The sequence below is a fragment of the Phascolarctos cinereus genome, unplaced genomic scaffold, assembly GCF_003287225.1.
Source record: "Phascolarctos cinereus isolate Bilbo 61053 unplaced genomic scaffold, phaCin_HiC Scaffold_4;HRSCAF=312, whole genome shotgun sequence".
Classification (NCBI taxonomy): domain Eukaryota; kingdom Metazoa; phylum Chordata; class Mammalia; order Diprotodontia; family Phascolarctidae; genus Phascolarctos; species Phascolarctos cinereus.
In genome coordinates this window covers 224285335-224357423 of record NW_027555847.1, presented here as the reverse complement: position 1 = coordinate 224357423, position 72089 = coordinate 224285335, and the positions used below count along the sequence as shown (strand labels likewise).

Sequence of the window (72089 nt, the reverse complement as noted above, 5' to 3'; positions counted from 1 at the left end):
GTGAAAATACTTTTAATGGGAATATATATATATATATATATATATGTCAGATCTCATTCTGTCTTGGGGAGGCAGGTGAGAAGGGAGAGGGAGAAAATTTAAAACTCAAAAGCTTATGAAAGTGAATGTTGAAAACTAAAAATTAAATTTATTAATTTGGAATAAAAAGATAAAGTGCATTTGCACAGGCATAAATTATAGGAAAAATATCATATTCCAAGTCCTTCACATTTAAAGCCTTGGAATTATATTTGACTACTCACTGTCTCCAACCCCCTCCTATCTAATTTGTTGCTAAGGCCTGCCAATTTCACCTTTTTGGAACTTAATTTTTTAAAATGAATGTTAAAAACTGTCTTTACATGTAACAAAACATTGTTTCTTTAGTATTCTGCATTGGACAACTATGCTGTTACAAAGCACAAAAGATATTTCTGGAAACCTCTTGTTTGATGTCTAGTATCCCTTAAAGTCACATTATTGTCATTGGTTTCATGGGCAATGTGCTGGTTTTGATTATCTTAATTCTTTTAATTGCTGATTAACTGATCAGAATGTTCACAAAGAAGTCCAGTTTGACACTGAGGGCTCTGGCGAGGGGGCAAATAATTCATTTACTTCTTTTTCCTTTTCCATTCCTTTCACTAACATTTGAGTGTAAATGCTGATGAAAATCTTGGCCTTACTTGGATCAAGTTCAGTCTTAGGGATTCCTAACAAGTCACTCTCTTTTGGTTATATCCCCATTCAGGGTTTCAAACAAGAACATCAGCATTGGTCTCCTTTCTTATTCTCTATGTAAATGGTAAAAGGATCTTCACTTTCCACCCAGATGTTTATATTAACAATTTATCAAATACAGAATAGGCTTTCTTTCAGGTGATAAAAAGTGTAAAAAATGCATTAATACCTACTGTTATAAACTGTCAAAACAACTCTCTTTACATATCTGGTTGGCCTTTACTTCACCCAAGGAAACCATGTAGTTGAGGTACATTCAAAACAGGAAAACATTTGGGGTTGCTAGAAAGCCAACTCCTACCGAAGTTCATTCCTCCTTACAAGGTTCTTCTGTCTAAGGCGTGTTCAATGGAATTCTGTTGTTTTAAAGCTTTCCCCTTCTCCAATCAATTTAAGTTCTTTGCCTATTTAATAAGGGCTCTTAGATGTTTGAGGGAAAAGTCAATGATGGAGTCTAAAATGGTGCTGGTGGAAAGACCAGATGTTCTTCCAGCTGGTACATTCTAAGATGTTTGATCTTTTTTCGCCCTGTCCAATCAGCAACCAACTTTTCTTTCGTAACGTTTCTTGTATTTGTAATCATTATCATTCTATTTGACAACTTTAGTGTAAACCTACATCATCACATCCCTACACTGCTGTAGTACTGGAGTAGGTTTGTAGCTGGTGTCCCTTCCTTGAATCTCTCCCTACATCAGTCCATCTTCTGGATTCATACCAGATTTTTCTTCCTAAAATGTTACTTGTGAAATGCCATTGTCCTACTGATATTTTTAATTTTTTTTCATTGTTTACAAGGTTAAATACAAACTACTGGTATCTCATGTACACATCTATCACTAAAAACAACAAACATTTTTCTGATGTAAATTTTTATGTGGTGTAAAGTTGAAATCATATTGAGCAGCTAGGTGTCATAGAGGATAGAGCACTTTGCTTTGAATCAGTAAGACTCATCTTCATGAGTTCAAATCTGGCCTCAGACACTTTCTAGCTGTGTGATCCTGGGTAAGCCACTTAATGCTGTTTGCCTCAGATACTAATTTGTAAAATGGGCTGAGAAGGAAATGGCAACTTGTTCCAGTACCCTCACCAAGAAAACCCCAAATGGGATCATGGAGAGTTGGACCCAATTGTAAGAGCTCAACAACAACAAAAAAGGTGAATTCAATTCTTTTGTCAAATATATGGACCCATATGATTTGTGACCATTAGCAAGTTATTTAACTACTCTTGCTTCAATTTTATCTTCTATAAAATAGAGATAAAACTTGTTTCATCCTAACTCTTTTGGTTATTATGAAGAAAGAGTTTTTAAGCTTTAAAGTGCTGAATAAACATGAGCAGTGATGACGATGATGAGAATAAAATATTCTCCATGTCCAGGGAGAACTGAATAAAAAAAGCTGGCTATACACACAATCCCTTGAGATCCCCTTGCTTGTTTCTTCATTGACCACATGCTAACTGTTCTTCTAACTGGGAATGATCATCTATAATTTCTTTACCTATACAAATGATGACTTTCTTCTAGGTTTACTTTAAGTCCTTCCTTGTTCACTGAAGCCCCAGTGATCTTGGTCTTCTATAACACTCATTTGATCTTCCATCCATTAGACCTGTATTGCCTTTTGTTTTTAGTAATTTTTTTTACTTATAAATGTCTTATTTTCATAATGAGAAAATCAGTTTCTCAAAAGAAAAGACCATGTATCATCTTTCATTTAAATTCTCCACTATGTCTAGCTTAGTATTATACTTTTAGTTGGCTTTCAAAAATAGTTACTAATTGATAAATACAAATGCACTGCTACTATGGAAACATAACTAAAATACATAAAAAATAAAATACATGTCCTCATCATGATGGGACAGTGTTTCCAACCCTGTATAAAGAGGACAGATAGTACACTATCTTTCTTTTGTACTCCAACAATTAATAAAGACATCTCACTACTGATGAATTTGTTAAGCAGTCATTCACAGATGGGAATTCCACAGAGGAGAGAAAGAGAAGGCAAGAGACAGAGTAAAGCTGGAGATGAAGCATTAAAAAGACAATTAGGAATTAAGAATTTAACAGTTGGTGGCAAAAAATTAGAATTGAGGTAATGGTGAATGGCTAAACAAGGAGTGCAATCTGGATTTAATGGAATCCTATTGTGCCATAAGAAATGATGAGCAGGCAGATTTCAGAAAAACATGGGAAGACTCATATGAACAAACCAGGAGAATATTGTACCCAGCAACAGCAACATTGTATAGTGATCAACTATGATTGACTTAGTTATTCTCAATAATACAACAATCCAAGACAATTTCAAAAGACTCATGATGGAAAATGCTATCCACATCCAGAGAAAGAACTATGAGGTCTGAGTGCAGATCAAAGTATACTGTTTTCACTTTTTTTTTTTATTTTTCCCTTTTATTCTCCTTCTTGTTTCACAACATGACTAATGTGGAAATATGTTTAACATGATTACATATGTATAACTTATATCAGATTGCTTGCCATTTTGGGAAGGGAGCAGGGAGAAAAATTTGGAATTTAAAATTTTATAAAAATAAATGTTGAAAAGTGAAAATGAAAGATTTTTAAAAGGAATTAACAATTAAGAAGACAAATTTTATTAAAAAAACCAGAGGCCCAGATTGTACCAATAAAGAAGAAGCTCTTGTCTATGTGCAACACTCATTTCTGTCATAAAACAACAAACCTGAAGGAGACATGCATTGAAAAGTGATTTTTTTTCATATTTAACATCTCTATATTTGAAGTCAAGAGTTAATATTATTCATAGGGTAAGAATATGAAAATTTTCCTAACATTAGATGACTAAAGCAATAATGCTTATTATTAGTTGACTTAATTATAAAAATTCTATCAATAGACATGAGAAAAAGTGAACAAAATTGAAGGTTGAGCATTGACATAAAAGAACATGAAATTATTCCCATTTTCAGATTACATTGTGGCTTACTTAGAAAATCCCAGAGCATTAGCCAGGAAACTCTTTGTGACACTGCCTACATTATAAGAATAGCCTACAAATAAACCCACAAAAATCAATATCATTTCCATACTATAATTACAAAAACCAGGAGGAAAGAAGAGAAAGAAAAGTCACTCAAAATCTTTCTACAATGACAGAAATTGAAGACTAACTACAAAAACATAGTCTAGACTTCTGTAAATATTATTGTAGACTCATCTATATGAGCTGATGCAAAGTAAAGTAAGTAGAGCCCAGAAGACAGTATTCACACAAACTACAACAATGTAAATGGAAAGAACAATGACACACACACACAAATCAAAAGCAAATGTAACAATTGTATAATGATTAAATGAGATGTGTATGAAGACATACATAAACTACCCCTTAGTAGAGGTGAGAGGTCCACAGGTGTTACACATGGTGTTACAGGTGTTGAATATGTTAAAACATGTATCATGTATTGATCAGTTGCATGAAAAAGAATTTCACTCTAAAAAATACTATTTGTTATATGGGATTGCTTTTGGGGAGTGGTAGCTTATAGGGATAATTGGGATCCTGTGGTGAATTAAGAAACTGAAAACACCAATAAAAATTATAAAAAATTTGAAAAACTAATTAAATCCAAAATAAAAATCCTAAAAACCAAAGGCAAGATTAAAACAAATGAAAGTTTAAAATTTGAATTAATATGTAAAATTAGAAACTGTTTTTTAAAATCAGTAATCAATTAGTTCATCGAATTTTAAAAAGAAAGGAGAAAAATCAAATTCCCTGCATTAAAAATTAAAAGGTGACATGGCAACCAATGAAGAAAAAATAAAACATTTATTGGGGCTTCATTCAGCCAAATATGTGCCAATAAAACTGACAATCTAAATAAAATAGATTATTTACAAAATATGAATTGCCTAATGAGCAGAACAGGAAATAGTTTACTTAAATAATTCATTTTAGAAAAAGATATTGAACAAGTCATAAATGAATTCCGTAAACAAACCCCCCCCCCCAACCAAAAAAACCAGACCAGGACTAGATGGGTTTACAAACAAAGTTGACTAAAAATTATAACAATAATTATTTGTGTAAAGAAAACTCTTCAGAGCCAAGATGGCAGAGTAAAAAGGTTGTCACTCTCACACTCCCCTATCCGCCTCTGAAAACCCAGAAAATATCACTCTAGAAAAAAAAACCCTGGAAGGCTGAAATACAAGAAAGACATGGAACAACAGTGTAGCAGCCCAGCAAACGGGTCTCCCAGTGCCTCAGCAATAATAAGGGAAGCAGCACTGCAAAGGGCCCATGGCAGATAAGCACTGTGAGGCAGTCATCTGAAAGGAGCTGAAGAAAGCAACCTAGAGTCTTCCTAAAGTCCAGCCTTGCTGATTCCAACCCAACACCAGGTAAGCTGTCAGAACCCTACACCCTCCAACTGTCAACCAGGAGGAGATCCTGAACCCAGGTGGTAGAGCAGGCAAACACCAACACCTGGACCTTTGAGTGCCTCAGTGAGGGTGGGGGAACCGGTGGAACCCAGCTCAGAAAACCCCCAGGTGCCTCGACACTCTACCACAAAGGAATCTCCCAGTGCATTAGCAGAAATGAGGAGGGCAGCATTGCGAGGGGTTCCAGGCAGATAAACACCCTGCATCACCCATCAAAAAGGAGCTGAAGAAAGCTAAAGAAAAGGAAAAGCAGGCAACCTAGAATTGCCTGAAAGTTCCAGCCTTGCTGACTCCAGCCCAACACAAGTAAGCTACCAGAACCCTACAGCTTCCCTTTGCCCACATAAGAGGCCCCAGCACTCAAAGCCAGTGACCAAGACCTGGGCTCCCAATACAAGAAACTTGGGTCAGTGCTCTCTGTTCCCCAGCAGGAAAGCTCAATTTCTTTAAGGGCCAGGGAATAAAGAAACCATGAGTAAAAAGTGACCTACCATAGATTCATATTATGAGAAGAGTGAAGATCAAGACAGAAATTCTGAAGAGGACAACATTGGCAACAAAGCCACATCTGCAACGTCAAAAGGGAACATGAACTCATCTGAAGCCCAAAAAGGCTTCTTAGAAGAGCTCAGGAAGGATTTTAAAGTCTAATGAGAGAGGTAGAAGAGTCCTTAAAAAATACAATTGGCCCATTGAAAAAAAAAGTACAGTGAAGGAAAGAAGTCCCTTAAAAATGCAATTGGCCAATTGGAGAAGGAAGTAAAAAACTAACAAGAAAACAATCTGTTAAAAACTAGAATTGGACAAATGGAAACTAATGAGCCTATGAAAGAGCAAGAATCAGTCAAACAGAAGCAAACAAATGAAAAAGTAGATGGAAACATGAAATACCTCATCACTAAAACCACCGACCTGGAAAATCGATCTAGGAGAGACAATTTAAAAATCATTGGACTACCTGAAAATCATGATGGAAAAAAGATTCTGTACAATACGTTTCAGGAAATCATAAAGGAAAACTGCCCTAAAGTCCTAGAACCAGAAGGTAAAATAACCACAGAGAGAATAGACTGCTGACCACCTGAAAGAGATCCCAAATTGACAGTGCTAAAGAACATAATAGCCAAATTCCAAAATTACCAGATGAAAGAGAAGGTGCTGCAAGCAGCCAGAAAGAAACAATTTAAATAGCATGGAACCACAGTCAGGATTACACAGGACCTTGCAGCTTCTACCTTAAAATGCTGCAGGGTGAGGAACATGCTATCCTGAAAGGCAAAGGAGCTTGGATTGCAGCCACGGGCCAACTGCCCTGCAAAAATGAGCATGATTTCTCAAGGGAGGAGATGGATATTCAACAAAATAGGGGCCTTCCAAACCTTCTGATAAAAAGAGCAGAGCTCAACAGACAATTTGATCTTCCAGTACAAGATTCAAGAAAGACATAAAAAGGCAAATGGGACAGAAAGGTACAATATGTTGTTAATAAGGGTGGACTGTTTACATCTGTACAAGGGAAGATGACACTTGCAACTCTTGAGAACTGTATTGTTATTACACCATGTTAAAGGAGTATACATAAAGGGGGTGGATATAGTTGACTTTGATGTAATGATAAAAAAAAATCTAATCAAGTGGGTTAAATGGATCCAAGTAAGTGGATTAGTCTATTTTAGAAAATGTACTGAGAAAGGAGGAGGCAGACAAGTAAATTACATTACAGGAAAAGACAGAAAATCCTATTACAGCAGAGGGAAAGAAGGGAGGGTGGTGGGCATTGTTTGAACCTTACTCTCATCAGATTTGGCTCAAGAAAGGAATAACATGATCAGTTAGGTATGGAAATCTAACTTGCCCTATAGGCAGTAGGAGGGAAAAGGGGAAAGAAAAGGGAAGGGGGATAGAAGGGAGGGAAGAAGCAGTAAGGCTAAAGGGTGAGAACACGGAAAGGGAGGGAGGGACTGAGGGAGGCGGTGGTCTAAAGCAAAACACTAGTGAGTAATTTTTACTTACAACTTCACTAATGTGAAAGTGTGTTTAATAGGAATGTAAATGTATAGCCTATATCAGATTGTGCGTCATCTTGGGAAGGCTGGTGGGGAAGAAGGGGGAGAAAAATTTTGAACTCAAAAGCATATGGATGTGATTGTTGATAAATCAAAATAAATTAATAAAATGAAAACAAATGAAAAATTACAGAAAAAGTAAAGCTCTTCCCTTCCAGGTAAAGAATTAGTAGGAAAAAAACAACAATTATTACAAATACTGTACACACTATTTGAAAAATTGTAAAGAGAATTTTCCATGTTCCTTCTATGACAGAAATATAGTCATGTTACTTTTCTCCATAGAGAGTCAAAACAGGGAAAGAAAATTATAGACCGTTTTGTTCCCCCTAAGGAATATTGAAGGAAAAATTTTAAAACAAATACCATCTAAAAGATAACATTTCCCAAAGATGATACAATATAACCTATTTGGAATTGTATAAGGAATCCAAGATAGGTACCGTATTAGAAACAATGCAAATGTAATTGACAATAGTAATAATAAAACCAACCAAAATGTATGACTTACCATTTCTGTTGTTGTTTGGTGTTAACACTATTATGTTCCTAGACTTAAAAGTTTATAAATGCATAAAATTGATGGAATAGAATGCAACTCATTCCTTTTAAGTATATAAAAGAAAGAATTTTTTTTTTTTAACATTTTAAGATCTCTAAACATTGTATTTTGGAGAAAGGAATAATTCAAATTCAATTATTCAGCTTTTTAATAGGTATTTATTTTTACCAGATTATTTAAATAAATATAGTTGTTTATAAAATACAACCATTCTTGTTAAAAACATTGCACATCATAAGCATAAATTGAGCTTTCCTTAAAAAAATAAGTGATATGTACCTAAAACAAAGAGTGAGCATCATCTGTCTTGAGCACAAGTTAGAAATCTTTCTAACAAGATCAAGAGAGAAACAGGAATATCCTTTGCGACTATTGCCATTCAATATTATACTAGAATTGCTACCTTTAGCAATAATGCAAGGGACAGAAATTACAAAGTAAGCATAGACAAAGAGGAAACATGTTATCATTTTGCCAGAGATATGATGGTTTACTTAGAGAACTCTGGATAACAAACTAAAATTTAATTAAAGTCATTAACTACTCAAGTGCAGATTAGATACACAATAGACAAGAGCAGATGATGAAAATAATCTCATGAGTTATAAACTCAGAGATTCCAGCTACTGGGATAAGACCTGAATATTTGGCAAAAAATTTGAAAGTAACCTGGCAGACGCTAGGCATAGATCAAAGCTTCCTCCTATGTATCAAGATAAACTCAAAATTGTTATGTGGTTTAGATATACATGTTAATGTCCTAAGGAAATTACTGGAGTATGGAAAAATTACCTGTCAGTTCTTTGGGTAGAGGAAGAGTTCATGACCAAACAAGAGATAGAGAGTTTTCATGGGAGGTAAAATTAATAATTTAGAATATATAAAATTTAAAAAGATTTGAAGAAACAAAACTAAAGCTGCTAAAATTAGAAGAAAAGCAGGAAACTGAAAAAATATCTTTGCAGCAAGTTGTCTGACAGAGATCTCATTTCTGAAATATATAAAGAACTAAGTCAAATGTATAAGAATAAGAATGAATCTCTGATTGATAAGCAGTCAAGAGATATAAAAAGGAAGTTTTCTGAGGAAGAAATCAAAGCTATCAGTAGTCATATGAAAATGCTCAAAACCACTAATAATTGGAGAAATGCAAATTAAACTATTCTGAGACACTGTAGTCAGTGATAACAACATTGTAATGATGATCAGCTAGGAAAGAGTTAGCTACTCTAATCAAAATAATGATCCAAGACAGTTCCAAAGGACCCATTATGAAAAGTGCTCTCACCTTCCAGAGTGAGAACTGATGAAGTCTGAGTTTAGCTTGAAGTATACTTTTAAAACTTTCATTTTGATCCAAGACAACTCTGAAGGACATTATGATGAAAGATAGTATCCATCCTCAGAGGAAGAACTAACGGTGCCTGAATACAAATTGAAGCGTACTTTTCTTTTCTTCTTGAGTTTATGTTTTTGTATTTTTGGTCTATATTTTATTTTGCAACATGACTAATATGGAAATGTTTTGCATGACTATGCTTGGATAACCTATATCCAATGAGATGGGTGGCAAGGGAGTAATGGAGAGAATTTGGAACTCACAGTTTTAAAAACTAATGTTAAAAATTGTTTGCATGTTATTGGGGAAAAGCAAATACTAAATCTAAAACTTTACATTATGGCTTCTACTTTTTATTGCTTTCTTTTTTGCCACATGGCTAATACTGAAAAATGTTTTGGATGATTTCACACTAATAGTTGATATATTGTTTGCCTTTATAAGGACTGGGAAGGTAAAGGGAAGGAAAGATACATTGGAAGTCAAAATAAAAAACAAACAAATGTTAAAATTTCATTAAAAATTCAATAGGGAAATATATATATATAATATATATATATATATATATACATATATGTATACTTACATACGCACACATATATACATACACATGTGTAATTTTGCAGAGACGTGTGTTGAAATGATAAACTTTTGATAGAGGTGTGAACTAGTCCAACCATTCAAGAAAGCAACTTGGAATATACTCACAAAGCCATTAAATTGTGTATTTCCTTTGGCCCAGTAATATTGGTAGTAGGTGTATTACCGCAACGAGATCAAAGAACTAGTAAAAGGACTGATAGGTACAAAAACATTTACAGTCGTTCTTTTTGTGGTGGCAAAGAATTGGGACCTAAGAAGGTGTTCATCAATTTGGAATGGCTGAATTAGTTATGGTATATAAATGTGATGGAATACTATTGTGCTGTAAGAAATAATAGAGGGGATAATTTCAGAAAAATACTGAGAAGACATATATGAATAGATGCAAAATAAAGTTATAAGAATCAGAACAGGTTACACAGTAATGACATTAGAGTAAAGATAATTATGAATGACTTAGTAACTTGAATCAAACCAATGACCCACCACAGTTTCAAAGGATTCATGACAGAAAATGTTGTTCATCTGCAGTGAGAGAAGTAATGGATTTAGAGGACAGATTAAAGCATTTTTTCTTTTCTTTTCCTCTTTTTTTTGGACACGGCTAATGCAGTAATTTCTGTTGCAAGATCACTTTTGTAATAGGTCTTGCATTTCTTGCCTTCTGAATGGGTGAAGGAGGTTGTTGGCATAGGGAGATAATCTAAAACTAAAAATAAAGAGAATGGAAACAGAAGAATAAAATAGATGACCTAAAAAGAAAGTAAAGCAATTACGAATAAGACAAAATACTTGGGAGTCTACCTGTCAATCCACAGAGGAAGTATATGAACACAATTACAAAATACTCTACAGATATAAATACTTGGAAAAAAGTTAATTGTTCATGGGTAAACAAAGCCAATATAATTAAATGACAAAATTAAATAAATTAGTTTAGTTATTCAGTGCCACCCAAATCAAAATACCGACAATTAATTTATGGAGCTAAAACAATAATAACAAAATTCATCTGAAGTTCATTTCAATTTATTTTAATAATCATCAGTGAAATACCTACTATGTGTTAAGAATTAAGCTAAGTAATATACATGTATATATGTATGTGTGTGTATGTATATGCATGTGTGTATATAAATGTGCATATATTTATATGTACGTATGTATATGTGTGTGTGTATGTGTGTGTATATACATATGTATGTGTGTATATGTATGTGTATAGGAAAGTCTCTTCCCTGAAAGAGCTTGCAATGTAACTGGGGAAGACAATATGCAAAAATGAGGTAAAAACCGAAGTGTTTGGAAGTGGGAGAGAAGGTATCCAGAACAGAAGCGTGAGAATGGTGGAATAAAATATAGGGCATGTAACTGGTTGGATAAGGGACAAGAACTCAAGAATATTCAGGGAATAAATGAAAAACAATGAAAAGGAAAGGAATTCAGCCCGATTTCATCCTAACCTACTACAAAACCATAGTTGTAAAAAAAGCAACAACTTGGTATTGGGTAACAAATAGAGATGTCAAGTGGTGGAAAAAATTAGGGACATAATGTAAAGAAAAAAATAAATACAGCAACAGTTTTTGATAAAAAATGAAGATCCCAGGGGCAGCTAGGTGGCAGAGTGGATAGAGCATCAGCCCTGGAGTCAGAAGGACCTGAGTTCAAATCTTGTCTCAGATCAGACACTTGACACTAGCTGCGTGACCCTGGGCAAGTCACTTAACCCCAATTGCCTCACCAAAAAACCCCCGAAGATCCCAGATTTTGGGGCAAGAATTCAGTATTCACCAAAAACTGTTAGAAAACTACTCTAGCAGAAACCAGGTATACAACAATATCTCACAAAATATACTAGGATAAACTCAAAATGATTACATGATTAAGCTACAAAGCAAGTTAGAAGTATATGGAAACCTACTGGTCAGCTCTGTGGATAGGGGAAGAGTTAATGACCAAATTAGAGATAGAGAGGGTCACAGAAGATAAAATGAACAAATGTGATTACATAAAGTTAAAAAGGTTTTGTATAAGTAAAACTAATGTGGCAAAAATTTGAAGAAAGAAACTGGGAAAACAAGTTTGCAAGAAATTTTTCTGACAAGGTTTCATTCCTTTTTTAATTAATTTATTATAAACTTAAATATTAAAACAAATACAAAAGAAGAAAAGAAAAAATACATCTCTTGGACAATGATGTCAAATTTTCTATTAAGTTCAGGGGTTTTCCTGCAACAAATTCCTGAAAATCTGGCAATTTATTGAACGACCACTGTTTTTTCGTTCAGGATTATGCTTTACTTTACTGGGTATGATATTTTCACCCACATCCTCAGTTCTTTTGCTCTTTGATGCATTGTGTTCTAAGACCTGCAGTCTCTTAATGCCTCTGCTTCTAGGTCTTGTGCGATTCTAATCGTGGCTCTGCTATATTTGAATTTTCTTTTGTTTGTTGGTTGTAATATTTTCTCCTTGAGGTGGGAGTTTCAGAATTTGACCACGGTATTCCTGTAGATTTTACTTGTAGGATCACTTTCAGGTGGTCATGAATGGATTTTTAATATTTCAACTTTCTCCTCTTGTTCTAATGTTTCAAGACAATTTTTCTTCAATTTTTTTTTATTACAGTGAGAAGATTCCTTTTTAATCACAGCTTTCAGGTAGTCTGGTTATTCAGACTACCTTGATCTGTTGTCCAAATCAGTTGTTTTTCTTAAGAGGTGTTTCACATTCTTTTCTATTTTTTCACTCTTTAAATTTTGTTTTATTATTTCTTGGTGTCTTGTAACTTTGCTGTCTTCCCTTTGCTGAAGTCTAATTTTCAATGAGTCATTTTCTTCCTTAATATTCTAGATCTCCTTTTCCAGTTGTTTGACTTTCTTTTCATAATCTTTTTGTTTTTCTTACATTGATCTTATTTTAAAAAAAATTCCTTAACCTCTCTTTGATATTTAAAGTCTATTTTAAGTTTTCTTACCAATTCTTTTTGGTCAGGTGACCATTTGACATTACTCTTTGGGGTAGGAGAGACTTGTTTTTGCTTCAGTATAGTCTTGTGAGGACAAACCCCAGACTCCTCCATTCCCATGGTAACTGTCTATAGTTGGGCTCTTTCTCCCTGGTCTGCTCATTATTAGTATTTTTTATTTGTAGCAGCTTATTATGATAATCAGCTCTAGTCCTGGACTATGGGGCATAGTTCTTCTGGCCTCAAATCCTCCTTTAGTTCTGCTCTGTGGCCTGGAACAGAAACCAAGACCTCCAGCTGTCTGGAAGTGCCCACAGCCACGTGTCTCCCTGCACCACTGGTTCTGTACTCACCAGGCATCTGCTGGTTCCTTCTTGTCCAGGGGCATGTCTCAGCTGCACAGCTGGGCCTGGTGTCCCTTATCAGCAGAAGTTCCCTCAGTCTTCCCCTCTTCAGATGCCTGGCTCCCCACATTGTCTGGAAGGTGAAGATTCCTGTGGCTGGGTCCAAGGCTACTTCCCAACTGAGCTGGACCCAGAGCTCACCACTTGCTGTTTCAGCAGAACTAGCCAAGAAGTGTTTAGACGTCATAGGGACCAGCCTTGATTCTGGAATTTTTCTTTGGATCTTCTCTGGTTTTCCCAGGAGGACCACTTTTCTGCCAAAGATCTTTTTTTTTTTTTTAATGCTCTACATTCCCCCTGAGATCATATTTTGCCTTGCTTGTGAGGGAAATATAGAGTGGAATTTTCTGACCTACACTTTTATCTTCTCAGAATCCCCTCCAAAGGTTTCATTTCTAAGACATGTAGGGAACATAGTTGAATTTAAAAGAATAGAACTACTTGTAAATTGATAAATGGTTATAGGATGTGAATAAGCCATTTTCAGAGGAACGAAACCCTGCTATACATAGTCATATGAAAAATGCTGGAAGTCACCAGTACTTAGGGAAATGCAAATTAAAACAACTCTGAGGTATTGTCTTGTACCCCTCAGATATACTAAATTGACAAAAGCGTGAATCAAAAATACTGGAAGGGCTGTGAAATGGGTAATTTAATGCACTATTGATGGAGCAGTGATCTATTCCAACCATTCTCTAAAGCAATTTGGAAGCATAAACAGAAAGCTACAAAATTCACCATACACATGCAATTTGTCAATAATGGTTTTAGGTATATAATGCAAAGAAATTAAGGAATGAGGAAAATGACCCAAATGTACAGATTTGTTTATAGCAGCTGTATTTGTGATAGCAAATAGTTGGAAACTGAGGGGATAAGCATGAATTGGGGAATGGCTGAACATATTCTGGTACATCAATATGGTTGAAAAAAATATCATACTGTAAGAGAAGATGGACAGGTTCCTCTTCTGGGAGGGACAGGTTCTGCTTCTGGGAGTCAAGAAGGTAGTCACTCTCACTCTCCACTATCAATCTCTGAAAACCCAGAAAATATCACACCAGAAAAAAAGAAACCCTGTAAAAGCTGAACTACAAGAAAGACATGGAACAACAGTGTAGCAGCCCAGCCAACGGGTCTCCCAGTGCCTCAGCAAAAATAAGGGAAGCAGCACTGCAAAGGGCCCGTGGCAGATAAGCACTGTGAGGCAGTCATCTGAAAGGAGCTGAAGAAAGCAACCTAGAGTCTTCCTAAAGTCCAGCCTTGCTGATTCCAACCCAACACCAGGTAAGCTGTCAGAACCCTACACCCTCCAACTGTCAACCAGGAGGAGATCCTGAACCCAGGTGGTAGAGCAGGCAAACACCAACACCTGGACCTTTGAGTGCCTCAGTGAGGGTGGGGGAACCGGTGGAACCCAGCTCAGAAAACCCCCAGGTGCCTCGACACTCTACCACAAAGGAATCTCCCAGTGCATTAGCAGAAATGAGGAGGGCAGCATTGCGAGGGGTTCCAGGCAGATAAACACCCTGCATCACCCATCAAAAAGGAGCTGAAGAAAGCTAAAGAAAAGGAAAAGCAGGCAACCTAGAATTGCCTGAAAGTTCCAGCCTTGCTGACTCCAGCCCAACACAAGTAAGCTACCAGAACCCTACAGCTTCCCTTTGCCCACATAAGAGGCCCCAGCACTCAAAGCCAGTGACCAAGACCTGGGCTCCCAATACAAGAAACTTGGGTCAGTGCTCTCTGTTCCCCAGCAGGAAAGCTCAATTTCTTTAAGGGCCAGGGAATAAAGAAACCATGAGTAAAAAGTGACCTACCATAGATTCATATTATGAGAAGAGTGAAGATCAAGACAGAAATTCTGAAGAGGACAACATTGGCAACAAAGCCACATCTGCAACGTCAAAAGGGAACATGAACTCGTCTGAAGCCCAAAAAGGCTTCTTAGAAGAGCTCAGGAAGGATTTTAAAGTCTAATGAGAGAGGTAGAAGAGTCCTTAAAAAATACAATTGGCCCATTGAAAAAAAAAAGTACAGTGAAGGAAAGAAGTCCCTTAAAAATACAATTGGCCAATTGGAGAAGGAAGTAAAAAACTAACAAGAAAACAATCTGTTAAAAACTAGAATTGGACAAATGGAAACTAATGAGCCTATGAAAGAGCAAGAATCAGTCAAACAGAAGCAAACAAATGAAAAAGTAGATGGAAACATGAAATACCTCATCACTAAAACCACCGACCTGGAAAATCGATCTAGGAGAGACAATTTAAAAATCATTGGACTACCTGAAAATCATGATGGAAAAAAGATTCTGTACAATACGTTTCAGGAAATCATAAAGGAAAACTGCCCTAAAGTCCTAGAACCAGAAGGTAAAATAACCACAGAGAGAATAGACTGCTGACCACCTGAAAGAGATCCCAAATTGACAGTGCTAAAGAACATAATAGCCAAATTCCAAAATTACCAGATGAAAGAGAAGGTGCTGCAAGCAGCCAGAAAGAAACAATTTAAATAGCATGGAACCACAGTCAGGATTACACAGGACCTTGCAGCTTCTACCTTAAAATGCTGCAGGGTGAGGAACATGCTATCCTGAAAGGCAAAGGAGCTTGAATTGTAGCCAGGGATCAACTGCCCTGCAAAAATGAGTGTGATATTTCAAGGGAAGAGATAGATCTTCAATGAAATAGGGGACTTCCAAACATTCTTGATAAAAAGACCATAGTTAAACAAACAATTTAATTTTCAAGTGCAAGATTGAAGAAAGACATAAAAAGGCAAATGGGACAGAAAGGTATAAAGTGTTGTTAATAAGGGCCGGCTTTTTTGCTTCCAACTCTTGAGAACCATATTGTTAATACTCCATGTTAAAGGAGTATACATAAAGGGGGTGGATAATAGTTGACTTTGATGTAATGCTAAAAAAAAATCTAAGTCAAGTGGGTTAAATAGATACAAGTAAGTGGCTTAATCTGATCTTAGAAAATGTACTGAGAAAGGGGGAGGCAGACAAGGGTTAATTGTTACAGGAAAAGACAGAAAATCGTATTGCAGCAGAGGGAAAGAAGGGAAGGGGATGAGCCTTGTTTGAACTTTAGTCTCATAATATTTGTCTCAGGAAGGGAATAACATGATCAGTTAGGTAAAGAAATCTACCCTGCCCTATACGTAGTAGGAGGGAAAAGGGGAAAGAAAAGGGAAGGGGGATCGAAGGGAGTGAAGAAGCAGTAAGGACAAGGGGGAACAAAAAGAAAAGGGATAATAGAAGGGAGGAGAGACTGAAGGAGGGGATTGTTGAAAGCAAAACACTTGTGAGGGGGGGAAGGGAGAAAGGAGAAAGAAAAGCATAAACATGGGGCAAAAGGATGGACAAAAAGACACAGATAGTAATCATAATTGTGAAAATTGAATTAGTATCTTCTTTTTTCTGTTCTGTTGAGTTTTGTTCTCTCTTTCTGATGGTTCCTCCTATTCGTTTTAATTTTTAGTTACAACTTCAGTAATGTGAAAATATATTTAATAGGAATGTAAATGTATGGCCTGTGTCAGAATGTGCACCGTCTTTGGGAGGTTGGTGGGGAGGAAGAGTGAGAAAAATTGTAAACTCAAAAGCATATGGAAGTGATTATTGATAAATCAAAATAAATTAATAAAATAAAAAAATGGGAAAAAATAAATGATGCCATAAATACAGGAGTTTAGGAGTGCTGGAATGCCTTCATCAAAAGCCTCAGTGACCAATTAGATAAAAAGCATAGCCAAATAGAAATGTGGCTTAGAATAAAAACTCCTCCAAGGTGAAAAAAAAAAAAGAAAAGATGAAGGGGGATGTTTTCAGAAAAACCTGAAAAGCCTTTTTTGACCTTACACGAGTGAAGTCAGCAGAATCAAGAAACCAATTTATACTTTCATAATAATGTAAAAATACTCAACCTGAAAGGCTATGTAGCTCTGATAAGCACTATGACCAATCATATTCAAGGACTCATGATGAAGTATGCTATCCAGCTTTAGGGCAGAGAACTAATGGACTCAGAGTGGAGATTGAAGCATAATTTTTTAAAATTTCTTTTCAATTTTTGTATTATGTATATGGCTAAGATGAGAATTTTTTTATATCAATATACATAATTGTAATTTGTTTCATTTTTCTTGCCTTCCAAATGGGTAGATATGGAATGAAAGGATAGAAGAAGAGAATTTGAAATTGAAAATAAAATAAAATTGAATTGAAAAAAGAAAAGGGGTATCATATCTTGCATGAGGAAAATGTCAATTACACTGTTGTCCCCCATAGTCACGTCCAATGTGAAATACTGTGGCAGTCTTGCCCTCCACATTCGAGAAATGATGCAAAAAAAGAAAATATCTAAAGAAGGACAATCAAGACTGTCAGGGAGCTTTATTTTGCACCATCTGAAGATCAGCTGAAGGAAGTGAGGTTGCTTTGTTTCAGGCAGAGATGGTTTAGGATGATATATACTAGCTATCTTCAAATGCTTTAACATGGAATTGGGGTTAGACTTGATTTATATGGCAGAAGAGAACAGAACTAGGACCAAACATGGAAGTTACAGGGAGGTAGATGCTGGCTTGATGGGAGTGGAAAATTCCAGAGGATTAGAACTACCCAGAACTGGAATTGGTTTGCCTCAGGAAGTCAAAAGGTTTGCTTCTTTGGAGGTCTTCAGAGAAAGGCTAGGTGATGCAGTGGATAGAGTGCCAGTCCTGAAGCAAGGAGTTCCAAAGTTCAAATCTAGTCTTAGACATTATTAGCTGTCTGAGCAGGTCACTTCACCTTGTTTACCTTAATTCTTCATCTGTAAAATGAGCTGAAGAAGGAAATAGCAAACCACTCCAGTATCTTTGCCAAGAAAGTCCAAAATGGAGTCATAAAGAGTCAGACACAACTGAAATGACTCAACAACCAAGAAAAGAAAGAATGGATGAATGCTCACTTGGTCTGCTGCAGACAAGATGTTCATTCATATATTTGCTATAGTAAGATGGTCATAACCCAGATATGTTTCTCTGTGGGTGACTGAGAACTTATGGTTGATATTTCCCCCTCCTCATAATACTGCTTCTTTAATAGAGGACAATATTAGTAACACCCAAAATTTATATAGCATTTAAACTTTTCAAAGCACTTAGTAGATATTAATTTTTGAGTTTCACAAGAAACCTGTCAGGAATGTATCATAAACGTTGTTTTTCACATTTCTGAGATGATGAATTTAAGGTATGAAGATGACACATCCAGAGCTTGGAGAGACCTTTGTGCTCTCTGAGTCTCTCATTATTGATGAGAAATGTTGGATCCTGTAAAGCAAATTTTCATTGGTCATAGAGACAATAGGTGGTAGACCTTGTATTCAAACCTATGCCTGATGAATCTGAGATCACCTCTTTTTTCATGGTTCTATGACTTATGACATTCCTATGTTCATACAGCTATGAATTATCACAGCAGAATTTTCATCTCTGCATCCCAAGGGCTAAATGTCGTGCCTGGTATATACAGGCACTTAAGACATATTTGTTAACTGCTTCATTTGTACTTTGGAACTCCATAAAACATTAACTCCTCTCTAGTTTTGAAACCACTATTTCTGACAAGCATTAAAGGCTTTGCATCATTACTGCTATGTGTTTAAAATGGCTAAGGTTAATTATTATTTTCTGAACTTATCTTACCATCACAGAATTTAATGAACTGTTTTCTACAGTAGATCAACTCTTGAGCTTTAGAGATTTATATAGGATCCAGAAAACATCCCAGCTGGATCATAGTTTCATTAGTTGTCCCTTTAACTCCACCCCTTGTTTTGTAGTCTATATATTCCTTTCAGAATTTATCAGCGAATTAGAACAGCACTCCAGGTTGAGGTGTTAAGAACAAAGAGGCAAACAGAGACAAAGAATACAGACAGAAATAAAAAGCCAACAAGAGAGCATGACAATGAGCATCATCCTAAGTTTAAGTGCTGGAACCTGGGCACTACTTGTTCTGTTCCTGACTCTCCTGTTTCTGTAAGTGAGAACCTGCTTTCCTCCCTCTACAATTTATCAAAGGATTACACCAAGCTCCTTTGTGATTGTCAGAGGACATTTCACAATGACTGGTTTCTAATTTCTCTTACTCCTTGCATAATGTAAATAAGGATATATTTGTTATTTGTATTTCTGCAACTAAAAATATTGACTTCCTTTGTTTAAATAAATGAATTGAATAATTGGCTAAAAAAAAAGGACCAAGGAAAAACTATAAACTCCCTAATCAAAGACTCTATTCTCTTTTCCAAAAAGAATTGATTCTGAAGTTATTCCTTTGGTATTGGTCAAATGATTTAAAAGCCAAGAAAACTCCTTAAAGAAACCTGAGTTCATATCAGTTGTCTATTTTTCTTATTACCATTCCAATTGTGCTCTATATTATTTTACTTTTCAAGTTTAAAAGGTATTTTCTTGTGTCTAAAAATTATAACTCATTTGTTACTGTTCATCTTGATCAAAACACTGCAATCTTTTCTATCAGACAGTCTGTATGGATTCTTTATGACGTATTTGTGTATCCTCTTTTTTAAAGGCTTTGGGATGGGAGCATCAGCAAAAGTTGAGCATTTCTTTTCTGCCCTATCCATCTATTTTAACTAATCACTGTCCTGGAAAGGTAGGGAACTAGAAAACCGGTCTGTGTCATGGATATATGTCAGAAATGGTAGATTTTCTTTACAAAAAAATACCAGTTGATCAGTTACATCTAATGTTGCGATACCCACAAGCTGATGAGACCCAAGAATCATACTGGCAGGAGAACAGGTAGAGACACAACCTCAAATATTGCAACCTCTTAAACCTCAGCATTAGCTGTCTTTATTTTTTTAAGGCTTCTGATGGTTTCAAGGTCTATTACTTAAAAATGTTCCATAGGATATAAATGTTATGTGCTTAGATCTTTGTTTATTTCCCTTGTATGTTGGTTAATTTATTACAATATGTGGCAGTGGTCACTGCTAAATATTAAAGAAAAATTCACAGAACTTCATAAATTTTCATTTTTGCTTTTTCCTGCAGACTCTGAATCATACTAATTTATTTAGGCAGTAGAAGTTGATATTCGTAGGCCCCTTGTATACTAAGATTTCAAAAATTCCTTATAAATGAATAGAGGGTACTTGTTAGTAATTCTCTATATAAATATAAAGACCATTCTCAAAGAAATGATGTTGTTGAACAGGGAGATAGTTTAATATCATAAGTGCAATATCCAGGGTTCATTCTTTTTTTGTTTTTGTTTATTTTTTTGTGGTTTTGGCTAGGCAATGGAGTTAAGTGACTTACCCAGAGTCACACAGCTAATAAGTGTTATGTGTCTGAGGCCATATTTGAACTCAGATCCTCCTGAATTAAGGGCCAGTGCTCTGTTCACTGTACCACCTAGCTGCCTCTCCAGGGTTCTTTCTTAAAGCTATCAGGAAACACTAGAAGGTCAAAGAACTGGGGAAACAAAAACATCACATGTCCTGAGATTCTTCTGCATTCATGCTAAAATCAATGCTACAATGGTGGATTAGGGGGCTGCTGATATACTAGAATGATAATGCATTCAGCTGTGAAAGGACCTAAATTCAGATCATTCTCTTGATGCTCACTTACCTATGTGACCTTGGCCAAGGATGGTAAATTGCTGAGCCTCAGTTTCTTCATTCATACAATGAGGTGACTCTGGAGATGGACTCAGAAGCCTCTTAAAAACTCTGAATTTATTATTCTATCATCTTATTTCCCATAATGGAAGTCAGAATAGCCTACATGTGCTGCTTTGTGCCATTGCTGGCTGAGGGTAATGATGTAATACAGTATTTAGAGGAGCATAGGATATGAGACCTAGGAAGAATCTTGGGGGTTATCTTCTTCTACTATCTGCCCCTCATTTTCTCCCTCACTTGATAGACAAGGAAGTTGAGGTTAAGAGAAGAGAATGAGCCTGCCTAGTAATATAATATAATGCAAGATGAATAAAATATAAAGTAACATAATATGATACAGTATATCTGTGTAACCTACTACATTGAGGTTATAATCAGCAAACAGGTATGTTGAGAAAAAATGGAGGGAAACTATACCCTAGATGAGGAAATAATGTCGATATTAAATATACAAATGATTAATGGTATGTCAACCAAGTTCTTTAAAAAAAATTAGAAATGAATGCATTCAATATTTCTACCTTTCTGCATTGGATTGTGATGTTTTATGCCCTAGAACATGGTCAGTTTTTGTCTAGGTGCCATGTACCACTGAGAAAAGGGTACCTTCCTTCGTATCCCCATTCATTTTCTCCAGAGGTCTACCATATCTTACTTTTCTAAAATTCTATTTACCTCATTAATTTCTTTCTTGTTTATTTTGTGGTTAGATTTATGTAGTACAGAGAGGGGAAGGTTGAGGACCCTTACTAGTATAGTTTTGCTGTCCATTTCTTCCTGTAGCTCCCTGAACTTCTCCTCTAAGAATTTGGGTGCAATACCACTTGGTGCATATACATTTAGTAATGATATAGCTTCATTGTCTATGGTGCATTTTAAAAGGATGTCATGTTTCCTTCCTTATCTCTTTTAATAAGATCTATTTTTCTTTTGCTTTGTCTGAGATCAGGAATGCTACCCTTGCTTTTTTTTTTTTTTTACTTCAGCTGAAGCATAATGTTCTATTCCAGCCTTTTACCTTTACCCTGTGTATACTCTTGTTTCAAATGTGTTTCTTGCAAACAACATATTGTAGGACTATAGTTTTGAATCCTTCTGCTATCCATTTCTGTTTTATGGGAGAATTCATCCCATTCACATGGCACAGTTATGATTACTATCTGCATCTTTCTCTCCATCCTGTTCCCCATCCCCTTTATACTATAAAGCTATACCCTAGATGAGTACATAATGTCAATATTAAATACGCAGATGATTAGTGGTATGTCAAACAAGATATTTTAAAAAAATTTTAGAAACTCTGTTGTGAAGTAAAAAAAATTAATTTTGAGTTGAGCCTTTGAAATAATAGTCATAATTTTATCCAACACTGCAGCCTATGTTGAAGTAGAATCAGGTGAAGTAACACATAAATAACAAGGAAAGAAAATAATGTAGTTGACATCCAGGCTTTCTAGAAATATTTTCCATATTGAGCCAATACTCTTTCTTTGTTTCTTTTTTCCTTCTATTTTATGTAGGTGAAGTTATGGCATAAGAGTGTAACCATTCTGGCTTTGTTGATTTTCCTGTACCTTATCTCAGAATGGACCTTCCTCATTTCCCTGTGTACATTAACTATAATTATTGTGGGGATTCTATTATATTCATATATGATAATGTGCCATAATTAGTTTAGCCAATTTTGAACATGTTATTTATGTCCAGTTTTCACTTTTCAAAATAAAGAACCAATGAATATATTTTCTGTGCATAAGTAATTTAAAATGTTATGTTTATTTCTGTGATAATGTCCTGCTAGAGGAATTGCTTGTTTAAAAGTCATAATCAATTTTATGATTCTTGTAATGTATTGAGACATTGCTCTCCAAAATATTTTCTTGGTTCTGTAGTCCTATCAAAAATATATTAGGATAACTAATTCCTTAATACCCAACCAAAAATAGATATGACCATTGTGAATCTAATAGCAAGATTCTGTAGTGTATTATAGTTTAGGACAATGAATTCAAATGTATTTGCAAATGAAAACATGAGGCAACTCACTTCTTAATTTGGACTCTGTTGCCTCATATCCTCCCTATAAATATCAAACACCTTCAGCAAGCTGGTCTTTTTATGCAGTAAAAAAGTCTTTGAGGAATTAAAGCTGTAGGCTTCCCCAAGCATATTGTATAGGAATATGATGAGCTTGAGTAAGCTACAGCATATAATGAAGGAAGAGAGAAAGGAAGTTAGGAAGGAATTCAGGAAAGAAAGAAAGTAGAAAAGAAATATGGAAGTAAAAAAGACTTTTCCAAGCATGTACTATATTCCAGGTAATGTGACATACACCTTAATAATATACGCATAACCACAGATAGAAAACATTACGAAAGGCAAAATGGATGACTTTGATTACATTAAATTGAAAAGTTTTTGCACAAACAAAGCCAATGCAACCAAGATTAAAAGGAAAGCAGAAAGCTGGGAAACAATTTTTACAGCCAGTGTCTCTGACTAAGGGCTTATTTCTTTTTATTATTATTATTTATTTATTTTTAATTTTCAACATTTTCTTCCACAAGATTTTGAGTTTCAAATTTTCACCCCATCTCACCCCTTCTTCTACCCCAAAATGGCATGCATTCTGAATATCCCTTCCCCTAGTCTGCCCTCCCTTCTACCTCTCCACCCCCTTCTCTTATCCCCTTCCCCCTTCTACTTTCCTCTAGGGCAGGATAGATTTCTGTACCCCATTTCCTGTATTTCTTACTTTCCTGTTGCATATGAAAACAGTTTTTTAAACATGTGTTTTAAAACTTTGGGTTCCAAATTTTCTCCCTTCCTCCCTCCCCACCCACCCTCATTTAAAAGGCAAGCAACTCAATATAGGTTATGCACATGCACAGTTTTGCAAAACTCTTCCATAGTAGTCATGTTGTAAAAAACTAACTCTATTTCCCTTAATTCTATCCCCCCCCATTTATTCTATTCTTTCTTTTGACCCTGTCCCTCCTCAGAAGTGTTTGCTTCTAATTACCCCCTTTCCCAATCTGCCCTCCTCTCTCTCATTCACTTGCTCTCTTGTCCCCTTCTCCTCCTATTTTCCTGCAGGGTAAGACAGATTTCCATGCCCAATTAAGTGTGTATGTTATTCCCTCCTTAAGCCAAATCCTATGAAAATAAGATTCACTAATTTCCTCTCACCTTTCCCTGTTTCCCCTCCAGTGTAAGAGCCTTTTCTTGTGTTTTTTGTGAGATTAATTTGCCTTGCTCTACCTCTCCCTTTCTCCTTTTCCCAGTATAATACTCTCTCACTCTTTAATTTTATTCTCCAGATACGACCACTTCATTTTTATTTTTTTAAATTTTATTAATTTATTTTGATTTATCAACAATCACTTCCATATGCTTTTGAGTTTAAAATTTTTCTCCCTCTTCCACTGCACACATTCTGATATAGGCTATACATATACATTCCTATTAAACATATTTTCACATTAGTGAAGTTGTAAGTAAAAATTAAAACCAATAGGAGGAACCATCAGAAAGAAGAAACAAAACTCAATAAAGAGGAAAAAAATGATAATGATTCAACTTCCATAATTCTTTCTTTGGATTGGATAGCATTTTAGGATTATGGTTCTTAATCCATTCTGCTATCCATTTCCATTTTATGGGAGACTTCATCCCATTCACGTTCACAGTTACGATTACTATCTGTGTCTTTTTCTCCATCCATCCCTTACCCCCCCGGTTATACTTTTCTTTCTCCTTTCTCCATCCTCCCCACCTCCAATAGTGTTTTTGCTTTTGACCACTGCCTCCTTCAGTCCTTATTATCCCTTTCCATTTTCTTCCCCTTTACCCTTACTGCTTCTTCCCTCCCTTCTGTCCCCCTTCCCTTTTCTTTCCCCTTTTCCCTCCTACTGCCTATAGGGCAAGTTAGATTTCTATATCTAACTATGTTATTCCCTTCTTGAGCCAAATCTGACGACAGCAAGGTTCAAACAATGCTCACCCCCTCCCTTCTTTCCCTCTGCTGTATTAGGATTTTCTGTCTTTTCCTGTAATGTAATTGACCCTTGTCTGTCTCCTTCTTTTAAGTACATTTTCTAAGATCAGATTAATGCACTTATTTGGATCCATTTAACACACTTGATTAATTTTTTTTATCATTACATCAAAGTCAACAGATATCCACCCTCTTCATGTATACTCCTTTAACATGGTGTAACAACAATACAGTTCTTAAGAGTTGCAAGTGTCATTTTCCCTTGTACAGATGTAAACACTCCACCCTTATTAACAACATATTATATATTTCTGTCCCATTTCCCTTTTTATGTCTTTCTTGAATCTTGTCCTTGAAAATCAAATTCTCTGTTGAGCTCTGGTCTTTTTATCAGGAAGGTTTGGAGATCCCATATTTTGTTGAATATCCATCTCCTCCCCTGAAAAATCATGCTCCTTTTCTCTGTGTAGTTGATCCTTGGTTGTAATCCAAGCTCCTTTGCCTTACAGAATATAATGTTCCATGCCCTACGGTCTTTTAATGTAGAAGATGCAAGGTCCTGTGTAATCCTGATTGTGGTTCCATGATATTTAAATTGTTTCTTTCTGGTTGCTTGCAGTATTTTCTATTTCACCTGGTAATTTTGGAATTAGGCTACTATATGCCTTGGCATTTTCAATTTGGGATCTCTTTCAGGAGGTGATCAGTGGATTCTTATTATGGCTATTTTGCTTTCTGGTTCTAGAACCTCAGCACAGTTTTCCTTTATGATTTTCTGAAAGATGCTATCCGAGCTCTTTTTTTATTGTGATTTTCAGGTAGACCAATAATTTTTAAATTGTCTCTCCTAGATTGATTTTCCAGGTCAGTTGTTTTACCAATGAGGTATTTTATGTTTTCATCTACTTCTTTTTCATTTTTTAATTTCTGTTTGACTGATTATTGCTCTCTCATAGGGTCATTCACTTCTATTTACATGATTTTAATTTTTAAGAAATTATTTTCTTCTGTTAGATTTTGTACCTCTTTCCCCATTTGGCCAACTGTATTTTTTAGGGAATTGTTTTCTTCAGTGTACTTTTTTCCCCCAGGTGGTCAATTGTATTTTTTAAGGACTCTTCTACTTCTCTCATTTGATTTTTAAAATCCTTCTTGAGCTCTTCTAAGAAGGATTTTTGGGCTTCAGAACTGTTCATATTCCCTTTTGAGGTTGCAGATGTGGGTTTGTTGATAATGTTGTCCTCTTCAGAATATGTGCCTTGATCTTCACTGTTCTCATGATATGCATCTGTGGTGTATTTCATTTTACTCATGGTGTTTCCTTATTCCCTGGCCTTTAAAGATAATGAGCTCTCCTGCTGGGGAGCAGAGGGCACTGACCCAAGCTTCTTGTGTTGGGAGACTAGGTCTTGGTCACTGGCTTTGTGTGCTGGGGCCTCTGATGTTGGCAATTGGAGGCTGTAGGGTTCTGGCAACTTACCTGGTATTGGACTGGTATCAGCAAGGCTGGAACTTTCAGGCAACTCTAGGTTGCCTGCTTTTTCCTTTCCTTTCATTTTTTTCAGCTCCTTTAAGATGGATATTGCAGAGTGTTTACCCACCTGGGGCCCTTTGTAGTGCTGCTTCCTTTATGTTTGCTGAGGCACTGGGAGACCCATTTGCTATAGGATGCCAAGGCATCTAGTGGTTTTCTGAGCTGGCTCCCACAGGTTCCCCTCACCCTCATTGAGGCACTTGGAGGTCCAGGTTTTGGTGTTTGCCTGCTCCACCACCTGGGTTTCAGGATTTGCTTCTGGTGTGCTAAAGTGGGGCTTTCTGCTAGCTTGCTGGGATGCCTCCCATTTTGTACTGCCCTGCTTCCCCCAGAGCAAGAAAGGCCTTTCCAGTTAATCCCTCAAATTACCTGAGCTTCTGCATTGCTGCTGCCTTCATTTCTTCTGGTTCAGCTATTCCAGGGTTTTTCCTGGGGTGATATTTTCTGGGCTTTCAGAGGTTGATAGGGGAGGGTGAGAGCAACTACCTTTTCACTCTGCCATCTTGGCTCCCAGAAACAGTAGCAAGAAGAAATGTTTTAAGAATCAAATTTCTACTTGAAAGTGATAACCAGAAAAAAGAGGTCGGAAATCATGTTTCAGGAAATCAGAAGAGAAAACTTCTCAGATTTCATTTAACTAGAGGGCAAAGTAAAAATTGAAAGGATTTGCCACAGTTCTGGAATGAGATGCCTAAATGAAAACCTCTGGGAATGTCAGAACTAATATGCAAAGGTTCTAAAGGAAAGCAACTATTGCAAATACTGAGAAAGAGAGAATTTAAGTTATAAGTAGCCAGAGACAGGATCTGGTAATATTTAGCAGCTTACATTAAAGGGAAGAGGAAAGTGTGGTAAATGGTGTTCCCCAAAACAAAAGACATGCACTTAAAACTAAGAATAACTTACCCAGTAAAACTGAGCTTAATTATATTCCAGGAAAAAGGATTGATGATGAAATAGAAAACTTTCAAGTATTCTTGAAGAAAAGACCAGAATAAAGTAGAAAGTTTAAACTAGACATTTGAGTGTAAAGAGATAGTAAGGTGAGCAACTGGAGAAGAATGAAGTCTCTTAGGGATGAAGTGTTTGCATTCCAATTGGGTAAGAGATAGAATGCAGTATCTGCTAAGAACTATAGTGGCAGAAGAAGTCACAGAAGGGCCAGATAAGATGGAGATCTTGTAAGTAATTTTTGTAATGTTTTGATGATATTAAAGGAGAAAGGAAAGGGAGGAGAGAAAGAATATACTGGAGAAGAAAAGAAGAGGAATGGAGGAGACATATGCCAATATTGGAGTAGAATTCAAAGTAGAAATTTAAGTAGAATTGTATTAATAATTCAAAGAAATGAAGAAGGATGTGGGAAGGGTATGATTTGAACCTCACTTTGAACTGAATACAAGCAAAAATGACCAGAACCAAAAGAATAATTAATGTTCTAATGTTTTTTGAAGTAGTCAAGTTTTAAAATCCTAGAACTCTGAGCGTCATAATAATTAACCATGAGTCCAAATGATTAATAATTTAGAATGCTCTGCATCTCCTGTTAGAGGTGATGACTAACTATTAAGAGGGAGGCATATATTTTTAGATATGGACAATGTGGGGATGTGTTTTTCAGGACTGTTCATTTGTTAGATTTTGTTTCCCTTTTTCTCTTCACTCTGTGTGTGTGTGTGTGTGTGTGTGTGTGTGTGTGTGAAGAGGATGTAGGGAGGTTAGCCAATACTTGCTAATATAAAATTATGATTTTTATCAAAAAAAGCAAAGCCAGAGGCTAAGAGGATACCAAATGCTTGTGGTTCAGGTACAAGAGTTTGAGGCAAAGAAGAATAATAAGATTATGAAACATAAGATGTTGAGAGAAAAGAAATCATAAGATGTGTTCAGACAGAGAAATTTTAGCATCTTTGACCATAAAAGTGGAATATTTGAGGTGATAATGAAATTATGGTTGCTATTATTCTTCGAAGTGACTGATGGGAAATGAAGAAACAAGACATGGAAGTTGAGGTTAAGGAGTAGGGAGGTCAGAGTATTTAGGGGAGTAACTTAATATTTATGTCACCTAGCATAATGGTAAGGTCAGGTTGAAGAGGAAGAGTGAGCCAGCATCTGAAGTGTTTGATAAAAGACAGCTGTAATCCAGTATGTAACTGCCTCCAGAACTGGATTGGGTAAGATGTATCTGGGAAGAGTGAAATTCAAAGGAGGACAGCTTAGTAAGTGGTGCCTTAGGAAGGGTCTGGGAGTAGTAATAAGAAGTGAAGAATGAGTATATTAACCCCTTACCAGAACCAGTATATCTATATTTTGCTTAGTCATCAGAGAACTCTGTATGAATTGAAAGAGTAAATAGTAAGAGAATGCTAGGCATAGCAACAGTCATTTCTCTTTTTAGTATCAAGGAGGGAGGAATATTAGGAATAAATAGCTATTCCTGCATATAAGGTCCTAACACTAAGAGATGTGGTATCTAAGTCTTTGGTGTTGGGTTGGGTCATTAAGTTGAGTTGGAAATTGTGATTGTGGTGTCTGGTACTCTGGTTCTAAAGATGAGTGGTCTGGTGGCTGAGGCACCACATTTTGGTTGGGTCCTGGAGAGAAGGCCTTCATGTCTGAGGTACATATACTGAGCTGCCTTGGATGTATATGTATGGTGTATTGAGCCCAGACTGGGTCAAGTCTGGCAACAGAGACTTGGTCTTAGTCATTACACAGTAGAGTTAAGCTCTAGTAATGATGAAATATGTCCAGATGGAGGGACATTTTATTCCAGCAGCAATGGTTTACTCAAGGTTTGTCAAACCTGACTACACCTAATGTGTTGTCTCTGGCCTTACTGAGTCTCAGGTGGGACTTTAAGGACTTTCAGCCTGGTGTTGTAATGTCTAAGGATGTTTGTGGGAGCCATGAAACATTTCTGGAAGTGCCCAGTTGGCATCTGGCTCTGAGAGAACAAAGGCTTACCTCAGAGTTACCTTTATAGCTCCTCTCCTTCTGATTACTGGCAAGTGGATTATGCCATTTATGTCTTTGGTCTTTGCCTTGATTCTAATGTCTCTGTATTTTTCCCCTTCACTTTATAGATATGGGACCTGGACACACAGGCTCTTTAAGGACATGGGAATTCCGGGACCAGCACCTCTTCCTTTCCTTGGAAATCTTCTTTCTTATCGTAAAGTGAGTTTCTATAAGTTTACCATTACTTTCTTTGCACTGTGGAAACAGCATTTGCTCTTGGCTCAGTAGACTTTGGTACAAATGCCAGTTCTGATGCTTATTACATATGTAACTTTGGGCAAGTCAATTATTCTCCTTTGGCCTCAGTTTCCTCATGTGTTAAATGAGAGATTTGGACTTTCAATTCAAGGTGTAGGATATTGTGATTCTTTGTGAGACCTTAGATTTCCCAAAGATAAGTTATAATGCAATTTTCCTTTAGTGTTATAGAATGAAGTGTATAGTAGTAATTAGGCCCTCTTTTCATAAAGGGTTCCATTAACAAGTCTTAGAGACTGAACATTTTACACTAAATGCTGCCTTAGTGGTTGTCAGTGTTATCAATATTCTCTGGAAGATTTAGACATTGATTCAAAGAGAATTTCCTTTTGAGCCATCTGCCCTCAGAGATCTGGAGAATAGCTAGGAGACCTGTGATTTAACTGGCACAAGAATTTCCAGGTGAGGTAACAGCTGTTACCCCTGACTTTTCCCATAATTTTCATAAGCAGCAGGACGACCTCCCCCATGTGCCTCCCCTTTGCCAGGGGAAGCAGCAGACTCCAGCTGTGGGAATCATCATGTACTACAGTGTAGCTATGGGAAAACAGGCATCCTCCAGTGAACAGACATTTACTTGCTTCAGCACAGCCCTGGGCAAATATGTAGATGGCAGCCCTACAGATATGTAAGCAAACAGCAAGCAGAGTATTCAGCCACTGCCACCTGCTTCAGCAATAATCTTGGCCAAACGGACAGTCACTAGCCCTGTGGGTGCCTAATCAGACAGCTCAGCACTAATTTACCATCATCTGTCTCAGCATAGCCCTGGGGAAACTGGCATCCTTCAGAGGTCAGACCTCCATGTGTTACAGAACAGCCTAAGGTAAACAAGCAGTCTCCAGAGGCTTGATCTCTATGTACTTCAGTGTAGCCCCCAGGGAAAAGGAGAAACACCCCACTGGACTCAGCATATGCAAGACACCACCACTGGGACCCCAGCTCTGCACCAAGTAAGATTCCAGACCCTATTGGTCTCTAGCAGCCACCCCCTACTTTTCCCCCTCAGTGCACCAGATATGAGGATCTCTCATGGGCCTCAGGGCAACATCAGTTCACTACCAGGTAAACAGTGAGGGAAGCCTGAGACAGTGCCCCTTCCTCCCTGGGAGTGGAGCTCAAATTTAAAAGAAAGGAAAAAGTACTAAAAAGAGGAGCCAAAAACAACCAAACAAATACTTAACCATAGAAAGTTATTATGGTGACAGAGAAGACCAAGACACAAACTCAGAAGAGGACAAAATGTCAAAACATTCATGGAGAAAACCCTCCAAAAACAGGACGTTCTCTCAAGCCCAGAAAGAATGCATGGAAGAGCTCACAAAGGAGTTTAAAAATAGTATGAGACTACACATGTATAACCTGTATCGATTTGCTTGTCTTCTCAATGAGGGTGGGTGAGGTGGGAGGAGGGGAGAAAATTTGGAACCCAAAGTTTTAAAAAGAAATGTTAAAATAGTGGTTTTCCCATGCAACTGGGAAATAAGATATACAGGCAATGGGGTATAGAAATCTATCCTGCCCTATAGGAAAATAGAAGGGGAAGGGGATAAGAGAAGGGGGGGAGATAGAAAGGAGGGCAGATTAGGAGAAGGGGTATTCAGAATGCATGCTATCTTGGTGTGGGGTGAGGGATAAGATGGGGAGAAAATTTGGAACTCAAAATCTTTTGAAAGTGAATGTTGAAAACTAAAAATAAATAAATTAATTTAAAAAAATATACAATCTAAAAAAATAATATAAGAAAGGCTGAAGAAAAATTGGAAATAGACTTGAGAGTGATGCAAGAGAATTATGAAAAAAGAGTCAACAGTCTGGATAATGAAAACAACTGCTCAACAAATAGAATTGACCAGATGAAAAGAAGATACAAAAATCCACTGAAGAAAACGATTCATTAAAATGTACAATTGGCCAAATAAGAAAGAAAATAGAAAAGCTATTTGAGGAAAACACTCCTTAGAAGTTAGCATGGGTCAGGTGGAAGCTAATGACTCTGTGAGGCATCAAGACTGAATCAAAGAAATTCAAAAGATGAAAAATAGAGAAAGTAAAGTACCTCATTGGAAAAAACAGCTGACCTGAAATATAGATCTAAGAAAACAGTGTCAGAATCATTGGATTACCTGAAAGCCATAATCAAAATCAGGACATGGACAGTACCTTTCAAGAAATTATCAAAGAAAACTGTCCTGATATACCAGAATCTGAGGGTAAAATGATTATTGAAAGAATCTACTGATCACTTCCTAAAAGAGATTCCAAAATGAAAATTCCAAGGAATATTGTAGTCAAATTCCAGTGTTACTAGATCAAGGAAAAAATACTGTAAGAGCCTTGAAAAAAAACATTTCAGTTATCAAGGAGCCACATTCAGATTTCTTAGTATTTAACAGTTTCTACATCAAAGGATCAAAGGGCATGGAATATGATATTTTAGAAGGGAAAGGACCTTGGATCACAACCCAGAATAAACCATGCAGCAAAACTGAGCATAATCTTTAAGGCAAAAAAAGTTGGATATTCAATGAAGTAGGGGGCTTTCAAACTTTCCTGATGAAAAGACCAGAGCTACACAAAAAAATTTGATCATCAAATACAAGATTCAAGAGAAGCAGAAAAAGGTAAACAAGAAAGAAAAAAGAAACAATACATTGTTCAATATGGTTAAACCATTTAAATCCCTACATGGGAAGATGATCCTTTTAACTTTTGAGAACTGTATCTCTATTAGGGAAATTAGAAGGGATGTGCATAGATAGAGGGTATGGGTATAAGTTGACTTTGATATGAAGATATAGAAAAATTAAAGAGTGAAAAAAGGATTGTACTGAAAGAAAAGAAATGGGGGAGGAAAATAGGATAAATTACATCACATGAATAGTTGCATAAGACTTATTACAGTAGAAGGTAAGAAAAGGGGGAGGTTAGCATTAGATTTGGCTCAAAGAAGGAATAACATGCACACTCAGTGGGGTTTAGAAATTTATCTTTCCCTATAGAGAAGTAAAAGGAAAAAGCAGAAATAAAATGGAGGGAGGGCTGGTAGAAGGGAGGACAGATTGATAGAGGCAGTGGTCAGAAGTAAAACACTGGCAAGGAGGGATATGGTGAAAAGAGGCAAAAAAGTGTAAGTAGGAAAAAAAATAGGAAGAAGTACACAGGTAGGAATCATAACTGTGAATGTGAATGGGATGTACTGTCCCATAAAATGGAAGCAGATAGCAGAGTTGATTAAAAACCATAATCCTACAATATGTTGTTTACAAGAAACATGTTAGGAACTTCCGCTTCCAGGAGCCAAGATGGTGGAGTGAAAAGGTAGTCGCTCTCACTCTCCCCTATCAACCTCTGAAAACCCAGAAAATATCACCACAGAAAAAAAACGGTGAAACACCTGAACTAGAAGAAAGACGAGGAGCAGCAGTGCAGCAGCCCAGCAAACGGGTCTCCCAGTGACTCGGCAAAATAAGGGAGAACTACAAGGGGCCCCAGGCAGACAAGTACCCTGTGGCATTCATCTGAAAGGAGGTGAAGAAAACAACCTAAAGGCTTCCTAAAGCCCCAGTCTTGCTAATTCCAACCCAACACCAGGTGAGCCTTAGGAGCCCTGAAGCCTCCAATTGTGACGAAATCCTGAAGCCCAGGTGGTAGAGCAGACAAACACCAACACCTGGACTTCCAAGTACCTCAGTGAGGGTGGGGAAACCGGTGGAACCCAGCTCAGAAAACCACCAGGAGCCTTGGCACTCCACCGCAAAGGAATCTCCTGCATTAGCAGAAATGAGGGAGACAACACTGCAGGGGGCCCCAGGCAGATAAACACCCTGCAGCACCCATCTAAAAGGAGCTGAAGAAAGCTAAAGGAAAGGAAAAGCAGGCAACCTAGAATTGCCTGAAAGTTCCAGCCTTGCTGATTCCAGCCCAACACAGGTAAGCTGCCAGAAACCTACAGCCTCCAATTGCCAGCATAAGAGGCCCCAGCACACAAAGCCAGTGACCAAGACCTAGGCTCCCAACACAAGAAGCTTGGGTCAGTACCCTCTGTTCCCCAGCAGGAGAGCTCAATCTCTTTAAAGGCCAGGGAATAAAGAAACACCATGAGTAAAAAGAAACATACCATAGATTCGTATTATGAGAAGAGTGAAGATCAAGACAGAAATTCTGAAGAGGACAGCATTGTCAACAAACCCACATCTGCAACAACAAAAGGGAATATGAACTGGTCTGAAGCCCAAAAAGCCTTCTTAGAAGAGCTCAAGAAGGATTTTAATAGTCAAATGAGAGAGGTAAAGAGTCCTTCAAAAATACAATTGGCCAATTGGAAAAAAAATACACTGAAGAAAACAAGTCCCTAAAAAACACAATTGGCCAATTGAAGAAGGAAGTACAAAAACTAACAGAAGAAAACAATCTGTTAAAAACTAGAATTGGACAAATGGAAACTAATGTCTCTATGAGAGAGCAAGAATCAGTCAAACAGAAACAAAAAAATGAAAAAAATGAAAATGTAAAATACCTCATCAGTAAAACAACGACCTGGAAAATCGACTCAGGAGAGACAATTTAAAAATTATTGGACTACCTGAAAATCATGATGAAAAAAGAGCCTGGACAGTATCTTTCAGGAAATCATAAAGGAAAACTGCCCAAGTCCTAGAACCAGAAGGGAAAATAACCATAGAAAGAATCCACCGATCACCACCTGAAAGAGATCCCAAATTGACAATGCCAAGGAATATAATAGCAAAATTCCAAAATTACCAGATGAAAGAGAAGGTGCTGCAAGCAGCCAGAAAGAAACAATTTAAATATCATGGAACCACAGTCAGGATTACACAGGACCTTGCAGCTTCTACATTAAAAGAGCAGGGCATGGAACATGATATTCCATAAGGCAAAGGAGCTTGGAATGCAGCCAAGGATCAATTACCCAGCAAAAATGAGCATCATTTTTCAAGGGAGGAGGTGGATATTCAACAAATAGGAGACTTCCAAACTTTCCTGATAAAAAGACCAGAGCTCAACAAAAAATTTGATCTTCAAGTACAGGACTCAAGAAGGACTTAAAAAGGTAAATGGGACAGAAGATACAATATGTTGTTAATAAGGGGGGGCTGTTTAAACCCCTACAAGGGAATATGAGACTTGCAACCCTTGAGAACTGTATTGTTATTACACCTTGTTAAAGGAGTATACATAAAGAGGGTGGATATTAGTTGACTTTGATGTAATGATAAAAAAAAATCTAATCAAGTGGGTTAAATGGATCCAAATAAGTGGATCAATCTGATCTTAGAAAATGTACTGAGAAAGGAGGAGGCAGACAAGGGTAAATTACATTACAGGAAAAGACACAAAATCCTATTACAGCAGAGGGAAAGAAGGGGGGGAGCATTGTTTGAACCTTACTCTCATCAGATTTGGCTCAAGAAGGGCATAATATAATCAGTTAGGTATAGAAATCTAACTTGCCCTATAGGCAGTAGGAGGGAAAAGGGGAAAGAAAAGGGAGGGGGAAAGAAAAGGGAGGGGAAGAAGGGAGGGAAGCAGCAGTAAGACGAAAGGGGAAGAAAAGGGAAAGGGATAATAAAAGGGGGAAGGGACTGAAGGAGGTGGTCAAAAGCAAAACACTAGTGAAGGGGAAAGGAAAAAGGAGAAAGAAAAGCATAAATGGGGGAAAAGGATGGAGAAAAAGACACAGATAGTAATCATAACTGTGAATGTGAATGGGATGAACTCTCCCATAAAACGGAAAGGATTGCAGAATGGATTAAAAACCATAATCCTACAATATGTTGTTTACAGGAAACACATTTGAAAAAGAGTGACACATACAGGGTAAAGGTAAAAGGCTGGAGCAGAATATATTATGCGTCAGCTGAAGTAAAAAAGCAGGGTAGCAATCCTGATCTCAGACAAAGCAAAAGCAAAAATAGATCTAATCAAAAGAGATAAGGAAGGAAACTACATCCTGCTAAAAGGCACCATAGACAATGAAGTAATATCATTACTAAACATATATGCACCAAATGGTATAGCATCCAAATTCTTACAGGAGAAGTTCAGGGAGTTACAGGAAGAAATAGACAGCAAAACTATACTAGTGGGGGACCTGAACCTCCCCTCTGCACTAGATAAGTCTAACCACAAAATAAACAAGAAAGAAGTTAAGGAGGTGAATAGAACATTAGAAAAGTTAGGTATGATAGACCTCTGGAGAAAACTGAATGGGGATAGAAAGGAATATACTTTTTTTGCAGTACATGGCACATACACAAAAATTGACCATGTACTAGGGCATAAAAACCTCACAATCCAATGCAGAAAGGCAGAAATATTAAATGCATCCTTTTCAGATCATGACAATAAAAATTATATGTAATAAAGGGCCATGGAAAGATAGACTAAAAAATAATTGGAAACTAAATAATCTAATCCTAAAAAATGATTGGGTCAAACAACAAATCATAGAAACAATCAATAATTTCATTCAAGAGAATGACAATAATGAGACAACATACCAAAACCTATGGGATGCAGCGAAAGCAGTTCTTAGGGGAAGTTTTATATCTCTAAATGCTTACATAAATAAAATAGAAAAAGAGGAGATTAATGAATTGGGCATACAACTAAAAAAACTAGAAAAAGAACAAATTAAAAATCCTCAACTAAACACCAAATTAGAAATATTGAAAACCAAAGGAAAAATTAATAAAATTGAAATTAAGAAAACTATTGAACTAATAAATAAAACTAAGAGCTGGTTTTATGAAAAAACCAATAAAATAGATAAGCCTTTGGTTAATTTAATTAAAAAAAGAAAGAAGAAAACCAAATTACTAGTATCAAGAATGAAAAGGGTGAAGCTACCACCAAGGAAGAGGAAATTAAAACAATAATTAGGAATTATTTTGCCCAACTATATGCCAACAAATTTGACAATCTTAGTGAAATGGATACATATTTACAAAAATAAAATTGCCCAGATTAACAAAGAGGAAGTAAAATACTTAAATAACCCCATCTCAGAAAAAGAAATTGAATAAGCCATTGATGAATTCCATAGGAAAAAATCTCCAGGGCCAGATGGATTTACATGCGAATTCTATCAAACATTTAAAGAACAATTAATTCCAATACTATATAGACTATTTGGGAAAATAGGTGAAGAAGGAGTCTTACCAAATTCTTTTTATGATACAAATATGGTGTTGATACCTAAACCAGGAAGAGTCAAAATAGAGAAAGAAAATTATAGACCAATTTCTCTAATGAATATAGATGCAAAAATTTTAAACAAAATACTAGCAAGTAGATTGCAGCAACTTATCACAAGAATAACATCTATGACCAGGTAGGATTTATACCAGGAATGCAGGCTTGGTTCAATATTAGGAAAACTATCAGCATCATTGAGCATATCAACAACAAAACCAACAGAAACCATATGATCATCTCAATAGATGCAGAAAAAGCTTTTGATAAAATACAACACCCATTCCTATTAAAAACACTAGAAAGCATAGGTATAAATGGAGTCTTCCTTAAAATAATAAATAGCATATATCTAAAACCTTCAGCAAGCATTATATGTAATGGGGACAGGCTAGAAGCATTTCCAATAAGATCGGGGTGAAACAAGGATGTCCATTATCACCACTGTTATTCAATATTGTACTGGAAACCTTAGCTTTAGCAATAAGAGAAGAAAAAGAAATTGAAGGCATTAGAATAGGCAAAGAAGAAACAAAGCTATCACTCTTTGCAGATGACATGATGATATACTTAGAGAATCCTAGAGAATCAAGTAAAAAACTACTTGAAATAATAAACAACTTTAGCAAAGTTGCAGGCTATAAAATAAACCCACATAAATCATCAGCATTTCTATATATTACCAACAAAGCCCAACAGCAAGAGATAGAAAGAGAAATCCCATTTAAACTTACTGTAGACATTATAAAATATTTAGGAGTCTACCTCCGAAACAAACCCAGGAACTCTATGAACACAATTACAAAACACTTTTCACACAAATAAAATCAGATCTAAATAATTGGAAAAACATCAGTTGCTCATGGGTAGGCCGAGCTAATATAATAAAAATGACAATCCTACCTAAGCTAATTTACTTATTCAGTGCCATACCAATCAAACTACCAAAAATTATTTTATAGAGTTAGAAAAAATAATAACAAGATTCATTTGGAAAAACAAAAGGTCCAGAATATCAAAGGAACTAATGAAAAGAAATGCAGGGGAAGGTGGCCTAGCAATTCCAGATCTTAAATTGTATTATAAAGCAGCAATCATCAAAACTGCTTGGTACTGGCTAAGAAATAGGGAGGTGGATCAGTGGAATAGGTTAAATATGCAAGACACAGTAGTCAATGACTATAGTAATCTATTATTTGATAAACCCAAAGACCCCAGCTTCTGGGATAAGAACCCACTCTTTGAAAAAAACTGCTGGGAAAACTGGAAAAGAGTATGGCAGAAACTAGGCATAGACCCAAATCTCACACCATATACCAAAATAAAGTCAAAATGGGTTCATGACTTAGATATAAAGGCTGATACCATAAGTAAACTGGGAGAACAAGGAATAGTTTACCTATCAGATCTATGGAGAACAGAAGAATTCATGACCAAACAGGAGATAGAGAACATTATGAAAAGCAAAATGGATAATTTTGATTACATTAAATTGAAAAGTTTTTGCACAAACAAAGCCAATGCAACTAAGATTAGAAGGAAGGTAGAAAATTGGGAAAGAATTTTTACAACCAGTCTCTCTGATAAAGGCCTCATTTCTAAAAATATAGAGAATTAAGACAAATTTATAAGAACACAAGCCATTCCCCAATTGATAAATGGTCAAAGGATATGAACAGACAGTTCTCAGATGAAGAAATTAAAGCCATCTATAGTCATATGAAAAAATGCTCTAAATCATATTGATTAGAGAAATGCAAATCAAAACAACTCTGAGGTACCACATCACACCTATCAGATTGGCCAACATGACAAAACAGGAAAATGATAAATGTTGGAGAAGATGTGGGAAAATTGGAACACTAATACATTGTTGGTGGAGTTGTGAAATGATCCAACCATTTTGGAGAACAATTTGGAACTATGCCCAAAGGGCTACAAAAATGTGCATACCCTTTGATCCAGCAATAGCACTTCTAGGGCTATATCCCAAAGAGATAAAACAAATGGGAAAAGGACCTGCAGGTACAAAAATATTCATAGCAGCTCTTTTTGTGGTGGCAAAGAATTGGAAATTGAGAGGATGCCCATCCATTGGGGAATGGCTGAGCAAGTTGTGGTATATGAATGTAATGGAATACTATTGTGCTATAAGAAATGATGAACAGGCTGACTTCAGAAAAACCTGGAAAGACTTATATGGTCTGATGCTGAGTGAAGTGAGCAGAACCAAGAGGACTTTGTACACAATAACAGCCATGTTATGCAATGACTAAGATTGTTAAACTGAACCTTCTCAGCATTACAGGATCTAAGACATCTCCAGAGGCCTCGGATGGAAAATGCTGTCCACATCCAAAGAAAGAACTATGGAAGTCGAATCGCTCACTTATTTTTACCTTCTGTTTAGTTTTGTTTCATCTTTCTGATGGTTCCTCCTATTGGTTTTAATTTTTACTTACAACTTCACTAATGTGAAAATATGTTTAATGGGTATGTAAATGTAAAGCCTATATCAGATTGTGTGCCATCTTGGGGAGGGTGGGGGGAGGAAGGGGGAGAAATGTTTTCCAACTCAAAAGCATATGGAAGTGATTGTTGATGAATCAAAATAAATTAATAATAATAAAAATAGAAACATGTTAGAAGCAGAGAGGTACACACAGGGTAAAGGTAACAGCCTGGAACAGAGTATATGATCCTTAAGTTAAAGTAGAAAAGAAAACAAAACAGGGGCAGCAGTCTTGATAAAAAACAAACAAATAAAAAAAAGCAAAAATGAGTCTAATGAAAAGACATAAAGATGGAAACTACATCTTGCTAAAAGGTTCTATTTGCAAAAAAGTAATATCATTACTAAACATGTATGTGCCGAGTGGATTCATATCCAGATTCTTAGAGGTAAAGTTAAATTAATTACAATAAGAAATAGAAAGCAAAACTCTCCTAGTGGGGGACCTCAGCCTCTCCCTCTCAGAACTAGATAAATCTAACTACAAAATAAACAAGAAAAAAATTAAGGAGGTGAATAGAATTTTAGAACAGTTAGGTATGATAGCTCTCTGGACAAAACTGAATTGGGATAGAAAGGATATATTTTTTTCTTGTTGGTACATGCCATCTACATAAAAAATGGACCATTTGATATAGCATTAAAACCTCACAATCAAATGCAGAAATATTAAATACATGTTTTTCAGGTCATGATGCAATAAAACTACATGTAATAAATGGACATAGAAAGTTAGATTAAAAATTTATTGGAAACTAAAAAATCTAATTGTATGAGTGGGTCAAAAAACAAATCACAATAACAAGAATTTCATCAAAGAGAATGGAAATAATGAGAAAATATTCTAACATGTATAGGATAGTCAAAGCAGAAGTTGGATGAAATTTATATCTCTAAATGCTTACATGAATAAAATAGAGAAAGTGGGGCATGCAACTAGAAAATGTAGGAAAAAAAACAAATTAAAATTCCCCAATTAAGTGCCAAATGAGAAATTCCAAAAATGGAAAGAGAGATTAATAAAATTGAAGGTAAGACAACTATTGAACTAAAAAATAAAACTAAGAGCTGATTTTATGAAAAAAAACAGGTAAAAGAGATAAACCTTTGATTACTTTGATTTAAAAAAGGGAGAAAGTCTAATTACCAGTATCAAAAATGAAAAGGGTGAATTCATGACCAATGAAGAGAAAATTGTAGAAATGATTAGGAGCTAATTTTCCAAACTCTATGGCAATAAATCTGACAATCTAAGTGAAATGGATGAATATTAAGAAAAACAGAAAATGTTCGAAAAAGGAAATAAAACACATAGCACCATTTTAGAAAAAGAAATTGAAGAAGCCATCAGTTAGCTCCCTAAGAAAAAATATTCAGTGCCAGATAGATTTATGAGTGAATCATACCAAACACTTAACAAAAAATTAACCTCACACCTATCAGACTATCTAATATGAGAGAAATGCAAAATGAAATGTTGGATAGGTTGTGGGAAAATTGGGGCATTAATGCACTGTTGGTGGAGTTATGTACTGATCTGTGGGACTATGCCCAAAAGGCACCTAAATTGTGCATATCCTTTGAACTTGCAATACTACTACTAGGTCTGTACTCCAAAGGAAATAGGGCCCACGTGTGCAAAAATATTTATAACAGCCCTTTTTGTAGTAGCAAAATTTTGGAAATTCAGGGGATGCCCATCAATTGGGAAATGGCTGAAGAAAGAGTGGTATGTGAAGGTAATGGAATTCTACTGTGCAATAAGAAATGATGAACAGTTAGATTTCTGAAAAACCTGGAAAAAATTTGCATGAACTAATGCACAGTGAAATGAGCAGAACCAGGAAAACACTGTACACAGTATCAGGAACATTGTGTGATGATCAGCTATGAATGACTCAGCTCTTCTCAGCCACACACAATGTTCCAAGACAAGTACAAAGGACTCATTAAAGAAAATGCTATCCACATCCAGATAAGGAACCAATGGCCTCTGAATGCAGATTGAAGCATATTTTTTTCACTTACTTTATTTTTTCTCATGGTTTTTTTCCCTTTTGATCTGTTTATTCTTTCACAACTGTGACTAACATGGAAATATTTTTATATGATAGCACATATATAAAGTATTTCAAACTGCATACCATTTTTCCGAAGAGGGGTAGGAAGGGTGAACAATTAGGAACTCAAAATGTTATAAAAATGAATACTAAAATTTTTGTTGACATGGAACAAGGGAAAACAATAACACACTACTAAACTTAAAAAACAAAACCAAAAAGAACAACTAATTCCAATACTATATAAAGTATTTGGAAAACTAGGCAAAGAAGGCAAAATAGGCAAAGTCAATGCACAAGTTTGGTGCTAGTGCCTAAACACAGAATAGCCAAAACAGAGAAAGAATATTAGAGACCAATTTCCCTAAGGAATATTAATATAAAAATTTTAAATAAAATATTAGCAAAGAGATTACAGTAATTTTTCATGAGAATCATACTGTATGACCAGGTGGTATTTTTAACAGGAATGAAGAACTGGTTTAATATTAGGGAAAGTATTAGTATAATTGACCATATCAATAAAAAAAACTAACAAAAATTATATAATTATCTCAATAGATGCTGAAAATACTTTTGTACCCATCCCTATTAAAAAACAAACAAACAAACAAACAAACAAACTGCACAGCATGGGAACAAAGGGAACATTCTTTATAATGAAGCTTTTCCAATAAGATCAGGGTTGAAATAAGGACGCCCATTATCCCCATTATTGTTCAGTATTGTACTAGAAATGTTAGCTTTAGCAATAAGAGAAGAAAAGGAAATTGGAGGAATTAGAACAGGCAAGGAGGAAACAAAACTATCAACTCTTTGCTGATGATGCAATGGTATACTTAGAGAATGCCAGAGAATCAACTAAAAAACTAATATAAAATTTACAATCTTAGCAAAAGTTGCAGGATATAAAATAAACTTACATAAACAACTTTTCTATATGTTATCAACAAATCTCAGCAGCACGAGAGAGAAAAAGAAATTCCATTTAAAATAAACTTAGACAATAGAAAATATTTGGGAGTCTACCTACCAAGACACACCCAGAAACTATATGAACTCAATTATAAAACACTTTGACACAAATAAAATCAGGTGGATTTCAGCAAAACCTGGACAGACATACACGAATTTATGCAAAGTGAAGTGAGTAGAAGCAGGAGAACATTGTACACCGTAGCAGAAATGCTGAGTGATGATCAACTATGATAGATTTAGCTCTCCTCAAAAATACATGAATCCAAGAAAATTCCAAAAGACTTGTGATGGGAAAAGCTATCTACAAAGAGAAAGAATTGAGTCTAAATGCAGATCAAAGGATACTATTTTCACTTGCTTTTTGTCCTTTTGTTATTTTTTTCATGCAATTTTCCCCTTTTGTTCTGATTCTTCTTTCACAACATAGATAATGTAGAAATATATTTTATATGATTGCACATGCATAACCTACACGAGATTTTTTTTACCGTCTTGGGGAGGTGGGTGCAGATGGAGGAAGAAAAATTTGGAAATCAGAATCTTATAAAAGTGGATGTAGATAACTATCCTTATGTGTAATTAGAAAAAAATAAATGAAAATAAATGAAGTAGGAAAATAATCTTTTTAATGAACATTTATTAATATTTTACTTTGTGTGATATGCTGTGCTAGGTATTAAATCAGATTCCTAACATGGATAATATAAAATTTTAGAATAACTAATTTTAGAAAAATTGATTTCTTTTGTAATGTTTTGTGTTTTATGCATTTGAAACATCATTCTGAGAACTGGTCAAGAGGCTTTTCAAAAAGGGCACTAAAAGATCTATGACATTTAACTAGTTAAGAACCCCTGAAGTAGGAGAAATATAAAGATAAAAAATCCAACATAGGTGACCTCAAGGTGCCTATTATCCAGTACAGAGAATGACATATATTGAGATAATTATAATCTAAGTGACAATATAGTGAGAACATAAGTTTATAGATCATATCAATCTATCAATTAAAAAGTTTTTGTTAATGCTTATGATGTTCTAAGCATTGGGTTACAAATACAGTGAATAGAACATTCCCTAATTAAAACAGTCTATCATAGCATAGGAAAAAGGCAACAGAGTTAAAATCAAGAGATGAAGGATCCTGGAGAAATCTCTTTTTTCTCAGAGATGAGGAAAGACTTCATGAAAGTGATCACATTTGAGCTGTGTCAGATGTCAAGTAGATATGGGGGTGGGCAACAACTCCTGGCAAAGTGAAGAGCATAGTAACAAGATTAAAAATTACAATGTTTTTATATGTAACTTCCTAACATAAAACATGTTTAATATTATTCTTTATTAAGAATTCAGCCAATACCTGATTTTAAATTTTTTTGCAGAGTTTTGCAGATTTTGACATGACTTGTTTTAAAAAATATGGGAAAACCTGGGGGTGAGTATTCTAAGTAATCTTTCCATTATACCTACACATTTCAATGTTCAGTGAACTATGGCTACTGACTCAAACAATTACGTTTGTGAAGATAGAGATATTGTAGATCTGTTTCATTTCAGGGAATTCTAGTTCAAGCTCATAGCATCATAACAGATGCACCTTGTGTGATATTACCCTTGGCCACAGATTCTGTAAGACCACTTCTTGTTTTAGTTCAGTGCTGTGATAAGGTGAATGTTGAAGAAATAAAGAAACATCGTATAAAGTGGCAACCCTGTAAAGGCCTGCTGAGCAACACAGATACAAAGACAGAACTGAAAAGTGTTTCTGCCCTGATGGAGCTTCCATTCTATTGGACAAATCAACATGTCAAAAGAATAGTAATGAAAAAAGATGATCAGTGAAGTAATGAATATTTCTTTGAGAATTGATTTTACTTCAAAAGACTATTCTTCCACTTTCATTAATTTACTCTTTAGAATCTTATTAATTCTGACACATGAATTTGGACCTAATGAATTTGTGATAATTCATACTTAGAAAGTATCATTCTTAGCGAGTATGAAGAGTTAAACAATAGTAGCATTTTTAGAAAATATTGTGTGATACATGGTTATATATGCAACTGCAAATTACATACCACATGAACAAAACTCACTTTAATTTCCATGAGTAAACAATGATATACTGGTTAACATTAGTGTAGCACCTGATACCCTGTCAGTTTGGACCGTCTTATTAGCTACCTTAGATTCTAGAGATTTGGAAAGATGGCCAGAATCCTCTCCAAGTCTTAGCTCTTGAGCACTAACACGAATGTTTTACTTATACTTGTCAGCCGCAGGACACACGGTTCAGTAATAGGGAATATAATTAAATGGCAAAGGAAATTAATCAGCAACAGAAAATAGCCTTTACAAACTTTGAGCTCACTCTCCCACAAATATACTAAAATTCAATGACAAGAAGAGATATTCATCGGAATTATGCCTAAACAACTACACCTTGGTATACAGGTGGTTAGAGCACATGTGTGAAGTGATAAGTATATAGGAAGCACAGGTGGACAAGACATATATAGGGAGACTTCATATCAGCAAAGCTGCATAGCTGCCAGTGTCCTTTATTGATGTTACTGCGCTAATCTATTAGACTTATTCCCTGCCAATCATCTTCAACCAGGTCTTTCCTCCCTGTGTTACATCTTAGTTGCTTTGGACATGAAGATTCTAAATTCTACCTTAAGCTCTCAGGAGGGTAATATATTAATTGGTTCTGGGTAAGCATGCCATGCTAGCATACTTCTTATTTTGTCTTCATAATCATGGTCCTCCATTCTCGTCACTTTAGGTGCAAGGATCTATGATGTTTTATGATGAATACTTTTCCTTATTCTAATCACTCCAATTATTTCCCTGGCCCACACAATCCACTTTTTCACCACCTATTGCTTCTATCCTTCTATTGCTCATCATATCATCTACCAACTTTCCTAAACATCTGCAATTTTTTAAAATCAGCTTGGTTTTTAATTCTTTGGCTTAATAGAAACCCGATCTTCTCTAGAAAGTGCCATATCCCTTAAAATGCTTTCTTCTCTGTCTCCTACTCCCTCCACCCCCTACTCATATGGTTAGAAGATGGAGAAGACATATTCCTTAATCATCACTATTTTTTCCAGATCATTCTTCTTCCATTGTCACCTAAATCATTTCTCCTTTATCTGTTCACCTCCAAGTAGCTTTCCCAATTTTTTTAATGGCATTTGTGCCCATTTTACCAGCTTCTCCTCTTCATTCCCTCTACTCTTGGCTACTAAAGGGTATTTCAGTTGCTAGCTTGGCCATCCAACTCCTCAACCTCTACAGTTCCAAAGAGTTCCTTTTCCCACCTCCAATCAGTATGTTCATACCTTTGAATACTAATCTCACCAATACCAATATCTAGAATTTAAATTCCACAATTCAACCACCAACTTATTTCCTTTTACCTGTCCCACCCACTCCCATTAAACCTAGTAGTCCTCACTCTTATTAGACATCATGGTGCTTGACCCATTCCCATTTTCCTCTTCTGCTTGCTTCCCTTGGGTTTTATTTTCCTCACTGCTTTACTTTGACCCTATTGTTTGCTACATTAATGCTTTCCTATATCCTCTTCTAGTATCCCATAAACTCTTTTCTTCCTGCAATCTCCAAACCCTCATTCTAGGCTGAATTCCAATAACAGATTTCTCTACTTCTATTACAGCACCAAAGCCCAATCATAAAGAAATTGGGTCAGTTTCCCCCAATTCAAATTCAGGGCACATCACCTTCGCTGGGAACCTAGGTGGCACATTAGATAGAGCGTCAGGTTTGGCATCAGGAATACCTGAGTTCAAATTCAACCTAAGATATTTACTAGCTGAGCAAGTCACTCAAACCTGCTGCCCTCAGTTTACTCATTTGTAAGAAGAACTGGAGAAGGAAATGGCAAACCACTGCAGCATATTTGCCAAGAAAACCCCAATATGTCATGAAGATTCGTACATGACTGAAATGATCAAGTAGCGTTAACAATATCATGTTATATTTTTATTTTGTTAAACAATTTCCAATTTCATTTTGATCTGGTAACTAAGACTCTAAAGCTGTTTATAGATCAACTATGAGTTTGAAACCTCCGATCTACAAAGTTTTCTATTTTCATAACTTTTGGATTATATTCAACTCCTTTTTCTCCCTCTTATCTCAGATTCCTTCAGTTTCCAGGAATTTTCAATTCCATCTCTGCAACACCTCTCAAATCCCTTTTATATTCCTACTTCCACAACTAGCAGCACGAGTACAAGTTGTTATTACCACTCATCTACAGTATTGTTGTTGCCTCCTGATTGGATTCTTCCTGCCTCCACTCTCCCTTCTGCTTGGTTCATTAAAATTTAATAATCTCTATAAACTGTTTATTTGCTTTTAACATTCATTTATAAAAACTTTGATTTTGAAATAATCACTCTCCTGGACCCATTAAGAACGAAAGTAACATGACATCAATTATACATGTAAACCATGTAAAACATATACCCATATTAACACGTTCCAAAAAAAAAAAACAAACAAAGCGAGAAAAATGAAGAAAGTGAAAAACAATATGCTTCATCAGTTCTCCTTCTGAGGATGCATGGCATTTTTCATCATGAATGGGTCCTTTGGTATTTTCTTGTATCATCTGGTCCATTTTTAATACAGTTCCCAGAATAACTTTCTAGTGCATAAATCTGTTTATGTACACATTTATGCACTAAAATCCTCCCTACCTCCCTATTGCCTCTGAAGTAAAATTCAAAAAGTACTGCCTCATATTGAAGACTCTTCCTAGCATGTTACCACCTTATCTTCTCAGGCTTATTTCCTATTGGTCCCTTTTATAAACTTTGCTCTTTAGCCAAATCAGATGCCTCCTTGGCTCCCAAACACACTTGCCTATTTCATGCCACTGTGACTGCTCAGGCTATTTGCTGTCATTGAAATACCCTTCTCTCTTCCTTTTCCTACTGAGTGTTTGACCATTCTTTAAAGCTCACCTCAAATGTCACCTCCTCAGTGCAACTTTTTCCTTTTCAAAGTTTTCAAAGTACTTTATACATGTTCTCTTATTTGACCCTCACAACAAACCCCCAAGGTTGATGCTATCATTTTCCTCATTTTGCCAGAGAGGAAACTGAGTTTGAAAGAGGTTACTGACTTGCATAAGGTCACAGAATTAGGAAGTATTTAATGCACCAAGTGTTTAACAAATATTCTCTGATGAATTTTATTTTAGATTCTTGGCTCACTTCTACATCTCTAGTTAGAGCAAATATAATGTAGCAGTGAGGTCATGGCCATCAATTTCTATTTGCAATCTCTGTTAATAACAGTGTAACTTGGTGAGTGAAACAATTTCTTCCTTTTGGGAGTATAGGCTTTTTGATGGCAGACAGCCGGTACTGGCCATCATGGACCCAGAGATTATCAAATCAGTGGCTATTAAAGAATGTTATTCTGTCTTCACCAATCGTCGGGTAAGTGGGAATGGAAGAGTAATGCTGGCAGCAATGAGGAAAGCATGCTGAGCATGTTAAAGGTACCACAGTTTTAAGACCATCTATAAACACTAGCTTCATTATTGACATTCTTGCAGAAGACAGGGGAGGCAAAACACTCTACCTGAAGGCAATGCAGTTTGAGCTGCAGAGGGATGGGAGCTTTTACTGAGTGATTTGAACCCCTATCAACATCTCTTGGTCCCCCAAAACTTGGGGGTGATGATGCCTCCCCAAGAACTAGACTTTCTTATTATGCTGCCCCCAGGGCCGTTATTAAAGGGAAAAGTCACTGTGGAAAATGAGCCTGCTGTCCTCATCTCCACATGCAATAACAGCTGCCTCCAATGGATAGATGGGCACAGGAGACATAGCCCAAAAGGTACCCCAAAGCCTCCTTTTTAACTTTTGGCCTGGCATTCCCAGTCATGATCCTAAGGGGAATATCCTGTGGAGGAGGTACAGGCCATCCCCATCTATTGTCAGAGAATTATCTCACATGTGATAAGGCCAGCCAGAAAACCTGAACCAAATGATGCCATGAGGAAGAGACAGGAGGTGGTATGTGCCAGCCAGGTCAAAATTGGGCTGCCACCACCACTTTCACCATCACTTCATGTCAGATACTGTGGTGGATGCCCTAGGACATGGCACCCAGGACACCTGGGAATAGCACTGCCTTTAGCCTAGTACTCCCAGCCATTGTTGTGGGAAGCAACGTGTGCCATGGTGCAGCCTGGAAACTAATACTTCAGATACACCTGTCACAAGTTTCAAGGATTCAGAAAAGAAAATTCTTGTTACCAAAGTCCATGGGCTATAAAGAGTCATATAACAAATTATAGACATTTAGAAAGAATTAGTTTTTATACTGGAAAGTGTAATGGACCTCTAGTTCTGGTTCTACCAATTAACATCTGAATGGTGCTGTCTTTTACCCTTTTCTCCTAGAATATAGGTCCAGCAGGGATTATGGAGAATGCTGTCGCAATTGCTAAAGATGACCATTGGAAGAGGATTCGAACAGTATTGTCTCCAACATTTACAAGTGGAAGACTCAAGGAGGTAAAACAATTGATACTGGACAGACTCTAGAAAACTGAGTGTAGTTGAGAGGAAAAAAAACCCCACAACATTCTGATGATTTCCTCCAGTGAAAGTCTAATAGGCTCACAAGTTTAAATTTCCTATAAGGGAATATTTTGTTTCCTATTTTTTGTGAAACAATGGAGGGAACACTGTCTCCGGAATTAAGAGAACCTGATCTCTAATCTCACCTCTGATGTCTATTGCCTGAGTGACCACTGACTGGCAAGTCACTTAAGCATTCTGGTTGCAGTTTCCTCTTCTTTAAAATGAAGTGGTTTGACTGCACGACCTTCTACAGATGTACGATTCTTTACATTCTAAAAGAGAAATTAATTTATGAAATATTATTATGCTTCTTCGGGGCTGGGAAGTCTGGTTTGTTTTGGAATTGGGTTTTCCACATGTAACTATTGTCATTTGGCATTTAGATGTTTCCCATCATTGAGGAATATGGAGATGTGTTAGTGAAGAACATGTGGAAGGAAGTAGAGAAAAGAAAGCCTGTAACTCTGAAACAGTAAGTATGGGGTAATAGCTGTAACAATCTGAGGAGCAGCAGGAAACCTGTTTGCATAAGCCTCTCTGCTGCCATCTTTCCTCAGAAACTGATGCACCCACTTTGAGAGTTATTCTCTTGACTTTTTAATTGACAAAACAAGTGTAAAAGGACAATATGGTGAGATCTTCCCTTGTGAGGCTAAATACCTTGAGATGACTCTACTTTGGTTCCTTTTTTCTTGATCTTTTTGTATTCTAAACTTTCTGTAGTCTGGCTTCCAAATTTAACATTCTACTAAGCCATTAAAAATTTTATTTTACAAAATGTCTCCAAAATTACTAATGATTTTTTTACATTTATGAAAACATTTAAAACTCTCAACCTGTTGCTTAATCTCTTCTGGAAATTGTATTTGAATTTGTGCCCAAGTTGTGTTTTCCTTTGAGGCTTTGCTTGTAGAGTGTTTTGGAGCTATTTTCTTCTGAGTTTGGGTTTTGACTGTCAATAGCTTTTTATTACGGGACTCTTTTTGTTTGTGTATTCATTTTTTCATCTTCCTGACCTTAGACTTTATGTTAGGTCTAGGTTCAACTATACACTTCTGGAGGAAATACCTGGGTTGTTTCTGTTGTAGCTTTCTTGGGTTATTGGTTGTTTCGTTATTCCATGCTCCAAAGGAGATCTCAGTCTGGCACTTACAAACTTTTGATGCCCTAATTAGTCTTATCAGGGGCAAAGTCTGATCAGCTCTTTCTCTTTTCCCAAAGACCAAGTGAGGTCTGAGCTTTGTAGGTTCCTAACCTATGGTTGGCACTATCATCCACTGGGAAGACTCTCCTGGTTCGCAGTAGTGGAACTGTAGGCTTTCCTCCAAGTCTGAGACTCCTTTCATTGTTATTCCTCAGTGGGCTTCAGATTCGTCTAAAAACGAGAGTGGAAGACAAACTCTTTTCCTGTTGTGAGAGGCACATTGTTGTTGCTTGCTTCTGAATTTCCCCCTTGCTTGACAGGGTCTATGACTCATTCTCACATCTAGGTCCTGGTCCTTTCCATAGTAGACAGTGCATCTGTGACCCAAAAAGGTGTAGGAATTGACACCCTGCCAGTTGGCACCTGTTCTTGTACCCTACCTGGGTTCCCAGTGTCCCAGTATTTGTTCAGAACCTTTTATTTCCCATGGGCAATATCTTCAGTTGCTGGAATGTTGCACAGGGCTAATTTCTGGCCAGTATTTAAAGATGTTTACACATCCCCCTATGCCGACCTGCTCAGGACAAATGACTTATTGTTTTTTTCTCCTTGGAGTTCTCAATCATTAGCCAGTCTGATCTATTTTCTAGAATAATATTAGAATGGAGGGAGATTTCTGTTCTTCCTGCTTCTTTTCCACATTAACTCCATCTCTATTACAGCTCTCTTAATTTTCAAATCAATGACTTCTTGTGGATCTTAATCCCTGTTGACTCCATTGTAGCATCTGACGCTGTTGACCACCTTCTCTTTCTGGATGCTCTCTATTCTCTATGTTTTGTGTATTCTGCTGTGTTTTGGTCCTCCTCCTGCCTGTCTGACCAATATTTCTTTTAACTCTTTTGCTGAATGTCCATTCATGGAATACCTACTAATTGTGGCTTAGTCAGTCATGAATAATTATTAATAATTAATAATAACTTATTAAGAAAAAAATTTAAACAAGATACCAAATTTAAAATAACTCTCCACAGTAAACGCTTGGGATTACAACTGTTAAAACAAACCTAGGAACTATATAACCAAAATTTTAAAAAATAATTTTTATACAAACCTAATCAGATTTAAATAATTGGAGAAATATTAACTGTTCATGGGGTAGCAGGGCCAACAAAATAAAAATGACAATTTTACCTAAAGTAATTTATATATTCCACGCCATTCCAATAAAACTTCTTAAAAACATTTTAGTGAATTAGAAAAAAAATAACAAAATTCATTTGGGAGAACAAAAACCAAAGAATATCAAAGGAACCAATGAAAAATATGAAAAGAAAGGAGATTTAGCAGATTTTAAACCATTTTAGAAGGTAATAATTATCAAAACTTTCTCTTACCAGTTCTGATATAGAAAGTAGATCAGATCAGTGGAACAGAGCAGACCTTCAATTTACAGCTGCAAATGAATATGGTAACTTTGTATTTTACAAATACAAAACTCAAGTTTTTGGGATAAGAACTCATTATTTGGTAAAAATTGGAGGAAAAACTGGAAAGCAGTATGACAGAAACTGGGCATAGACCAACATCTTACATCAATTACCAAGATAAGTTCAAAATGGATATGTGATCTAAATATGGAGATATTATAAGAAAACTTGAAGAACTTGGAACATATTACTTTTAAGACTTATGGATAGGTAAACAATTAATGAATAAGCAAGAGATAGAGAGCAGGGTGAGGTGTAAAAAGGATAATTTCAATTACATTAAATTTAAAAAAGGTTTTGTACAAATAAAACAAATACAGCCCAAATCAGAAGGAAAGCTGAAATTCAGGAAAAAATTCTAATAAATAGTTTATCAGATAAAAGTCTGAAGCATATAAATAACATTGTGAAATCTATAAAAATGTGAATCATTCCTCAATTAATAACCAGTCAAAAGATATGAAGAAGTTTTCTGATGAAATCAAACAATTCGTAGTCATGTAAAAATTCTCTAAATCATCATTTTTTAGTGTCTTCCTTAAATTAAGTTTTATTTAAATTATAACTATCCTCAATTCCTTCACTAGACCTTTGGTTTGAATCACCTCACCACACCAGTCATTGTACACCATTTATCTCCAGTTTATCAATGTCTTTCTCTAAATGTGATGCCCAGAACTTTGGACATAATACTATAGGTATGGTCTGATCAGTGCAGGGCACATCAGGACCATCACCTCTTTCATTCTGGATAATTTGCCTTTCTTCCTTTGTTCTAAGGGCCCATTAAGTTTATAAATTATCATTTATTAGAAAAATGCAAATTAAAACAACTTTGAGATATCATTTTATAGCTATCAGATTGACAAAAATGATTGAAGAGTTTAGTGATACATGTTGAAGAGGATGTGTAAATATTGGGACACTAATTCATCGTTAATGGAATTGTGAACTGATCAATCCATTTTGGAGAACGAACTGGAAGTATGCCAAAAGAGTCAATAAACTATCTATATTCTTTGACCCAGCAATACTGTTACTAGGTCTATTTCCAAAGATGATTAAGGAAAAAAAAAAGAACCTATATGTTCTAAAATGTTTATAAGAGTTCTCTTTGTGATGCAAAGACCTGGAAATTGTGGGGATGTCCATAAATTGGGGAATGGCTGAACAAGTTGTAGTATATGACTGTTACAGAATACTACTGTGCTCTGAGAAATTATGAACTCTATGATCTTAGAAAAACATGAGTAGACTTGCACAAAATAATGAACAGGGAAATGAGCAGAATGAAAATAATTCTGTGTACCATAATAGCAATATTGTCTGAAGAATAAATTTGAATGACTAAGTGATTTTGGCTATTATAAATATCCAAATTAACTACAAAGGACATATGAAGAAGACACTATCTGCATCCCAAGAAAGTATTGATAAATAGAAGTATTATTTTAAATGCCCTGACACACACACACACACACACACACACACACACACACAACTGTGAATAATGGTAGCCATCTCTAGTTTGGGGGATAATGGAAATTGTAAGAAAAAAATAAATTTACAAGATTACTCATTATATATTTGAAAGTTATAGCAAGTTGTACATAATAGATTTGCACTTTCATATGCAAGCATTATTTTTCTCATATCATATTATGGGAATTCTTTTTTCATTTCATAAAAATTAAATAAAAATTAAAAAAAATAAAAACATGATGATAAGAGTGGTAGTGTAGCTAATATTAAGAAAACAGGAGAATATGTGGTCAAAGGTATAACTTCTATTACATTCTTCTATGTGGCCACCTTCTATTTCTTCTGTATTTATCTTCTAGGCAAAGATTTATATATGTATTTATGTATGTATACAATCTCTTCTAATATAAGCTTCTTGAGATTTGAAAATGTTTTTGTATTTTTTTCATATCTCCAGTCCCTAGAATAGTGCCTGGAACATGGTAAGCATTTAGTAAGTGATAGTTTACTAATTTGAAGTAGGGAGCATTCACACTGTGGGGAGGAAAATGTACCCCTGGTAAAATGAGGGAAACCAAACCTTCTCTAACAGCTTAGGAAAAAAAAAAGTGATAGTTCCAATTTGAAATGCTTTGCCTTTTGTCCCATGAATGTCCAAGTTATCATTCATTCATTGCCTCATTCATTCATAAAAAGCTTTTTGGAATTCTATGCAGTTGTAGAAAAGAATCAATGTTTTTTTTTCTAAAAAATCTCATCTAGTGAATGTTACTGACCATTTTCACCTCTGGCCCATATGCCCTGCTGGCTTGAACATAGAGCACAGTTGGCAAACTTAGCCAGATCACATTAAAAAGTAAATTGGGAAATAAGTAATAAAATAAAAAAAGTACAACATATGTAATATTAATATGTGGTTTTCTAATTTCAATATACGGTCCACAGATATTTTTGGAATGGTTTAATGATCCTGGTTTCTATAGAGTTTCACACTATGGGTTTAGAGGCTCACTTAGTGTTATTACTTGGTAATGAAAGATGTGATGCCTATTTTGAGTAATTTTTTGCTTTTTCTCCTCAGCATTTTGGGAGCCTACAGTATGGATGTGATCACCAGTACTTCATTTGGTGTCAATGTTGATTCCTTGAATAACAAGAATGATCCTTTTATCAGAGAAATCAATAAGTTACTTAAAGCATTTTATATTCTGAACCCACTCAAGTTTACAACAAGTAAGTTAGTTCTTCTTTACACAAATGAATAATTAAAAATTCAGTAGTCTGAACTGGTCTGAAGATTCCTGAAGATAACTCAATAAGTTGGATCAAAATAGATTTAGAGATGGACATAAACTTAGAAGCCACTAAGTCTAACCCCTTTGTTTAACAGGGGATTAAACTAATGCATAGAGAAATTACAACACAATCCTGAATATCCAGGAGATTCAATTCTTTAATTGCTATAGGTTAGGGAGGGAGGGCTGTCAGAGAGCAACTGATTAAAATACTCAAGGGAATTATTTACTGATTGGTCAGTCATAGGAATCTTTGCAAATAATCAAGAAGACCAGGGATAGACACAGGACACCTGATTTTGGAGAGCAATGCCCTTCCATTTTGGGGCTTTTTGTTGACCCCCACCAGTTCTCAGACAATTAAAGGCCAAAAAAGGGAAATGAGTAAGCCATGTTACAATTTGTACCTATGGTACCATTTCCCCGTATGCACTCCAAATAAAGGTGATAGCATCTTTCATAAAATTCTCCAGTTTCATAAGGGTTTTTTTTTCTTTTTTCTTTTCCTTAGTACTCTTTCCATTCCTCATTCCTTTGTTTAAAAAATTGGACATAACTTTATTTCCAAAAGAAGCAATAGATTTCTTAGCAAAATCAGTTGAAAAAATAAAGGAAGAACGAAAGAAAAATTCACTGAAGGTAAGTTTCTCCAGTATTCAGAATCAGAATATGTGAAAATTGTAAATTGTTGTATTCTTTATCTTCAGAGTAGAGCAAGCAAAACTTGCGTTCCATTTTCCTTGATGTTCATCTTTGTTCACTATAAGTTTTACTCAATTTTAATTGTCAGATATTTTGAAGACTTACTATAACATGGAGAAATGCCTCTAAGTTCCTTTCCAGCTCTAACTCTATGCCCCTATCATTTAATATTTGCCAGATTTAGTGATCTGTGTTTGCGGGAGTACAAGGAGAGAAAAGACTGTCCTAGGTTTCAAATATTTTACAACCATAAAGATGTGATACAACGCATACCCAATATTATATTGCAAATTAATATATGATGTGTAGCAGCAACCCAAGAAGAAGAAAGTGCCTTTCTCCTTTATTTATACACTGTCAAAACAGGCCTTGTCAACAGCATCAAAGGCTATATAGGAATGGGCACAAAAATTATAATTGTGCCAATAATGATTTCAAATTCTCCACGTATGCTCTTGGCCCAAATTTGGAACATTGTTCATTTTCCCACAAAGTTCATACTCTGAGACCTGTTTCTGGAACAGCAATGACCCTTAATTCTTGAAGGCCAGGCCAGAAAAGAACAACCTATTGTTGAAGTTTGCAAGCTATAAAGTGTTAAAGCATGGGTATATTTTTTCTTTGCATGTTTGCTGACTTCGGACTAATCTAGCTGAGTTTGAAGAGGTATGTCCATTGGCTGATCACTGAGATCTATTTCTTTGCCTATAGAGATCCCAGAAAATCAGCCATGAAGTTATTGTAAGATTTTGATCAGTGATGTCCGCATCACTGATATTATAAACAATTGAAGCATTATCTTTCTATCCTTTCTGTCAGACGTAAGGTAATTCATTTCCTGAAATGCTTAATATTTTCTTTCAGGCTTTTCAGGGTTGCCTTCCTTTCCATATCCCTGGACTGGGGATTGGGACAGAATCTTTTAAAGTTTAGTAGTCTGATTTAAAAGCCCTTATTTCATTCACTAGAGGCTCAGGCTCTTTGACCCTACAGGGTCTTTTGTTGAAATGTCCTGGGTAGAATTCCAATTCTGCCCTTGAGCTGATGCCACAAAGACTCTAACAATTCAGATCTTCACTTGTCAGTCTGCAGTAAGGATATTAATATGCTGTCTTGATAGCTAATTTTTGTGTTCTCAAGTGTTTTCTCAGCATTAGTGGTTTCCATTATTTTTCCAGGACCGCGTGGATTTACTTCATCTTATGATGGAATCTCAGACTTCTAACAATTCACAGACACACCCTCACAAAGGTAACTTGGCATGAGGATAGTCACAATTTGGAATCTTGAAGACATTATTTGTGGAAGTATGAAAATATTTCCAATTTGCTTAGATGGTATACTAAATTTCAGTAACAATGACAATGACAACAATGATAATGTTACAGGGTTTTAAGATTTGGAGAGTACTTTATCACTATTACTTCATTTGCTGTGTGTAACAATTGTGTCCTTGGTGTTATTTTTATTTCTGTTTCAGAGATGAGGAATCTAAGGATGAGGGAGTTTAACCAACTTCCAGAGGATCATAAAACTTTGAAGTAGGATTTCAATTGAGATGTGACTTACCTTTAAGTCCAAGGCTCTGTAGTATCACCTAGCCATCTCAGAGAGATGCTTGACATCTTTAGGATGAGTTAGATGGAGATAATTTTCAAAAGAATATTTGAATTCATGATGGTCACGTTAGTATGAAGCTTGGATGGTGACATAAGAATTCCTTTTTTGTGTATACCTAGGACAACAATGAGGCTTAGTGAGGTGGGAAAATGAGCTTTTTCAAGAAATAAAATTAGTTCTCTTATTCTAACTGTGCTACTAAGTACTTATGTGACTCTGGGTACTTCCTTTCACTTGTCAGGACTAGCTTGCCCTAGATAAAAGCTGGGCATTGGCCTTGATGATTGTTCAGTTCTCTTCTAGCTCTAGATCCTATAATTCTACTCTATTCTCTGGCCTAGACCATGTTTCTTTGTGCTGAGTTAGTTGGAAAGCTAAGCGGCGTATAGTATAGAGTGCCAGGCCTGCAGTCAGGAAGACATAGTCCTGAGTTCAAATCTGGCCTCAGACATTTACTAGCTGTGTGACCTTGGGCAAGTCACTTAACTGTTTGCCTCAGTTTCATCACCTGTAAAATGAACTGGAGAAGGAAATCCCAAACCACTCCAATATCTTTGTAAGGAAAACCCCAACTGGGTGACAAAGAGTCAGACATGACTGAAACAATTGAACAACAGCAACACAGGAAAGAAAAAAACAGAGTACAAGTTTCTCTGGTAATATAAATCTTGTGGGCAAAGTCTCAAATTGTGCTTCATTGTCACAATTCTTATTTAACCACAAGTAGGATATTGACTCTTCTATGCTGTACCTAAGCATTCTTAACCAGAACTCAGCGTGAGGGAGGCAGCATATTTTAAGGGAAGGGAAAACTGGAGTTGGGAGTCAGAAGGCCAGATTCTAGGCTCAGCTTCAGCCACTTACTAGCTCAGTGACTTTGGAACAGTCATCTTACTGTTCTGAAACACATCCGCCTTATCTGAAGTATGGAGAAAAGCATTCTTGCACTAGATATTTCACAGGCTTATCATGGTGCTCAAACGAAATAATGTAGGTAAAATATAAGCACTAAACACTGTGTATAGAAATGTAATCAATGATTCGGTTACCTTCTGGACACCTTGCCTTCATGGAGCTCATCAGAGATAGGATGCAGTGTGGTACAGGAGGAAGAGTGTGATCTCTGAAGTCTGAGGACCCAGGTTCAAATCCTAACTCTCACCTATGAGACTTTGGGAAAGTCCCTTAACATCTTTCCTCCCTATTTTCTTCACTCCATACATAACCACCCTATCACTTACGCCCTCCACTCTGGACTATTGCTAGAACCTTCTATTACACAGTGTGCTTGAAAGAAGAGAGAGTTCCCTGAAATCAAATGTCACTTTTGTCACATCCAGAAGCAACAGCTGAAGACAAGACAGGTGTGTGGAAGGAATAGAACAGATATAGGAGAAAAAAAGTTGAGCAACCCTGGGTAGACTTAACCTCTATCCTTGTGATGATAGATTTCAGCAGAAGATTCCTGTCATGTCATTGGATACATTTCAGATCTTTTCTAGATATTCTGGAGAGTTAGGTAGATAACTTTCCTAAAATTTTGTGATGTGACTGAATGATTTAACAATGGTGTGGTGACTTTGTCTGAATATTTCCCTTGTCTCTATTTCAGATCTGAGTGATGAGGAAATTCTGGCCCAATCTATTCTTTTTATTTTTGCTGGCTACGAAACGACCAGCTCAGTTCTTTCATTCTTTTTTTACAACCTGGCCACCCACCCTGAGATCCAGCAAAAACTTCAAGAGGAGATAGATGCAGTTTTCCCCAGCAAGGTAAGAGGATGAGAGGAATAGGGATATTTATACAGGTCTCCCAACTTACTTCTAATTCATCCATTTGCCTCATCCCTTAGTAGAACCTTTGCGAAAGTCAATTATGATGATTGTTTGCTCCTTATTGAGCCATGGCAAGGTTTTGAAATGGCAAAGATATGTTGAGATACCATAGTTTTATATGTAATTCTACTTTCAGAGAAGGAAATATCTCAAGAACTAGGGCCAACCCTTGGAAAAATGCTCAAAAAACCCTCTTGTCCATTGTTCTTACAGCCACCTTAGAGCCATTCCTCAATTTACTGGTATTCATTTCTCATCTATTCTGATAGTAGATGACTTTTTGACTTTGGGTTTCCTCTGTACTCCTTACTTACTCTCCCCTTTTCTCCTTTCATATTCTGTTTTCTTGTCCTTTACTATTCCTCCCCTTCCCTGTGCTCCTCTCATCTCTTCCACTGAGATTCTCAGTCACCCTCTGATGTGACTGATAACAGGGATAACTCTCTTTCTGGTGTCAGAAGACAGAAGATCTTACGAATGGACAATGGATTTTTTCCTTAACCAAGGAACCTCTTTTTGATGTACCAGGATCACCTGTGTCCATCCCTCTTGGACCAAATAGGATAATCACCATTGTGGGAACACTTAAATAGTCATTTCCCTATGAAGTTAAGGGATGTCTTTGAGAATATATTAGAATAATCCACTTAAACAATAATGAGTTACCAAGTTAGAGTGGTGGCAGTAGGAAAGATGAGGAGATAAATTAGCAAAAGTGTCTCTTTAGATCTCAATGACCACCTAGCAAACCAAATCTGAGCCCCTATAATGGTGCTGAGTGACTCACCAAAACATCCTCCAAGCCCTAAAATATTCTCTAATCTTTATTGAAGTAAAAAACAGGATGATTTCATCTGAGTTGTTCTTTTAAATGGATAAGTGTCAATGTTATCTGCTGTGAAGGATGCTGGGAAAGCCTCTCTGCCTCCACCCCAAATATCTCTTCTAAATTCTACCAATACAGATGCATCACTTTGATTCTTTTCTGTTGTGAAGACCCTTGAAGGTATAAAATACTAAACTGTTATGAAATAAGACCAGAGTATCCTAACATTGATAGTGAGCTGAGAGTGAGGACTTTAGAGTCTGTATAGTTGATCATTTTTGAAAGGATAAACAGAGATGACAAGAAGTGGAAGCTGCAAAGCAATGAAGACACAGAAGGGCATTTTAAGTTTCAGGTGTTTCTAAAGTAAATTTGACTGAGGTACATTTTGTCTAATATTTCACCCTAGATTTCACGGTTGGCCTGGTTTGTTCCAAGAGACAACCCAGAAGAACAGAAGAAAAATATTCATCTTAGCACAACTTCCTTCTACTGAGGTTCAAGAGTTTTGTCACAGGCTCAAAAGGGCTCATTTTATGAAAAACTTTATATAGATGCAAATCTTACATCGACAGGTCTCAGAATTTTGAGTCACTTCTTTAGCATGTTCAAATAATAATAAATCAATACTAAAAATATACTTGCAGCTTTCATCCAGAAGGTATTACTGGAATATCTGGTGACCAGAAGTACAATGGAGTTAATAAACTCATTCTAAAAGCAACTGAGCAAGGGTAGATGTGATATGTCACCTTAGTACTTAGAACTTAGTACTTAGAACTCATTCTTCTCTTCACAGGAAGCAGTCACATATGATGCCCTGGTACAGATGGAGTACCTAGACATGGTGATACATGAAAATCTCAGGTTATTCCCCATAACTTCCAGGATTGAAAGAGTTGCTAAGAAAACTGTTGAGCTCAATGGACTGAGGATTCCCAAAGGCACAGTGGTGATGACCCCATCCTTTGCCCTTCATCGTGACCCAGAATATTGGCCAGAGCCAGAGGAGTTCCGCCCTGAAAGGTAAACACATTTTTTTAAATAAGGGAAAAAGCTACTCAGCATCGTCAGGTTGGAGAGAACATAGAGCTGGGAGACAGGATGAGGGTTTGGTTCCTGATTTTGTGTCTTGTTTAGATTGATGATGCTGGGTCTGTAACTTAAACTCTCACGACAACACTGCATGATACCTACAGCAGCTATTTCGGTAGCTTGGATATAGCCACTTTAGGCATTCTTGTCGCTATAGATGAAGGAATTGAAGCTTATATACATTAAATGACTTGACATTATACCTATAGCTAAGAAGTGTTAGAAGTGGGCTTTGAATACTGATCTTTGTTAGAGTATCCAAGCTGAAAAATGAGGGTTTAAACTGTATGCCAACTGAAATCCCTTTCATCTTTAAATCCTCTAAACTTTGACTATTTAAATTAATTATTTCATAGGTTGTCTATTCCAGAGTCAACACGAACATGTGTAATTATTTTCATGAATCACTCATTTGTAGATGTTTTTAAGCCCTTAGCAGTAACTAAATTTTTAGGGCATATCAGACAGAGGGCATCATGCTACATTCATAGTCTGGAAAATCTGAATTCAAAGCCCACCTCTGATACCACTTAGTTATATGGCTAAGGTATTATGTAGAATGATCCCATTCTACATAATGATTCTTCCAAACATTTTCATTCCTCCTGGAACCTCCCTATGTCCCCCTCTTTCCACTCTCTCTACTGAGAACCTTCTTTCATATTTTACCAGAAAAAAAATGAGTCTATGCACAATGAATTCCTTCTTTTCCTTTCTTCCTCATCTCTCATTACTATGATGCCTTCTGCTACTAGCCCCTCCATTACACCTGAATTACATGATGAAGTAACCTCATTCCTTACCAAGGCTAATTCTTCTACTTGTACAAGTGATTCCATCTCTTCTAATAGATTGCCGCATCTGTCATCCCCACTGTTATACTTGTTTTCAATCTGTCCCTGTCCACTGACTTCTTTCCTACTGCCTGCAAACATGCCCTTGTGTCTTCTATTCTGAGTAAACCCAGCCTCGACCCCTCCCTGCTATTATCCTATATCTCCTCCATCCTTTGTAGCTAAACCTCCTCAAAAATTTTACAATACAATGAAAAGGTACAAAGGTTACCTACAATAGGTGCCTCTACCTTCCATTTACCTTCTTCATCTTTGGACTTTAAAGAATGATTTAAAGTCTTTTGTTCTTTTTTTCTTGTTGTTCAGTCCTGTCTGACTCTTCATCATCCCATTTGAGATACCAGAATGATTCACCATTTACTTCCCCAGTTCATTTTACAGATGAGAAAACAGAGGCAAATATGGTTAAATGACTTGTCCAGGGTCACACAGCTAGTAAGTTTTTAAGTCAGATTTTAATTCAGGCCTTCTGACTCCAGGCCTACCTTCCTATCTACTCTGCCGCCCAACAGTGGAAAAAGTGAAATACCATTGCAATAAGAGATCAACCGTTTCATTCCTTACATTTCTTAGTATTTAAAAGTTAAGCATTTCTAAAACCTAAATAATATTGATATTAGGATAGATTGTTGAGATTCTGTTCAAATTTCTGCCTTTCAAGCCTAGTTTGGGATTTTTTAAAAATGACAAGTAACAAATAGAGCTTCATGATGGGAAGAAATTGTTCTGAAGACAGACAAGTGGTGCTTTAGATATTCTTACTTTGTTCTTAAGGCAAATCTCCTGATGTCTGCTTTTTTGTCTCCTTTTTTATTTTTTACATTGATTTTTAAAATTTTGATTTCCAAATTTTCTCCTTCCCTCTGGCCTCTTCCCTACCTATTGAGAAGTCAAGCAATATGAATCAATTTTGCCTGTGAAGTCATGAAAAACAGATTTCCATCTTAGACTTGTGTTAAAAAGCAAGAAAAATAAAGTGAGAACAATGTGCTTCAGTGTGCATTCAGAGTTTATAATTTCTTTGGAATTGGATAGCAGTTTTCTGGAGATTGATAGCATTTTTCATCATGATAATGTTGTAATTAATCTTGCATCATTTTATCAAGGAGAGTAGCTAAGTCTTTCACAATTGATCATTACTACAATTTTCCAGTTACTGTGCAAATCATACTTCTTTTTGCATCAGTTCATATAAGTATTTCTAAGTGTTTCTAAAACCATCCCTTTTATCTTTTCTTATACTACAATAGTATTTTATCACAGTCACACCACAATTTGTCCAGGCATTTCCCCTTTGATAGATGTTCTTTCCATCTGATTTTTTTTTTTGCCACCAAAAAAGGGCTCCTATAAATATTTTTGTACATAAGGTTTTTCGCTATTCTTTGATCTCTTTGGGATACAGATAAATAGTGATATTGCAGGTCAAAGGGTTTACAGTTTTATTGCCCTTTGTGCATAATTCAGATATATTCTCCAGGATAGTTGGACCTGTTCACAACTTCACCAATAATATTCTAATGTGTCTTTTTTATTCACACTGCCTCCAGCTATTGTCTTTTTTTCCCTATCAAATTAATCTGATAGAATTGAGGTGGTACTACAGAGACGTTATAGTTTGAATTTCTCTATTCAATAGTGATCTAGGGTATGTTTTCATGTGACTATTGATAGCTTTGATTTCTTTTTCTGAAAATTGCCTCTTCGTATCCTTTGGCCTTTTGTCAATAGGGTATGGCTCTTATTTTTATGAATTTGGCTCAATTCCTTATATATCTAAGAAATGAGACCTGATTTATCAGAGGTCCCCAACCTCTGTTTTCTGCTTTCCTTCAAATTTTGTCTGAATTGTTGGTTTGTGCAAAAACTTAAATTTCATGTAATGCAAATTATCTATTTTACTTCCTGGGATTGTCTCTGTCTCTTGTTTGGTCATAAAACCTTTCTTTATTCATGTCTGAAAGGTGATTTTTTTCTACCTAATTTGCTTATGATAGCACCATTTATGCTTAAATTATGTAAACAGCTTTTCTTTATCTGTCTATCCAGTGTGAGATGTTTATGTATGCCTAGTTTCTGCCAGATTGATTTGTAGTTTTCTCTGAAGTTTTTTTTTTCTTAATAGTGATTTTTGCCTCCAAAGCTTGGATCTTAGGGTTTATCAAACGCTGGATTACTGTCATTTATTTACGTATATTGTTCACCTAATCTATTTTGCGAATCAGCTATCAAACATACAGTACCAAAATGTTTTGATGATTACTGTTTAGTAGTATAGTTTAAAGCTGTTATCACTATGCTTTCTTCCTTCATTTTTTTCCAAGGATTCCCTTGACATTTTTGTACTTTTGTTTTTCCAGATCAATTTTCTTCTTTGCTCCTTTGGTGCTAAAAAATAATCTTTTAGTAGTTTGATTCATATGTCACTAAATAAATTCATTTTGGTAGAATTATCATTTTTATTATATTGGTTTCCTTATTCTGGAGCAATTAATATCTCTTGAATTGCTTAGAGCTACCTTTATTTGTGTGAAAAGTCTTGTAATTATGTTTCTGCAGTTCCTGTGTGTTTCTTAGCAAGTAAACTTCCAAATATTTTGTATGTTCTATGGTCATTTTAAGTGAAAGTTCTATTTCTATCTCTTCTTGAATGCTGATGATTTATGTGGATTTGTTTTATGTCCTGCCAGTTTACTAATACTGTTAATTGTTTTGATTAGATTTTGTTAGTTGATTCTCTAGGTTTCTCCAAGTATACCATCTAATCATCTTCAAAGAGGGTTAGTTTTTCCCCCCTCATGGCTTATGCCAATTGCTTCAATGTCTTTTTCTTTTCTACTGTTATAGTTAACATTGTAGTACAATAGTGAGTGATAACTGACATCCTTGTTTCACCTCGATCTCATTGGGAAGACTTCTAGTCTATTCCCACACAGATGACGCTTGCTGTTGGTTTTGGTTAGGTACTATATATCATTTTAAGACAAGCTCCGTTTATTCTTATGCTTTCTAGCTTTTTTTTAAAAATAGGAATAGGTGGTATATTTTGTCACAAGTCTTGTCTGAATCTGTTGATATAACCATATTAATTTTTTTTTGTAATTTATATGATCACTTATAATTTTCCTAATATTTAACCAACCCTAATTGCTGTTATAAGTCCTACCTGGTAATAAAAATCTTTGTGCTATATTATGGCAGTCTTCTTCTTAGTATTTAAAAATTTTGCCCCAATATTCATTAGAGAAATTTATCAATAGTTTTCTTTCTCTGTTTTTGCTCTTCTTGGTTTAGGTATCAAGGCTATATTTGTGTCACAGAAAGAATTTCACAGAATTGGTTCTTTAGTGATTTTTTCACGTACTTTATAGAGTATTAGAATTAATTGTTCTTTGAATGTTTGCTGGAATTCACTTGCAAAACTATGTAGTCATATGGATTTTATCTTAGGGAGCTCATGTATGGCTTGGTAAATTTCTTTTTCTAAGTTAGAGTCATTAAGTATTTTATTTCCTTTTCTGTTAATCCGGTGCAGTATGCATTTTTATATATGTAAATGCTCATGCAATTCATGTAGATTGTCAGTCTTATTTGCATATAATTGGGAAAAACAGCTTCTAAGGATTGCTTTAATTTCATCTTCATTCATAGTATATTCATCATTTTAATTTTTAATACTGGTAATTTGGCTTTCTTGCTTTTTTATAAAAACTAAAATAAGCAATGATATATCTATTTTATTGCTTTTTTCCCCACCAACCAGATATCCATTTATTTTTTTAATTTAATTTACAATTTTTTCAAATCTCTTTTTTGATTTTTAGGATATTATTTTGATGTTTAAATAAATATTTTGATTTATTTTTTTCTAGTTTTCTTTTTTACTTTTATGCCCAATTTGTTGATCTGCAATTTCCCTCATTTATTGATCTAAAGCTTTAGGGATATAAAAATTATTCTACATATTACTTCGGCTTCATGCCATCAATTTTGAATGTTGTCTCATTGTTGCCATTATCTTTAATGGAATTTTTAAATTATTTCCTTGATTTGTTCTCTCAGTCATGCATTCTAGAAGATTATTTCATTTTCAATTGATCTGTAATCAATACTTCAAAAGCTCTTTATTGAATTTAATTGTTTTCATTATGATCCAAAAAGACTGCATCCAATATGTTTACTTTTCTGGATTTGTTTGTGGGGATATTGTGCCCTAATACATGGTCAATTTTTGTGAAGGTGCCATGTAGAACTGTTGAAAAAAAAGCATTTTCCTTCCATTTCTCATTCAGTTTTCTGCAAAGTTCTTTCATATATAGCTTTTCAAAAATTCTATTCATCTGTTTAACTCATTTGCTGTGAGTTTGGGGGGAGGGAGAGGTAAATTGGATAACCCCAAAAGTTTAGTTCTCTCCTCATTTAATTTTTCTTTTAAGAATTTGAATGTGCTTCTATTTAATGTATCTGTGATTAGTATTAATGTTGTTTCATAGTCTATGATAACTTTTAGCAAATGTAGTATCCCTGATGATCTCTTTTAATTATGTCTTTTGAAAGTTTTCCTTTTTTCTGATATCACGTTTGCAACTCTCCCTATTTTACTTTACTTGAAGTACAATAGATTTGGTGTTTGTATGGTATATCTTAAGTTATTTATTTTAAGGAATATATTTTTCCCTTTATGTATCCCTGGCACACAGCAGGCTCTAAGTAAATGTTTGTTGATTGATTGATTGATTGGTGTGTCTCTTAAAGAGTCAGATTCATCGTTCTTCTGGCAAGTCTTGGCTCTTCCTTTTTTCACGTATCTCTTTTCTCTTGCCATTTTGAAAAACCAGGTTCAGCAAGGGAAACAAAGACAACATGAACCCCTATGTGTACCTGCCCTTTGGTGCTGGTCCTCGAAACTGCATTGGGATGAGATTTGCACTTATGAGTATGAAAGTTGCAATTTGCCGACTTCTGCAGGAATTTTCCTTTAGAACTTGTAAGGAGACACAGGTGAGGGGAGTCACAACATTTATTTCAATACCTAGGATGGTGTTTTATTGAATTGATTTTATTTTCAAAGTAGAGAAATGGCTTATACTGTGTGGAAAAATATAATTCCACAGAATTTGGCTATTTATTTTGGCAGGCTATTAAAGAGTTAAAACTTGCCATTATTAAAATGGAAATATACCGAAGGCCAAGAGAAAAATAATTAACGTGTTGTTGGCTACATAATTATTTTGATTTAACTATAACAATAACATCAATACAAAATTCTTGGTTGCAAACAACACAATTTTTGAAGACTGATGTACAGCAGCCCCTTTTAAAATTTGATTTATGAGAAAAAATGCAATGTTAAAGGTGATGGGAATGAATAAAATCTCCTAATTTAAGCAAGATTCTTATTTGTCTTACAAGAGACTAGTAGTAATAAATTTTGAGTATGTAGTTAATACATATTTTATATTTTGTGACAGTCTCTGCAGTCAAACCTATGTAGGGTCTCTACTACAATCATATCAATCTAACACTCCTTCACATGACCTTCTAGCTAGTTTGTGTTCATCTGTTTAATATTTTTTCCATAATATGCCATAAACATTTGTGACTGCTTATTTTTCACTCTTTGTTTGCTACTGGTCACTTATTGAACTCTAATTGTTTTTCTTAATTGTTGTAGATTCCTCTGAAGCTGGGCAAGGGGTCATTTGTTTCACCATCTGTACCCATTGTCCTTCAGGCTGTACCAAGGACCAAAAAGGCAAACCAACACTAGAAACTCTCCTCATCCTATCCATTTCTATCTACTCCTGATTTTTCTTCTATCAACCAAAGACACTGAATCCTTGGATTTCAAAAGTAACTTAATTTACCTTATGAACTAAACAAAGAAAAATAAATGAATTTTTTTTTTGGCACCGGAGAGGAGCACTAATATTTTTTGGGTGGTTTTTTTGAGATCTCCATGTTTGAGGACTACTGTATAATGTTCAATGGTGTCGTGTCACATGCATTGGTCCAGTGGATTATGTTTCATAAGAAATGACCCCCGGCTGGGATTCTGAAAATCTAGCCACTGCTTAGTTCTTATAACCTAGCCACTTCTTAGATTCTTATAATCTAGCCATAGCTCGATTCTTAAAATCTAGCAACTGGTCAGATTCTTATAATCTAGCCAATAGCTTACTAATATTCAGAGTCCTTAAGAGTCTGTCCAATATGATGGATATGACAGATATTCTAATAAACCTTGCCTTTGGATGAAAAAAAAACCCCCAAAAAACCCCACAAAAGAAATGACCCCCAACAGATTACTGCCACTTGATATTATTAGACTCCAGTGGTTCAATGCATGAACATAGAGAAAACCATGAAGTGAGGATCCCTTTATTATTTTTGTGGACAGTATTCCTTGACAATTACAATTAGAGTGAATGTAGTAATCTTGTGGGATCATATTACTTATTTTTAATATTCTGCATTTGACTGAATCATACTATATTTTACTTTCTGTTTTTTTCATTTTTTTTCTTAGGGTCTATATCTTCTATCATAACATGAATACTATTGAAATATATTTTGTGTGATTGAACAATACAACTTATATAAATTACTTCCTGTCTTTAGGAGGGGGGAGGTGAGGAAGAAATGTGTAATCTAAAATTAAAAAAAAATTAATGTTAAAAATTGCCTTTACATGTAACTGGGAAAAATAAAATATCATTTCTTTACTATGCTGCATTGGACTACTATGCTGCTACAAACCACAAAAGACATCTCTGGAAAGCTCTTATCTAGTATTCCTTTAAATCATATCATTATCATTTAGTTGGATGGGTAGTGTGTTGGTTTTGATTATCTTATTTTTTTTATTTTTGCCAATTAAGTGATCTGAATGTTCATAAAAAGTCCAGTTTAACCATTCATAGTTTGGTAAGTGGCCAAATAGTTCAGTTAGTTTTCCCCCTTCTTTTTTGTTCCTTCCACAAACATTTAAATGTAAACACTGACAAAAAGCTTGGGCTTACTTGGGATCAAGTTCAGTCTTAGGGATTCCTTAGAAGTCATCCTCTTTTGGTCATCTCTCCATTCAGGGTTTCACCTAAGAACATCAGCATTTGTTTTCTTTCTTATTCTCTATGCAAGTAGTAAAAGGATCTTCAGTTTCCACCTGAATATTTATGATAACAATTTACAAAATAGAGAGTAGCCTTTCTTTCAAGTGACAAAAACCGTTAAAGAAAGTATTTATACCTAACCTTGTAAACAGTCAAACCAACTCTCCTTACATATCTATTTGGCCGCTATTTTACCCAAGGATGCCATGTGGTTGAGATAGAAATCAAAACAAGAAAATATTTGGAGCCATTATAAAGCCAACCCCTATGAAAATTTGCACTTCTTTACACAGTACTTTTGTCCAAGGAATTCTGTTATTTTAAATCTCTTTCCATTCCCCACCACACCCCCAATAAATTTTAAGTCCTTAGCTTATTTAATATTAGGTCTTGAATGTTCGAAAGAAAAGTCAATGACAGAGTATTGATGGAAAGATTAGATGTTCTAGCTAGAACATTCTAAGATGTTTGATTCTTTTTTCAACATCTCCAATCGGTAATCAATTTTTCTTTTGTAGTGTTTCTTGTATTGGTTTAATCATTGCCATTCTATTTGACCAACCTAGTGTAAAACTACATTCATTATATCATCTCTGCACTGCTGCAGTACTGGAATAAGTTTGTAACTGGTATTCCACCCCTGAATCTCATGCTACATGAGTGCATCTCTATACCAGAGTATTCTTCCTAAAATGTTACTTGCAAATGCTATTGTCCTACTGAAATTTTTCATTTTTTTTCGTTGTTCACAGGATTAAACAAAAATTCTTGCTATCTCATGTACACTATCACTAAAAATAACCACAACCATATTTTCCCAAAGTGAATTTTAACATGGTGCAAAGGTGAAATCATTTTGAGCAGCTAGGTTGTATAGTGAAAAGGGTACTTGGCTTAGAATCAGGAAGACTCATCTTCATGAGTTCAAATCTGGACTGACATTTACTAGCTATGTGACCCTAGGCAAATCACTTAATGCTGTTTGCCAGTAAATTGGGCTGGCCAGGATATGTCAAACCATTCCAATACCTTCACCAAGAAAAGCCCAAATGGGGTCAAGAAGAGTTGGACACAACTCTAAGAGCTCAATAACAACAAAAAACATGAAATTTATGCTACTGTCAAATATATGGACCCATATGATTTGTGACCATTGGTAAGTTATTATAACTCTCTTGCCTCAATTTTATTTTTTCTTAGAAAATGGCGAGAATACTTGTTTTATTCTAACTTTTAAGGTTATTATGAGGAAAGCACCTTTAAGACTTAAAGTGCTAAATAAATATGAGCTGTTACCATGAACATAATAAAATATTCTCCACCTCCATAGAGTACTGAACAAAATAAAAAGCATATATATCTATATCTATCTATCTATCTATCTATCTATCTATCTATCTATCTATCTATATATTATCCTTTGAGATCCCTTTCTTTATTTCTAGATTTACCACAAGCTCATTCTTCTACCAATTGGGAATGATCATCCATTGTTTCTTTTTCTTTTTACCTACTCATTTTATTAATTTATTTATTTTAGTTTTCAACAATCACTTCTACAAGAATTTGAGTTCCAAATTTTCTCTCCATCTCTCCCCTACCTCCACACCAAGATGCAGGCATTCTGAATACCACTTCCTCTAATTTGCCCTCCCTTCTATCACTCCCCCCCCCTTCTTTTAATCCCTTCCTTTTCTATTTTTCTAGAGGGCGGGATAGATTTCTGTACCCCATTGCCTGTAAATCTTATTTCACAGTTGCATGTAAAAAAATTTTTAAACATTTGTTTTTAAAACTTTGGGTTCCAAAATCTCTCCTTTCTTCCCTCCCCACTCACCCTCATTGAGAAGGCAATCAACTTGATACAGGTTATATATGTATAGTCATACAAAACACTTCCACAATAGTCATGTTGTGAAAAACTAACTTCATCTTATACCTTCATCTTATACCACTCCTCATTTGTTCTATTCTTTCCTTTGACCTCCTCAGAAGTGTTTGCTTCTGATTACCCCCTCCCTGAATCTGTCCTCCGTTTTATCATCCTCCTCTTTCTTATCCCTTTCTCACCTATTTTCCTGTAGGGTAAGATAGATTTTCATACCCAGTTGAGTGTTGTATGGTATTCGCTTCTTAAGCTAAATCTGATGAGAATAAGATTCACTCATTCTCTCTCATCTTCTACCACTTCTCCATTGTAAAAGCTTTATCTTGTCTGTTTTATGTGAGATAATTTACCCCATTCTAGCTCTCCCCTTCTTCTCTCAGTATAACCCTCTCTCACCCCTTAATTTTATTTTTTAGATATCATCCCTTCATCTTCAACCCACCCTAGGCCCTCTGTCTACACACACACACACACACACACACACACACACACACACACACACACACACACATATATATGTTGGAAGGAAAAAATATATATATATATATATTTCCCCTCCAACTACTCTAATGCTGAGAAAGCTCTCATGAGTTACCAGTATCATCTTTCCATGTAGGAATGTGAATAGTTCAACTTTAGTAAGTCCCTTATAATTTCTTTTTCCTGTTTACCTTTTCATGCTTCTCTTGAGTCTTGTATTTGAAAGTTGAATTTTCTATTCAGCACTGGTCATTTCATCAAGAATTCTTGAAAGTTCGGTATTTCACTGAATGTCCATTTTTCCCCCTGAAGGATCATACTCAGTTTTTCTGGGTAGGTGATTCTTGGTTTTATTCCTATCTTGTTTGACCTCCAGAATATCATATTCCAAGCCCTCTGGTCCATTAATGTAGAAGCTGCTAAACCTTGTGTTATCCTGATTGGGTTTATATAATACTTGAATTGTTTCTTTCTGGCTGCTTGCAATATTTTCTCCCCAACCTGAGAACTCTGGAATTTGCCTGTCATAATTCTAGGAGTTTTCCTTTGGGGATCTCTTTCAGGAGGTGACTGTTAGATTCTTTCAATTTCTGTTTTATCCTCTGGTTCTAAAATATCAGGGCAGTTTTCCTTGATAATTTCTTGAAAGATGATGTCTAGGCTCTTTTTTTTTTTGATCATGGCTTTTAGGTAGTCTAATAATTTTTAAATGATCTCTCCTGGATCTATTTTCCAGGTCCATTATTTTTCCAATGTGATATTTAACATTGTCTTCTATTTTTTCATTCTTTTAGTTTTCTTTTATAATTTATTGATTGCTCATAAAATCATTAGCTTACATTTGCTCCATTCTAATGTTTAAGGAAATATTTTCTTCAGTGAGCTTTTGGACTTCCTTTTCCATTTAGCCAATTCTGCCTTTTAAGGCATTCTTCTCCTCATTGGCTTTTTGGACCTCTTTTGCCATTTGGTTTAGTCTTTTTTTAAAGTGTTATTTTCTTCAGTATTTTTTTGGGTCTTCCTTAGCAAGCTGTTGACTTGTTTTTCATGATTTTCTTGCATTACTCTCATTTCTCTTTTCAGTTTTTCCTCCACTTCTCTTACTTGCTTCTCAAAATCCTTTTTGAGCTTTTCTGTAGTCTGGGACTCATTGATATTTTTCTTGGGGGTTTTGGATGTGGGAGCTTTGACT

At 35.7% G+C, this 72089-nt stretch overlaps 1 protein-coding gene across 1 annotated transcript; it reads left to right on the top strand.

The window, feature by feature from the left end:
* The first annotated feature begins 18898 nt into the window (after positions 1-18898).
* Positions 18899-68143, top strand: LOC110201912 (cytochrome P450 3A24-like). Its single transcript, XM_020977780.2, has 13 exons — positions 18899-19175; positions 29475-29568; positions 43818-43870; positions 47819-47918; positions 48891-49004; positions 49457-49545; positions 54271-54422; positions 54996-55123; positions 56365-56437; positions 58419-58579; positions 60268-60494; positions 66256-66418; positions 67092-68143. Exons 1-13 carry the CDS (start codon positions 19099-19101, stop codon positions 67185-67187), a joined length of 1527 nt encoding a protein of 508 aa, XP_020833439.1. The 5' UTR covers positions 18899-19098; the 3' UTR covers positions 67188-68143.
* The last annotated feature ends 3946 nt before the right edge of the window (positions 68144-72089 follow it).

Excerpts from the sequence above, each read along its gene's own strand:
- LOC110201912 (XM_020977780.2), top strand. The coding sequence starts at position 19,099 with ATGACAATGAGCATCATCCTAAGTTTAAGTGCTGGAACCTGGGCACTA. Across the intron at positions 19,176-29,474 it reads TTCCTGACTCTCCTGTTTCT|ATATGGGACCTGGACACACA; the intron begins GTAAGTGAGAAC and ends TTCACTTTATAG. Across the intron at positions 58,580-60,267 it reads ATGCAGTTTTCCCCAGCAAG|GAAGCAGTCACATATGATGC; the intron begins GTAAGAGGATGA and ends TTCTCTTCACAG.